The following is a 72,089-nucleotide window of genomic DNA, read 5'->3' as shown; positions in this document are numbered from 1 at the left end:
GCTAAGATTTTCTTTCCACTCATAGTTGTTTCTTTGGTTTCAGAGCAATGAAAACAGAAGTATTGAATGACTAATTAAGAAAAAAAATCTCAAATATTTTCTTCCTATATATTTTTGTTTGTTTGTTTTAAACACATCAGTTGAAATTAGAAATAGATGGTTCCACACATGATCATCTACCTTTTGAAGGTAGGAAAGATCTTTAAAAAAAAAAGTTTTGGCATAAACCCAAAAGCTAGCATCCCCCAGCTCCCCCATTCCTTGTTACTATATGGTTGAATCAGCAAGTGTAAGGTGAGCATTGGCACTGTGCAATAGGATTCACATCCCCTTTCCTTTGAAAAGGAGCAGTTTATGCCCCTGGCTAGCACACGGTGAGGCTGCTCTGTGGCTGGGGGCAACTTCAATAGCTCCTTTGTGCTCCCAGAGCTTATCTGGCTCACTTGAGAATATGGACTAAAATTTTTCTGGGTTTGGGAATATTTTTGCCTACTGGATTGCCTATGACAGAAAGTACTTCAATTTTTTTTCCCCAGTTCCTTCTTTAGTAGGCATAATAAAAATCCTTATTATTGTCCTGTGTTTTAAAAGAACTTGCAGAAAATGTATCTGATGGATTCTTTTCTTCAAATCTTCAACTGATATTATAACTCTGATATAACTGATATTATAACACACAAGGCATAAGAGTTACAGAACCAAACTCACTTTTCTATTAAATTACAGATTGTCTGCAAATTTAGGAAAAATGATCTAGCAACTGAGCATTCTAACTTGAAAGTAAACAGATATGTGCTAAGTTAGGGTGAACTTTGAACCTTTGAAGTGGAAATAACAGTGCTTCATGTTAACACCATACCTTTAAGTAGTAAGAGGACCAGAGAGATAGGTGTTAGGAGAACATGGTACTGTCTTCTAAACTATTTAAAGTTTTTATTACTTTTCCTTTTGATAACTTTTCCCTGGTTTTATTTAAGATAAGAGTAGATGCTTATAATCACAAAGACAGTTGATCATTCTAGAAGCATTATTCCAAAGAAAATTGTTACTCAGTATGCAGAACAATATAAGCTATGTTCTTTAGGAACAACACAACAAATTTAAAAAAGTTATCATTCCACATTCATCAATAGGTATAGAAAATTCAGGCCATTACAAGGTAAGCTTATAAAGAATGCCAGATAAATCTGCTGAGTATTATGACCCATTTTGGCAAGGAAGAGTGGCAGTCTCAGGTTTTGATCAGAAATAACTGTAGACTCCCTGGGAAAATCATAAAATGAAACCTTTTGGGGAAATATTGGACTGAAGTTCAAGTTTAATTATTGTTACCATACATGCTAAATAAAATCAAACAGTCTAACATTATAAAGTGAGAGAATATTGCCTATTTTCAGCTATTGAATTAAATATTAATTTACTGATTTTTTTTTTTTTTTTGACATTTGATTTCATGTTCTAGTACATATGTCACAGGATGACTGCATTAATCTGGCTACCTCTGAGTGGTAACTTTACCGTTATTGTCACAAGGCACAATGGAGCTCAGGTATTTTTAAAAATCTTATTTATTATTAGGATACTCAGTGTAATATTTTGTCAGAAAAACTTTAGAAAGGTATCTACAAGATACCATATGATACCAAAGCTCTACAAGAAGTTCATCTTTAACAACACATCTATGAGAAACATAATTTTCTGTTTTATTAAATAATATATATTAACTTAGCTTTATTTTATTTTAAATGGTAAAGAATGTCTGACCTTTCAAAGCCTTTCATTTGCTGCAGTTTAAGAGAAACATTATAAATGCCAGAAGATACTGCTGAATGGGAAGCACAAAGGATTCAAAGAAATTAAACTTTGGTATGAATACAAAAGACAACTCGAGCTGGCATATGTACACACTCCTTGCTATTGTATTAGGTTTCTATCAAAAAGCTGACATTCAGAACATTCAAGAAATATGACTGCCCTTTCAGATTTCAAATTTGGATTTATTTCCTTCCCATACAATGTTTATTTGACCTTGTATTAATGTCAGACAGCAGAATCATGTTGTGATGAAAATGAAATATTTTATTTGACTTTTTGATTCATATATACAGCAAAAATGTAATTAGAAGAAGGTAGTGATATTCCAGATTTAATGCACTGGTAGCCATTTGGAATCTGAAGTTTAGTACTGATACCAATTTTAGGTGTAGATGCTTAAAGCTGGAAATGCTAATAACCTAAAATCAAATAAATAATAATAAAATTATTTCCTTCAAAGAAAAATCTCCAAATGCTTTAGAATGAAGGAGCATGCTATTAAAACACCATCTTTTAAAGAATAGTGTTTGGGAAAGATCCCACAAGATATACATTGGGACTATAACGTGTGGAGCATTTCATACTCTTTTCTTGAAATTGTTAGGGATTTTGTAACCATTCATTTTTAGATCTCCAACTTCAGGTTTTCAAAGCTTTAAACATTCCACTATTCTGCAGTTAGAATTCTGACATCCTACTATCCAGGAAGGAGTATTTCAATAAAAATATTTATTACAATCATCACCTTGATTCAGCAGACTTTCAGTTATTCATTCTGCTTTTCATTTATTACTTAAAGTCATATATGATGGCCGATAAATCTTTCTATTGACATTTTTTACTATATTAATGTAGTCATCCAAAACATATGTACTGAAGTTTGTGTTAAGGCTACTACATTACCATACAGTTATTATCCATCAGTATGAAATCATAATAGAATAAATGAAAATATAGCTTTGCCATTACCAAATAAAAAAAATATCCAATTTAATCACTTAGGAAAATGGGAGACTATTTTGGTATACCTGCTGGTGCAGCTATGTTTTCATTGCTAAAGCAAAATCAAACTTGTTTAGCATTTATTTTTCTATGAATGGTAATAAAATGAGATCTTTTCTTCTGAATTTCATCCGAATTGTGTAGTTTTAAGTGTAGAATGGGACACTGTAATATCATTTATACTGCTTCATCAGCTGGCTTGTCAACTGTTTCTTTATTTCCATCTTTGTTTACTAGGTATTTAAACTGACAATAACCTCAACAGAAAATGTTTAAGGTGCATCGTGCAAAAGCATTAAATATAGTGCCTTAATTTTGTATTATTCAATGATAACATGCAAATCCAAGCTGATGTGAATCACACATTTTTGCACTTTAATGTGCATACAACATTCAGATGGTATTCTGTGAGCCATTCCTTAACATATTTAATGATTCCTATAAATTGTTAAAGAAAAAATAACTTAGTAACAAAAGAAACTGGGATGTCAGTTTGTATAAAAATTAACAGCAAATGACATAAGCAATTTCTTGTGTTGCTGAAAGAGTAATAGGACTTCTTTAAGACACTCGATACTCTGCTATGAGGCATATCTGGAATTTTATTAAAGAAATGTAGTACTTGACATGCTGTGTTCTGTCGATCATGTACAATTCCTCCCAGCAAGCACATTAGTTATTTATAACTGTGTATATGACATAAGTAAATTTCTGCATGACATCTGACAACAGAACTCTGCAGAGGAGATACTTGTCACCCAGTTTGTGCATAGCGTACACCTCAGAAGATACCTGCATGCAGCATAGCTTCTCAAAATTTCTTCTCATTACTTTTTTCCTACACATTGTTAATTGACACTTAGCTTTAGATGTTCAGATTTTTGAAGTCAAATAGGCTTCTTCTGGTCTTCATCTGTTTTTGTGACTGATCAAATATTAGTTCAGACTACTGTACACTGCACACAGATAATATTCTGCAAAATAGTAAAAGCCGGAAGAACCATAATACAGGTATCTGCCATTGCCTATGCATCTGAGAAAATGAGCAAATCCATTCCGCTTATTTTAGCTGAGCCCCTTCTCAATGCTCCAGAGAAAGGTTATAAAACTAAAAGTTGCCCACCAAACTCAGGATCAACTGCTTCAAACTTCAAAGACTGGGTTTTTAAAGGGTGTAGTCTGCTTTTCTCCCTGCTGAAAACTGAGATGCAGAACTGGAACCTTCCAGGAATGTTACAGGGCAGTGATAAAGCTTTAGGTTTGCTTCAGTCCTGAGAAGTTTCAGTAACAATCCCTTCATCTTCAGGCATATTAATTTACAAATAATAATTATTACCTCATTAATTTTGGGGATCATAAATAAAAAGTAATTAAAAATATCTGTAGAATAATAAAATAGAGAGAGTGGGAGGCAGATACACTGAGCTCTGCAAACTAATGCATCCAGAATAATTGCCTTCCTGTTCAATTGGTATATAGTTCATTTTTCATGAAGCAAAATCATTTTCCTGCTGCAATAAATGCTACAGTTTGTGTTTATAACAATTTCTCTAGCCACTCTTTACTTTTCTTTTTAAAATTACTCCATCCTCGCTGATTTTTCAGTCTGATTGTGATAGTTTAAGCACTACTGAAGGTTGCACCAGTGCCATCATAATAGCAGGAGACCTTCCTAGCAGCTTCAGAATGTACAAAGATACAGAGCACAAATTTCCAAATGGAAATTTGAGCTACAAATCTTTAGCACAGCTACCTGATATCATGCTGACAAACCTTTGTGAAAGTGGACCCTGAAAAACAAATTCTTCAGTCTGTCAAAAGGAGAGACAGATAAACATTTCAGAAAAAGAAAATGAAAAGAAAAGAAAAGAAAAGAAAAGAAAAGAAAAGAAAAGAAAAGAAAAGAAAAGAAAAGAAAAGAAAAGAAAAGAAAAGAAAAGAAAAGAAAAGAAAAGAAAAGAAAAGAAAAGAAAAGAAAAGAAAAGAAAAGAAAAGAAAAGAAAAGAAAAGAAAAGAAAAGAAAAGAAAAGAAAAGAAAAGAAAAGAAAAGAAAAGAAAAGAAAAGAAAAGAAAAGAAAAGAAAAGAAAAGAAAAGAAAAGAAAAGAAAAGAAAAGAAAAGAAAAGAAAAGAAAAGAAAAGAAAAGAAAAGAAAAGAAAAGAAAAGAAAAGAAAAGAAAAGAAAAGAAAAGAAAAGAAAAGAAAAGAAAAGAAAAGAAAAGAAAAGAAAAGAAAAGAAAAGAAAAAGGGGTCTAAGATTGCAAATACATTTTTCTCATTGTTAACTGCCTTTTCCCTTGAAAGATGACTACAAGTTCAAAAAGAAACATATATTAGAAGAATAATAGATAAATTATTTAAATGGATATCTTTTGAAAGAAGGGAACTTTTAACCTTAAGAGTTTCAGGATCAATTAGAATGGCTTCAGGACCTTAGAACAATGACATCAATTTAATTAAAAACATTTTAAAAATCCCCAAATGTTGCTCCTTGAATAACTAAATTTATGGTAGTGCAATATTTATTTAAGAAATAGGGCAATGATCATGTAGAAGCAGTGTGATTTACTAAGAAGTAAAAACTAAGAGGATGTTCTACCATAATCATCCATGGTGTTCTTGGTTAGCCCTTAAAAGAAATGGAATAATTCACTAAAACTGAATTAGACACCATCACCAGTTCAGTGGGGCATGCTGATGGAGAGAGTAATGCTGGGGGCATCCTTGACTTCAAAGTGTTTGGGAGCAACCTTTGGGATGAAACAAGTACTGTGCAGATAGAAACTAGCAAGAGCAAATGGGAAAAAAACAGCACAGTGTGTGCATGACATCACAGTTCTGAAGAGGGCAATTCTTGCACAATACAGGGCTTTTATAGCATAAATGAGTCCATCAGCCCTAACTAATATTTACTTGGCACCTCTGCTCTATTAGAGTTGGTGTACCACCTCGTGAGCAGGAACAATGCCATGGTAACAGATGAGAAACAGTATAACCAGCCAAAAGCCTATGTCTGAGCATCAACTGTGTTTGTCGAAGACAAGATCCCTAGCCAGCCATGTCAAATACTGCCGTTCAGAAACCATGAGGGAGGAACGCAGCCTCTAGCCACAAAGTGCTTCAGCTACGTTTAACCTCCTGAATTAGATTAAGTCATGCAGAGGTATTATTAACGAAGTGACTCCCTGCCTTTGGTTTACACTGTAAATCTCATACAGAAAACAGCTTCATAATAGTGTAGAACTGCCTTGCATAGAGCAAAAGGAAATAGTGATTTTCTTGTTCTTGGGAAAAAGCTGTAAGAATTTCAGTGGGACAGAAACCATCAAAATACCTATTCTTTTCCCTCTCCACACTCCCTCTCTCCACACACTTAAGTAAGCAAGCAAGACAAAGAACATGAGAACTGTGCGCAGAAATGGGAGAAAACTTTCTAGACTGATAAAGAAACTGAGGAACATAAAACATCAAAAATAAAAAGCACTGAAAGCTATTTGCTACAAAAGCTACACAAAGTTAAATCCAATTCAATCTTACTAGTGGACAATATATTCACCAGGTATACATGTATTCTAGTACAGTTTAAATATAAAAGGAAATGCAAAGTCTTGCGAAGTAATACTGTTGTATTCCCTATGACAATAGCTATTAATATTACAGATGTTCTTGAACTATTTTACTGTTTCAAAGCAATGGAAGACCTATGATTTTTCTTTTCTATCACTGCTGATGATGCTGTGTTTTTTCGCAGACATTAAAAGCAGTTTTAGAGAGGAAGAAACTGAGGCACAAAGAACTGAAGTCATGTACTTAATTCAACCAATGAACACGTGCTAAGTTCATGAAGAAAACTCTTTGAACTCCAGGTGCGCAAATGTGCTACTAAGCTATACTGTCATCCCCCTCCTGCTGATGTTAAGAATCAGCAGGAATTAGGACATTCAGAAAGCTTTTATGAAAGTGGATTTCAGTACAACACTGCAAGGCCTTTGCAGGATCAACACAGATTATTTCCAGTGAAGTCCCATGGAAGTTGCTGTGGCTGTTGTGTATAAGCCTGAGAATGTATTATCTCTACAGAAATAGGGCTTTGGTTTGCACGTGTCATCTTCCAAAATGCCAGTGGGAATCATGCAGTCCCTGACAGGGTGATGACTGAATAATTTCTACTCTACATACTATTTAGGCAACATATTTCAAATGATAAGCTTACTGGACAACCTGACAACATGTTTTTATCATAAAGCACAGAAACCAGTTTTAGGTGAAACTTTGAACACTTTAAAAACTATAGCAGCCTCTATTCTTTCTATCAAGAGTTATTTTGAACCAAAAGAAACCCCCCTCCATTAAAAAAAATAAATAAAAAAATTCCCCCATATCTTTAAATCATAGTTTTTACATAGCATTTTCAAAATGTCTCTGTAAGACATTTTTATTATTTGCACTTTAAAAGTCTACATTTAGGGAACAACTTTTATGTGCTGTTAACATTTGTTTTTTTCACATTGGGTATAGAACAACAACAAAAAATTATTTTGCCCAGTAAATTAAAACAGACATTCTGCAAAGAATATGAAGAAAATTTTAATTTTGCTGGAGAGAATAGAAAAAGGGGAATGAAAAAAATTGACCATCACAAAAGTCATCAGAAAATAAAGCAGCTGCATGTTTTGCAAAGCCTGTCATGACCAAACATGTTTGAGAAATACATGACAGAACAAATGGAAATTAAAAAAAAATGGCTGTGGTGTTCTGAATGACTAGAGGCAAAATTTAGTTTCTGAAAAACAAACAAATAGGATGAAAAACAAAAACGTACCTATTGAAATAAACTAACCTTTAGAAATGGCTGTACTTGACATGATAGGGCATTAGACAATCCACATAACAGTATGTATTCTTTGAGTAACTTATTTCAATGACACGAAGTTGGCCTTTAGATAAGGACTGATTCTACATAAAAAGTGGCTGAAGCTGAGTCCATACTGGACAAACGTTAGAGGGTGGACAAACAAAACCACTTTGAAAAGTTCGCAATCACAATGAAGTTTTATCTGATTGATGGAAGCAATTTATTTCTTATCTAAAGAGTGCTCCGGATTTCTCAAACACTGCATTTTCATTCCTTGTATCTATGCATAATCAGTATTTGGTGTATTACTTTTTAAGGCATGAACAGAAATTCCAGCTGATCTGAGCTGCAGAGAACTGTGCATGTGTGCTATGCATGTGTGTTTGAAAAGCTGTATCAGTAGAAAACTTATTTAATTTACCCTTTCTTGTGAAACCATCCTAAGAACAGCCTAAAGAAACATAACGCATTCACAAAGCAGAAGTTCTCACCATAGTTTGATAAAGAAACACCATCCTACTATGTCTGGTATGAAATTTGTCAAATGACAGCAGTGCAGTATAAGTGGTAATGAAGCCATCTGTCCTTGAAAAACACAGATCTCTCAGGTTTACCAGAACCTGGAAGTAAAAACTAACGCAAAAATTTCCTCTGAAGCATTCTGATTTACTATCACTCTGTTAAGTCTATCTAATAAAACATAATAAACTTAGTGAAACCCAAACAGCTTCCAACTATATGCCTTCAGTTCATATTTATTCCCATTTTCCTTGATTCATTAGTTTCAGCTTAGTATTATTCCACTCACTTGTTTAAAACTATTGCAGCAAAGCAGAACCAAAGGTTTATTTTAAAATTCTGTGTTGATCCAGCTTTAAGAGCCTGCATTTCATCAGTCAGGGCATAGATTAGAACAAGAAGTCCATTCACCTATTCACCTTGCTATCCCTAGAGTTACCTTTAGTAGCCTACGATGGGTCAAAAGTGTAACTGCAACTCACATTGACATACCCAAACTAGCTTTGATACATCCATGGGGGATGCAGTCACGCGTTTGGACAGCTAATCTTTATGTCTAGGACAGAAAGTGTTAAATCTGAAATTCTCTTGGCATAAAAGGGATATTGAGATGAAAGAATAATCAATCTTTCATAAATAATATACATGGGTGGATACATTATATATTCAAAGCTACAGTCAAATGGTTGGGGAGAATGATAATTTATTCTGTTGAATTTCTTCAGAATGAATCCTAGAGCAGATCAAACAAAAAAGTTATAAAATAGGAATTACAGGTAATGAAGGGCTCCTTGATGCACAGGAGATCTGCTAGCTCTTATACATAATTAAAATATATGAGGTCAGGGGTAAGCTTAAAGGTGATTATGTCAGGAATAATTTTGTTATTCTTTTATTAAACAATACTAGACCTATATTTATTTTACCAATACATGTATATACAACATGAAATGTCTGGGATTGAAATGCATATTTTAAACTAATGTGTTTTGATTAAGCACAGAAGACTCTGTACTTTAATATTTGTACATTGTATCTGTGGCAAACTTCTTCCAGATCTCTAAATTATCTGCTTTATTGAAATTTTACTCCAGGAAGTAGCATGTCCAGTAGTAAATTTCTGGAGAAATACTGTGACAGATACTACCAAGTTTGCCTTTTTTTTTTTTTCCCTCAAAGATTTTTAGTTGGTGTACCTTGGTCTGCAGAGAAGGTTATTAAGCAATGAATGTTTGTTTGGCCAAATAGCACTCGCTACACTTAATACACCTACTTTGCATAGCTTTTGGTATGGATTATCTCACTGTATCAATATTTGATATATGGTAACTCCAGTATGACTATATCTCACAATATTCTGAAATATATAAAACAAGTAGTTCTGAGCTACAGGCATGCTGATGGACTGACTGGTACATCCATGGTTCTTGGCCAAAATGAAAGCACAGACTTGTTTGTTTTTATACCTGTTCATCACCTGTTTGAAAATAGTCAATGGTTCAGTTCTGACAGGGAAATCTGTTAGATAAGGACTTGTAACTTGAACGTCACCATTGACAGCAAAAACCTAATTTCCTTGTGAAACCAAAAGGAAGAGACCAAAAGATGAGTAATGTTGGAAAAAAAAACTTTAAAAATGTTTCTGGCAGAATTTCACTTTCATTATCAAAAAGGTGAAAACAGGTCTTGAAAAAGCAATGATCTACAAAAGACAGAAGTAGGAAAGAAGCTAGAAGGGTTGGATGATAGGAGATGGACAAAAGAAAAAGAAGGGAACCTGAGGTAACATCCTCTTGTGAATAGTAACACTGTCAGAGAAAAGTAAGAGAGATCGTATCAAAATTCTGCAGACACAGGCTTAAAGAGCTTGACAGTCCTTTGGCAGATGCTCAATTGCATTTGAGAGAACAGTACTATGTTTATTTGTCCCGTTCAATTTCTAAGAGACAACAAGAGGAAAAAAAGTTTTAAATGCCTCTCATGCTTTCAACCCAGATTATAGTCTCTTCAAAGACTAAAACATACTTTTCCAAATATTTTAAAGGATATATACAAATTGAATTTTGAGGATTTTTATGCCTCTGTCTGACAGACTGTCAAAAAATTAAAGCAGTAAATTCAAGAAGGGTTTTTTGTCTTTGTTTTATCGTTCTTTTTCTGTTGACACTCACTCAGAAAAGCATAAACAATTCTCTTTGTACTGGCCACATAAGGACTTATTTTCTGGGGGAGATAGCAAGATCCAGGGAGATAAGAAGCTTTGGATCACCTTCCTGCATGAAAAAAATAAAACAAGTTTGACTTGGGGTTAGACAGTAACCACCTTTTCCAGATTTAACTTTGCAATGGATTAAATTTAATTTACAAATATTCTATATTTAGATGCAAATTAGCAGAAGGGCCCACCTGCATTTCAGATCTGGGTCACATTCTTTGTAGAGTCAACTGTTTCTGTGTGAACCAAGAGAAGGAAAAGGAACACAGGTGGCTGCACCTTTGGAGGCCTTTAAATTATTGCTGACATTTTTGGTGCTTCTTGAGTTCTGATGGGTTAGTATTGACTTCCAGCATACTGCTGACAGTCAGCATCAGTTCAGAGAAAACACTAGGAGCAGAGTGATGGATGCATATAGTAACTAAGTGAGCAAAAGTATAAGCTAATGAAAGCGTAATGAATGTAAATGAATGGAGATATGTTACTGTTTATTCATAACTATAGCAAAATTATGTAGAATAGATCCTGTAGGATTCAACAGCTTAATTTTAAAAATTAAAAGGAAATTGCAAGTTTGGGATGGTGTATTCAAAGAGAGCAGGAATTTCCATTTTCCTCTTTTTTCGACATAGTCAAAAAATTATAGATTTCATTAAAATTAGAAAAATTAATAGTTTAGTTTTACTTCACCCCCAAAAATTCAACAAGAGAAAGATTCAAATAAAAATTCTAACTCGAGAAAGTCCTGGTTATATATCATTTTTTAAAACTCTAATAAACCACATTTGTCTGAAATCAGGTTCCACTTTAATGCAATTCCTTCTGCCTTACCTCATATCAAAGAGGACAGACTTAATATATTATAACTTGCCTCATCCAAAATCTCGTCTAATACTTCTGCTTTGATTGCACACATGGATCCCACATTCCAACCCTTTGGAATACAAGCATAAGTGATCTCCAACTGTTCTGGTACTTTTATGACATATCCATTAATGTGACTACTTACATTAGTATTTCATAGATCAAATTAAAATGAAAACTGAATAGAACATTGTGTATTTCGTGAAGTAAATAATCACATCAATGAAGTGTCCATTCAAATAAATAAGAATATCACAATCTCCTATACAGGGATATGCTTATTTAGATTGTAATTGCAATCCCAGCCTGTGTTTTGTTATGTAGTCAGTAAAACATTTGTGCTACAGGGAATTCATAGTAAAAAAACAAACAAACAAACAAACAAACTCCATGGTGTCAGATGACTAGTAATATGTAATGCGGATTAAGATTAAGACTATAGAAAGTATATTCTTGAATGTTTCCAAATATTTTAAGATATTTTAATCAACTGTTCTTTAAAGGTCACATCATATTACTGCTGTTTATTTCCTCATCAGTTAATGAGGTACTGTTTTCTCTCTCTCTCTCTTTTTTTTTTTTAAAGAAAAAGAAAACCCAAATACTAGGATTTGGCGACCTTATTTTCTAAGTGTAATTTGCCAAACCAGTGTTCATCAAATGACAGATTAAGAAGTAGCTTCTGTAGTAGCAGAACTATATGCATTTAGGTTCTCGTCCTCAAAATTCATAAGCATGTAATTCACATTTCAATAAAATTGTGCTTAATTAAAGATGTTCAAGTCCTTACTAATACAAAGATGACAAAAACTTGCACAAAAGGTGTCTAGGAGCCAATTCGGTGCTCAGAGTGATCTCAGATGGAAAACAAATAGATACTGATAAAGTTGAAAACTGATGTATATTGGTGCTTTTCAGGCATGTTTTTGCCTAGGATCAAGATCCCCAAATTCACCAGATTTTATATCGCTTACATTTTTGCAAAATAACATCCATCCTAAATGACAAATCTGTTAGTGCTTACTGCTGCTTTCTGAAAGAAATTCACCACTTCTAATGTTAGAAGCTAAAGAAAAAAACACCACCAAGAATCTGTGCTAGGGTGGCTGCTAGCACATAATACAGCACACAGGTAAAACTTCCCCTGTACACAGTCATGCCTCAGGCACAGCCTCTGAGTGATCAGAGCCTATCCCCCGGGGTTTGCCAAACACACAGCAGGTTGAATGCAAAGGACAATGAAGGTATTTGTTGAAATCTGCACGTTTTTTCTTCATCTCTCAACCTATTACATTTTATCAAGCCAGTGATTTTCAAAGCAGGGTGCATCTAAATGCTTTCCTTTAGCACTAAAACCGAAGCACAAACAATTACAAAGGCAGCTCTTCTATCGCTTCCTACATAGAAAAAGAATTCTGACCCCATTTCTCTCTCTTTTTTTTTTAAAAAAAAAAAAAAAACAAAAAAAACCCACAGGTTTCCTGAAGTACTACCCAACATGGAATTTCAGAATCTGACAGTTTAAAAGAGTATTTGCAGAACTAAAAGAAAGAAAACAGCTAAAGTTTATCCTCCATTTACTGTAAACCCATTTAGGTCTGAAAAACCCAAGCAACTTCTCATGCTACACTGCTTCTTCTTGTATGATACTGCCTTTATTTTGATATGCTCTGCCTTTCAGACTAATGACTACTGGTAAACCTTTCTAGTTTTCCAGGATTCATTTGAGGATTTAGCACTGTTCTTTTGCATTTTGTTTCTGACTTTTTCCTTGCCTTTATATTCTTCCTTGATTTTGATTAAATTCTAGCTGGCTGGAGGTTTTGGTGAGCATTTTACACATTATTTTATTTTCCTCTCCAAAATAGTCTCCACAGGTACGAAAAGATTTTCTGTATTACTTTTGGACTGCCTGGTTCATGTCTTGTGCTTCTCACGCCTTTTGTTTATGCTGACTCAGAGCCTGATCTAGTTCAGAACTCAGTTTCCAGTTCTCAGACAAACCCCTTTGATCACTGGATTCAGAGAGAAAAAAACGCCAGTGTGACACAGAGACATGGCCTTACTCTGTGGCTACTGAGGTGTTACTTCCAATTTATTCCCAATTTACATCACAAGTGAGAGAAACTGGCCTCCCACTTTTTTTTTCTTTTTTCTTTTTTTTTTTTTGTAGGAAAAAAAAATGCAAGTTTATTTTGTTACTAAATAGCTGAACCTGTATCAGGTCAGGTTAGAATACTCAAATTCAGGGACCTCCTTACCACTACTACTCCTTTCCCCCATTGCCTTGTACCACATCTTCACCCATTTAACAAATTGCTGTTTCCCCTCACCAACTGTCAAGTAAAACTAAGGCACTTAATAGGAAACACAGTAATGAAAGACTTCCTTTATGCATTTTTTCCCCTAGGCCCACTTGCAAAGACACTGAAATTGTCCCAGAATGCTACGAGATTTCAAACACCAAACTGACAACAGTCAGACTTCCAATGAATGCTTGGCTGTAAATGCTACCCAAGAGGAACTTAAAGATGATGTTACATCAGTGACAGCTGTAATAACTATTTTAATTAAAGAAATACGTCTTTGAAGAAAATTGATGACATTGGAGAATAAATTAAATGCAAAAACTCTTTCAAGCATGAACCGGGACATTAAAAAGGAGGGATTAATGAGGGTATTTTTGAATTTTTAGAACATCTGTTCTACACTAAATTTATTCCTCTTCAGAAAAGCTTTTAAAAATTCTAAATTCCTAAGTGATATCTTTACCAATTCTTGGAGCATATTCATCCCATCACTGCTGTTAGGAGCAAAGGGACCATACTGATCATTTGATTTGATCTCCTGATTAACAGCAGGAGGAAATGCTTCTGTTGTACCAGGTGAGTGCAGGAGCTCAGTTACAATTACAAAATGTGGGAATTCAAGAAATCTGATGACTTTTTTCAGAATAGCTGAGAAGAGGTTTGGTATTTATCAAATGAAAATAGTCATGTTCTAAGCAGTGTTTTCCAGCTAAGATTTAAGCATTATTTGGAAGAGTCAATACTTTTTTTTTTTTTTTTTTTTTTTTTAATTAATACAATGGTGATGCAACAAGCCTTCCTGGTGTAAAATAATTGTTTATTCACAATCATTAAAAGATGGCTTCCCTTGAAGACTATTTATCCCACAGTTTTTGAAGTTGGATATTGATATATACTAGCTTAGGTGTCGTGTCATGTCCCCCCACATCCATTTTCTAAACCTTTTTAGGGGAAATGCATATAATCAATAATTCATGCACAAGAGTTTGAAGGCTGGAAATATTGACTTGCGCAGAGTTTCACAGGGAGGGATCTTTTCCTTATTTGTGCTGCTTTCCTGAATTTTAAGAGTTGACTGAGTTTCTAACTCCATCTTTAGCTCCTCAAATTTCCCCATATTCTTTCAGCTAAAGTGACTGAAGTGTATTTTATGAGAGAATAGGGAAGAAGGATGTTTTCAACGATTATTTTCCTTCAAGACACTTTCCTAATTGTACGATATTTTTGGTGTTTCATTTTAAGTATCAGTGCCCCAGTATGCTAAGAATTGCACAAATATATAGCAGAGCTATTGCCTTCCTTAAATATCACTTATGCTGACAATTAAGATGCAAAATTAGCCATTTTTATGCTAACATAAAATTATATGTAACCAGGAAACCTTACTTTCCCATAGTTTTAAAACATGAGCCAACGCATGAATGCAAGGTGTAACTCATAGCTGCAAGTCCTACTGAATGTTTCTGCATCTTATGTTCAAGCGTCTGATGGAATATTTAAATAACTTAGCACCAGACATTTTTTATTTAGAAATAATGAAGATTTATCTTACCATAAGAGCCCCAATGCATTAAAATTCTACTGAATATATTTATGAATTCAATCTATAGAATTTATAATTTTTGTTAGTAATTATTTGACAAATCACGACAAATAAACTGTTGGCCATGAAATGTTTACTCACTACATGAAATAATGCTTTGACATCATATTGACTGCCCTGAATTTCCTTTGGGTCATTAGCTGAGAAATAAGCCTGGCAGTTGATTCTTGATGATAATTCTTTCCTGAAGATAATTAGTTATTTTTCTTCAATTAAAACTGAGGAAATACAGAATAGACTTTTTTTTTTTCCCCAGTTAAAATCAAGTGAAATTCATTCTGCGATATTAATTACTCCCCAAAGGTAGATTAGCTTATTTGTAGGGTTTATACAGACAACTATTCCTATTTGGCTGCTTCACCTAAATTTAATTTAGTGATATTATTCCCTCCATCAAACAAAGTTTGACACAGGGCTACTGGATTGCTCATCACTGACTTTAAGCAGTTTATCTCTTTGCACATTTTGTGAACAGCACAAATTATTAAGTCTTGGATGCCACTTCTGAGGGCTTTATATGGTCTTCAGTGACCAGAACTGACCAGCTCTTGGCTCCTGTTATAGCACTTTTAAGGATAGACACCTATTGCACACATGAGCAAATGCTGATTTGCTTCTTAATGGGACCTGCCCTGTGTATTTTCATGCAGGAATGAAAAGAAACTTGTTGTGAATCTCATCTCAAACAGCCACAGCAGAAAATGACAGCAGCACCACAGGAAGGTTGCTGGAAACCTATGGAAAGGTTTATATTAAATGGAAGTCACTTTTAAATTGCAAGGCCTCTACTAAGACCCTTCTGCACAACACGGGAAGCACAGGCGGCCTGTAAAATATTTTGAAATATGAATCATAGCCTGTGAGTCGAGCTGTTCCATTTAAACTCTCCTCCCTTATTACAATTTTCTGAATTTTTTTGGGGGGGCACACTTTAATCAATTTGTTCTGTCCTCTTTTGGAAATTCAAACTTATTGAAATATTGAAGTTCAACATTGCTCCCAGTGAAGCACCAACAAGAATTCATCCTTGAGCTTGGCATGTCTCACTGGTTTGTCCTGTCAGTCCTCACTTGACTAACTTATCTGTACAATTCATAGAAGCTGAGTTGGATGCAAAACTGTCTGGATCACACAAATATGAACCTGACCTTGCACTGAGCTAGTTCCTTTCTTCAATCTAAAATCTTCATGCTCAAAAAAACCATTTTTCATTCGTGAAGATAAACTAGTGTCACAATTTCAGTAGCTTCTGCAGTACACACAAGTAAGCTCTGATTTTTTTTTTTGTTTTGATAGCAAGAAATGACAAAATGTGCAAGATATGAGTCACACACTCCTAAAGGTGCTCACATACTATTCTGAAATCCTCTACACACTAGTACAGAATATTTCTGATATACATCTTTAACAGGTAGAAAGAAAGTTAGGGTTGTTAGTTGCCAGCACTATTACAGCTAGAGGGATAGTTATATTAGTGACTGGAGATACTAGACTTGAGGCGAGGCATCTTTCCTTTTGTGACTCCAAACTAAACATTTATTTTTTATTATTTTTATTTTCCCTTCCCCTCCTTAAATCCACAATAGTACTGAGCAGAATTTGAGAATAGCAAGCTGGTATCCACTACCCTTTTTTTAATTCCCTACTTCCATTTTTACATTTTATTATGTTTCCCTCAACATAATTTGTACACACATATGCACTTATGCACAAAAAAAAACAGTGTTTTAAAGTAGCATTTACGGAATTTTATGCCAATTCAGAGCAGGCTAATGAATTCAACCATCTTTGGGCAGGAAACATTGCCAGCCACAAAGTTTTTATGTGACTATCTTTGCTGCTTCAAGATAACTAGAAGGCATTTTTTAACTAAATGATTCTGTGGTGCTCTCATTGATGATGTATAACTCCATTTACAGTTGTAATCTGGGTAACAAAATGAATAATCCATCATTGTACTGTGAAGAGCAAATTAACCCAGATAAGTGTTGAACATCCAATCACAATCATTAAGTAACCAGAAGACTAAGATTGGTGAGGACACATTGGAAGCAATTATAACTAATGAATACATTAACTTCAGGCATAAGAATGGCATGGCTGATATTCTAGTCCATCAGAATAAAATTAGATTGGGTGAGAGCAGACAATATGGAACAGTTTCTGAAAATAAGCAATTATCCATGACTATAATTATTTTGAAGAGAAAGCTTCCTAGCAATGATATATATATTACATCACGGTCAACCCGGTGGATTCACGGAAAGCAATGCTGTGTAAGAATAGAAGACAAGCATTAGAGAATATGCTGCAATAAGCAAACACCGCAAGAGGTGAGCAAGAAGGAAAGACAAAATAAGTTACAAATACTTTCCCATATAATTCCTAAATTGTTAATTAGCTGATGTGAAGATTGACTATGTATTATACTAATTACATCAATTAACATGTAAGGTAATAAAATAGCAGCATATTGATTGAAAAGTCTTAGCAGCATCAAACTGGTTGCCAAACATCACAAAGTAATTAAATGCTTGTCTGTATACCTCATATCTAACAAAAGAGGATCACTAAGTTTATATTAAAAAGTTAATTTCCTCAAGCATAAAACTTGCTTGAGGAAGTAACGTTACCACCTTGCTGAACAATAAAGTGCTTCTGGTTACACCGACATCTACCTGTTCACTGGGTCTCCTGCTAGAGTCCAGAGTTCATCAGTGCAACTACTTTGTTAAAGTAAAAGTAAAGCAAAATCAGCTTGGAAGTTGCATATGTATCTCTGCTACTTCCAACGATAGCAAATTTTGGCATACCAGAGCAAGTAATGACTTTTTGCATCTACGAGACTGCAACATTCATTGACAGCTTTAAGGGAACAGAATTAGATTTGGGATTCAACTGTTTTACCACAATTCATTGACAGACTTCTTCCTCCGCTGGCACTCTGCAGGCTGTATGGGGTTAAGCAGCTAGCCAAGCATTGTATTAAATAATCACTCCATCCAATTAAATCCACTCCATTCCCCACAAATGCAGGCAACAGTTTCTTTACATAAAACTCACAAGATTATTTTTTTTCCAAGTCATTTTAAAATAATAATATTCAGCTTTCCAGCATTCAAGAAATAAGATACTGTTTTCTTGTTTGTTATTCTAGACACTACTGAACAAATCTCAAAGATAGAACAAACTCAGGGCAATAATTAAACCACGAGATTGTACTGGTAGAAATACAGACTGAACCTTCATACCTACAACAGCTTAGCTATAAATTAATTTAGCTCCAATTTTCAGTAATTTACACTTACAGTAGGTGCTGAAAATTAGACATTAAGGCCAGTACATTAGCCATTCATCATTTGCATTAGATACTGAAAATTAGACATAAATGCCTGAGCATTAGGCATTTACAATGAGTTCTGGAGTTGCACTATCTTCTTCACAAAAACAGAAGTCTGGCAGTATGAAAGCTGGAAGCAGAATCAGTAACTACTTACACAAATTTGGACTGGAATCACTGATGTTGTGTTATGCATTAGTGGTAGCTCGTTTCTAGGTCTTTCAGAATCAAAGCACCCCACCCACACTTGACCACTACATTTTTTTTTGTTTTAACGTTTTAGAGTTTGGCAGCTTTCAGTCATGCATCTATCTACTCACGCAGCTAGATCTTATAAATTCCAGCACATATTTGGTCTCTAAATAAAATTGGAAGATTTTTTAGAAATGCTGTTCATCTGATGCCTTACATTTCATTATGAGTGGCCATAAATCAGTATTACCTATTAACTATTCAGTTCCAGAATGGTGTACACTATAGCAGTATGGTTTCTTTTTCAAGACTTATTTTTGCTGAATTTCAAATAAGCTTTACATAATAGCCAAGCTGGAATTACCTTAATTAAGAATAACAGGGAAAGATTGATTTTGCTTAGCTGAAATAACTTGACGTCTTCCTTGTAACTGGTTACCTGTCAGTTTTTAATGGGCTGGTAATTACTCATTTTATCTTAAGGCAAACAGCACTAACGAAGTTTTGAAAACATTGCTACTGCAGAGCTACTATTTTTGTTATGGACCTAATACACAAGTAATTAAGCCATAAAACTGGAAAAAGCTCAACTTGATACATTAGCTTATTCTGTTTTTGACAATATGATTAAAATTGCTATGAATCTTTCTCCACCACCAAGTTATGCCAAAGCACTGAAAATGCTGAGTATTGCCATTTGGAGTCTAAGGTTTCTTTGAACAGAAATGATCAATTTATAATATACAAGGTGGCAAAAATATTTAGAAAAAGAGAGTTGGCAAAAATACAATAACTGATTCTAGGAGACTGCAATACAGCATGGGCCTTCTAGCCTTCAGGCCTCCTGATGAAGCAGGCATCAAAATCCTTAGGAGTTGAGTCTTCAGTTCTCCCAATTCTCCAAATTGCATGCTCCAAGTCGCATGCAGTTCTCCTAATTCTCAGTTGAATCTTTTGACTTTTTTATTTTAAAACAATTTAAATCATTTAAAATTTAAATTTAAAACGTAAATTAAAAAAATATTCTATTTAAATAGACAGATATAAATAATATCAGTTATATCAACAGGAGAGTTGAGTTGTATTTCACTCCTTTGAGGCAATTAAAATACACTTTCTGGTCCCTTCTACCTGGTTCCTAAACTCTATAGTTTGATTTTTCTAGGCTTTGGTGATTACAAAAACCTTCTAGGTTTTATAGATTTTCCTAACCTAGTTAAAAAAAAATAAAGAATTAATCAGCCTCTGCTAGCACAACAGACTGGAAATACAAAACTGACACAAAGTCACCTTTTCACTTTGTCTGATCAACCTAAATATGAAGCAGGAAAAACAACTTATTTTTTTAGATGTATATTTCAGTTTGTACAACTGTCACAAAAATCTTGACTTGTAAATGCTATATATCTGATATGAGGTCACTGATGGGGAATGAACAAAAGATACTAACCTGTTATTCTTATAGTTACTTTTCTGTTTATGATAATACTTTAAAATAGACTTATTATTTATTTACTTAAGTTTTTCAGTAAATCTGCTTTTTTAATGCCCTGCCTGAGCACATTTCCATTTTGGAGGATTATATGACCTCTCTTCCTCAGATTGTTGAATTTATCACTTGAAAATCCCCAGTTTTAATAGGCTATTCTTAGTATTTTTATTTTATTTTATTTTTTTAAATTTCCTAGACCAAAGTATGATCAACTCAATATGACAGACCTAACTGCAGTTACTTGGACCATCCAAAAGGACCACTTCAGGCCTAACCAAAAATTAAAGTATATTATTAAGTGAATTAACCAAATGCCTCTTGAACACTGGTAAGCATAGGGCATCATCCACCTCACTAAGAAACCTATTTCAATGAGAAAAAACAGATGTATTTTATAGCAGTGATCACATCAAATTTTAGAAAAACGAACAAAAAGCACATTATCCCAGAAAGGTATGAAAGGTCAACAGCTGAACCCCCTTTGTTCTAGGACGCATCACTCGTGAACAATTTTTCTGCAGCTACTAAGCATTTTATTTTGACAATTAGAATTAGTTCTGATGATGCACAAGAAGGAAACCCTACATCATAAATCATACAGAATAGTGTCAATCTTCTAGTCATCTTCCTTATGCTAAAAACTCAGTTAACCAGGGCATTCGCCTACCATTGTCTGCCTTCACAGCAGTAATATTCTGGCCTTTAAATATCATTATTTCAAGTATAGCATACCATTTGTTGCTTACCAAAGCAAAGTTATTTAGGCCAAGGTCTTCACTCGCCAAAGTATATTTACTTTAAAAAAAAGATTTTTTTTTTTTTTTAAATAGTGATTAGTACATCAGAAGATTTCCATAGTGAAAGTATATCCACTTCAGTCAAGTTCAATGCTTGTATAAATTTTACTGCTGGTTAACAAACAAACTGTTCAAGGCTAAGTCTGACTGTTGAAGTGAAGGACGCAATACACTGGAGGTATCTAAAGAAACACTATGGCATTAAATTTGTAAGAAATGTAAAGCTTTCTTTAGTAAAATGAAAATGAAGCAACGAATTTCTGCCTTACTTTAAAGTACAGATTTCAGATACTCTTATTTTCAGCAGTGGTTGAGCCATTTATACACGAGTTATACAGAAAAAGTAAATGTGATGCAGGAAATGAATGGTTGTCTAAATTCCCATTGAGGAAACATTCTTTCCTATTTAAAACAATGCATTTTGATTTTATTTTCCTACTGAAAATTACAGAAACACTAAAATCTCACTGGACTAACACTACTGAGACTAAATGTTCAATTTCTTACATATTTAGTTATTTTTGAAAACACAAGTGAAAAATCTATGTAGCTAAAATATACCACCTAGCACAGCAGACCATATTACAGATTAGGTGAATCCACAGGATTCAGTATATTATTTAGTGAAATAACTTCTAAGTTCAGGCAAAAAGATTGACTCCAATGTGGTTGGTTAAAATATATACATATACACACACACATTAAATATCTTCACCACCTGCACTAAATGCCCTTGCTTGCCTTTTATTGGTCTCTATGGAAAGAGTTAGTCACTAATAAGTCATTTACATTTGCCTAATACTGCTCATTAGCTTCATTTACACATTCCACAACTGCCAAGAATGGCTCTATTAATCCTATTTTATGTCAGGAAAGGTACGATTTTACCTCAGTTTAAGGAAAAGTACAGCACTTTTTTTTTTTTTTTAATTCTATTTATTTGAATGCTAGAGTGCTGGTAATGTTTTCAGACCTAGCAATTTGATATTCCTGTACAAAATCAGTAATCTAGTCCGGTATACACATCTGCCCTGGAGAATTACTGGAAGGACCATCATTATCTGCATGCAGTAACAGACTAAAGCTTCTCACTATGCAGAAAAGACAGTGACACCAGTTAACATTTATCTTTAAGCCTTTGCTGGAAAACTTACCATTTATCATTTGAGATTTCTTGTAACCTCAGGATAATGTAAACAGAGTAAGTTTTGCAGCTGGAATTTACTTATCTGTCCCTATTGTAAAAAAAAATAATAATTTGATGGAGGTCTTATGTAGTACCTAAGAAAACCTGAAATAATTTCTTTTAAGAATCCCCAATCTGAAGTTTTAATTACATTAGAACAAAATTTGTACTCTATCCATTTTAAAAAAAGTAATTGTGATAAGGTGTTGCCACATTTTTTTTATTATTAAAAGACATTTTATCTCAGGACCATTTATTTCTATAAAGCAAATGCAACTTCACATTTTTGGTTCCCATGCAGTCCTACAGAAAAAGTAATAATGACAGGAGCTCAAAGGTCCATTTCAAATATGAATTAGGCACTGAAAGCTTTCACAAAACATGCACTCCTCTATAGGCTGCCTATACAAAGTGTAAAACTATATACTACAACACTTAGAACATAAAACTGTACCTTTACTTCAGCATATGTTTGAGTTGTAGGATAATGTGCTTCATTACAAGAGGAGCATTCCAAATTCTTTTGAAGTCAACTATAACACTTTCATAGATTTTGGTAGAAATGCAGTTCACCTAGCCCTAAATATCATGTCTACAAGGTGTCTGATTTACTGTACCACGGATGCTTAGGCTGAAGCTGCACTGATATCAATGACGGTTTTCAAGTGTTCCAATTTAAATTATCCCATTTTCAACTGAGACACATTCACATTGAGATAAAACACAGAACAAACTGCAGTTTTATCCATAGCCCTATTCATGTATTGTTTTGAAAGATCTCCACAATCTACTACAATTAAAACATTAGCATTAGCTGCACATCGCGTAGATATTCTGCTTGGAAGGATGATTTTAAGTACACTTGACTCTTGCCGTAGAAAATAAAATAAAAATGTCTAAATAGAAGTAATTGCATGTCTACATTTTATTGCAATCAGCCAGAAAAACAAGATATATATGTGTATATATATATATATATTCCTAATCATAAAAACAGCCTTCATTTGAAGCCTATACTTAACCTTTTTGTATTATTGCAATTTGCTGAAAATCAGAAACATTGAAAAATGAAATTGAGCTTAAAAGTGTTCTTGCTTGTCTGAAAGGAAATGCATCAATACAGCATCAGGCATTTCATTATATTGAAATTTTTCTTCTGTCTTTTTCTCTTTGGATCTTTGCCCTTCTGTAATTATACCACATTAATTTTCCCTCAAACAAAAAGCCAGATGTTTTCAGGCTCTGTTCTCAGACTGATTTTCTCTGAAAAACATTAAGTCCAGCATTAACTACTAATGGGTGCCCTACCTGGGTACAGGTAGCGCTCCAGAAAGATGAAACTGTCAGCATCCAGTTTTGAATTATTTTCTAGGAGGACATGAACCATTAGACCACAGTCAGTATCTAATCAACTACTTAAATAAATACCAAATACACAATCAGATAAGATCAGGGGTCTTTTTTGTTGTTGTTACAAAACAATTCAAGAACTGCTAAAATGCTGCTTCTGTGAAGTACTTAATTTAATTAGCTTATTACTATGAAAGCAAATTTGTAAAATTGTTTTTTCATTACTCTAATGGTATAGAGGGTTTAAAGTATATTTCTGACTTGCAGTCTCTCCTGGTTTAAAAAAAAAAAAAAAAACACAAAAAAAACAACCGCATAATAAATTCAGTATTTACTGTGACAGAGAAGCTTATCAGATTCATGAGACAAAAGTTCAAATCTGTCTGAACCTATGCCTTTAACCCAGATTTCTCATACACATAAAAACTATTTATTTCTCTATGTATCCACAGACTTATGTCCAAGGACTCTTCTTTTGCCCTCCAAAAATAGGAAAATTTCACATGATGAGGGAAAAGATGTTTTCTGTTGAAACATACCAATGTTCTCAGCACTTCTGCTTCCCTTAACAATAGTTCAAGTATTACTGTCTTGGGTGCTACCAACATTATTACATCTAGACACATTAATGGATCTTGTATTAATATACCATCAAGAAGTCACCATACAGTTCTGCAAGTAGATGATACAGTTACCATAACTTCCATGGATTTTTAAGTTCTATATTTTTTTTGGAATTGATTCCTTCTGACAGCCTCAGTTAGTGGATAGCACTCAACTACCAGATAGAAATACCATTCCCTGTATTAGCATCAAAAGTGACACAAAGCCAGCAAAAACAAGCGGCCTCCACCACTTCAGAGGAAAATTGTATTGTTCCTGTACCCTGTTCTATTGTCTTGTTTTACAGTTAGGCTTTTGTTTTACATTTTATGCTTGGCGAGTAGACCATCATTTCCAGTGTTCCCTGACAGAAGTTATCCGTATCTTCTTTTGGAAACCTTACCCAATAAGCTTAGTAAGGACTTTTTAGGTTAATTTAATATAACTGTGAAGTCATAAAACTAACGGAACAAGTACTGATGAGGACAAAGAGGCAAGATTAGATCTATCAATCATGTGCTATGAAGTGCTCTCCTGCAACTCAGAGATAGAATACCACTACACTATCCATGTGTAGAAGCACCGAAAGATGATTCTGGGACTATGCTCTTGATATCCTACAGAGGAAATCTGAGGTACCTCTGATAGTTGGTCCATTTTTTCCACATATGCTTATCCGTGCTGCTGAGAGTCTGAGCTGCCAGCTATTCCATCTTCCTTCTACAAGGAGGAAAGAGCAACCTTGGTGGTGGCCCTAGCATCCTTCTTAAAAAGGATAGCATGGATATCTAAACTGACTTGTGGGCAAGAGCGTGGTTGTACAGAGTCAAGGGATAATATGGGTGCTTGGGACCAAACCCAAAGATTGTACTTGAAGGCTCACTGAACAAGCAAGAATGGCATAGACATAGCCAACCAGTCCCAAGCATGAACTAAACTTCTGTATAAAACCTGAACAAAATCATTTTACTTCTGTATTTTTTTTCCCGTATCTATTATTATTTTTTTTATTTTATTATTTTTTTCCCTGCTAGCTTCTAGAGCTTTCTACTTTAGCTATTCATTCCAGAAACAGAAAAGTCACATTTAATCTAATCCATTGACGTAATTCTGAAGTCAGTATGTATCAACCACTGTGTTTGAAGCCCTACAGTCACAGACTTTTCAATGGCAGCTTTTTAACGATATTCCAAGAGACCGTTTCTCTGCGCTAGCATGTATAAATACAAAGGAATGCATCAGCAATAATAGAAACGTAATAAGGAAACATTTAAAATTAAATTGTGGTGGATCAAGAGTAGAACAGTACTTTTATTCCCTTTGGATGCATTTGTAAGTTAATCTAATCATCATTCAGCAGTAGATACAATTCTAGTCTACATCAAAGCAACTAAAATACTGCTTTGATGGTTTAATAGTAGCTGGCAGTGTAATGACAGATGGCCACAACCACAACCTAATTTGAAACAAGCTGCAATCTTGGCTGAAGACAGAACTCTTTGAAATGTATTCCTTTGAATGAAGAAATACAAATCGAGACCAGACTATAGTAAACTTTGAGTACCATGCTTGATATACCTTCCTCATTGACACTGCCTTTACCAGCTGCTTCAGTGAGTATATTATTCAATGGCAGCAATAATATTGCTGTTTAACATTCATTACCGTTAATTCAAGTATATGCACGAAAACTGTCATTGTAAGAATTCTGCAAGACACCACAAAATTGCATTAGCAACCAGGCATAGGCTCTTGAAAAATTAAGAAAAACACAACATGATCAGCCACAATGGTGTGACTTTCATTGCCATGCCTTCCATTACTGGACACACCGAATTTTCCTTACTAGACAAGAAAAAAATGACAGCATCTACTTTAATGAGGAAAATATTTTTTCTACAGTTACTTTCTGTAAATAGTCTACTTCAGAATTTCTTTAGCAAAAACTTACTATAACTGTAAGGTTGCCAAAACTGGAAAAAAATAATTACATGCACTACAAGTTAAAATTACAAGGTGCAACAGAAATTGCTTATATGCTCCAAAGTTTCACAGCAGATGAGGCTTTCAAAATATTATGGTTTTGTTATTTAAGGGAATTTATTTATTTTTGCTTGCAGGAATAGTATATAGTTTCTAAACTCGATCACAGTGAAGACAAAGCATCATTGAGTACTAAGGGAGTTACTCAAGTATTCATAGGGTAAGTGTTTAACACTGCTGCACAAAAGAAGCTTAAAGAAGTCACACAAATGTTTCACATTTCTCTGCCTCAGCTTTGTAGTATGTAGACTACGTTCCATATTCCACAATAATAGCAGCCACCAAAGTTCTAGAATGTTCAGGAATTTAAGGGCAATGAAGAAATGTGTAATTTTATGGGGCTATTTAAGCTAACTGGCTTTATAGATGAACTTTGCAAAGCCTGTTGCATTACAGCATCAAGTGTGGATGGAACGGAGATGGGTGAATGCATGTTCCACCACAATCCAGCTCTTCTGATTATACTTGCAAAAGATCAGAATTTCATAACTTTCCACAACCTGTCCGAAAACCTTAGTGAAACACTAACTACAAAGAGCATTTTTCTTAGGAAGAGATATTCCCCCATCACAAAGAGTAGCAAAATATATTTACCCTTCAAAATATTTTCCGTATGGCATTAAAACATAACTGCTTTGAAATTCAGTAGGTTTCTTCAGGGAAATAGTATAAAACATAACAGATTAAAAAACCCTTTCATGAAGCAGTGAATTAGATCTACTTGTTATCAAAATTCTGTGAGCATTCATGAAGAAGAGAAAAAATTTGTAAAGATTAATTGGCAGAGACAAGATCTGCTCTTAGTAAAAAAAAAAAAAAAAAAAGCTGTAAACTACAGTGAATCAGAGAACCAATTTCCTACAGATCTTTTACCCAAACAACAGCAACATACTCCTATAAATGAGATGTAAAGAATATATTATTTTGGATGCTTATGCTACTTAGGTGGAAAACATGTATGGGCTTAATAAACAACTTCAAATGATATCTTTAAAAAAAAATATAGCTGCCCAGCAACACATTGATAACTACTGTAGCAGAAAGTCTTGACATTAGAATAAAGATTAAATGCCTTATCGCTTAAATGAGTTGTCTCTGAAGTTCTATTATTAAAATTAATATGTGGACATTCTGTCACCTTTTGAAACATCTTCCTACAACTTTGAGGAAATCTTGACAAAATAGACAACGTATAAGATCTTCAGACTTTTGCTACATACTGTATTCCATATAGCACTCCTCTTATATGTTTTTATATTGTAGTGATTAGGAGTTTTACCATAGTAAGAAAAAAAAAAGGCATTCTATGTATTTCCCTTAATTTCCTTAGATTTTGAAATGGTGCAGTTTGACATTTCAGAGAAAAGAATGAACTGGTTGATATAATTATAGGCATTAGAAATACAGTTTGACACATTTTACTTTAAAACACATTGCTTTGAAACATGTTGTCCTTTGTATTACTGCACAACCCTATAAGCAACATATTTAAAATGAGTTTATTGCACTGATCTTCTAAATAACACTAAAAAAGGGTAATAATGGGCTTGCATTTAAAACTCTTAAAAATCCCAATTAATGACATTAAGGACATTGTAAACATATAATGCACACAATGGAGAAGGCATTATTATCGTATAAGTTACACTGCTTTCAAGCTCAGGAGTTTGTGACAAAAAGCTTTAGAAATGCCCTGGAAAGTTCAATAATATTGCACAGGATGTAAATGTGGTTAAGGTTGCTTCTTTGAGCATCTCTTCAAATTATGGGCAATGAACATCTTACTCTTCCAAGAAGCCCTTCCAGACAACCTGGGAATGTTGCTACTTGACTACTATTTTAAAAACAATGTGCAACTTTAACCCACAGCTAGAGGAAAGCACAATACTTTGGCAGCTCCTCACCTAGAAATACTTCTCTCTGGCTCCTAAGGGCCATTTTTCATTTTGGTTGTGATGAATTGCAGGACATAATCTGTTTTTTTCTAGACAATGAAAATGAGGAACCTCAGTTCAAAAAAGAATTATTAAAATCTAGTTGGGTAGGCAAATTTTGGAATTTTTTAAAGTTGGCTAGAATTTATAGTCTGAGTCTTCAGATTAACATACTAATAATCTACATGCTTATAAAGAAGCTTCAGGTTTCTCTCTATCACTATAAATGTCCACTATATTTGTTTATCAACAATGTAAAATGAAGTGCTTGCTACGAGAATTTCTAGTAGCACTGCTTTCTTGCAGGATAAAGTCTGTATCTTGTGCTGCTTAACAGAGCTCAGTTGTGTCACCACACAAATAGGAAGGATGTATGAGTGTGTGTGTGTGGTGGAGAAAACAATGTTCTAACATTTTTGTTGCAGTTTGTTTAAACCTAAGCAAAAGAAAACAAGGGCTCCGGATAACCATCTACAATCGAGTCACACTACTGCATAAGTGGTACAGTTCTCCCATAGCTAGTAACGTGATGGTCATCCCAATTTACAATTTCCATACAGTTAGAATGAAAGCTCTGCAGACAAACCAACAATTCCACAATCCCTGCCATCAAAAGAAGTTGATCACATGCAGGGATCTTTAAACGTATGATAATCTTTCATTGTGTTTTATGTTGCTTTACACTAGACTTAAAAGACTGCCATCATAGACCTTTGGGAACCTCTGGCTGCACTTAAACTCTGGAGTTCAGGATGAACATTCAAGAGTCATTTTTTGTACTTTTTAAACTGCTTTACTGAAGAACACTCAAAACTTAAGGTGAACCTCAGGGGTTCTTATAAGATTTGGAAAAGTTTGTTACTTAAAATGACCAATTAAAGTAAAGCAGCCTCCTAAAGCCCTTTTCTTCTACACTACAAAAATAATTAACTGTAATTCTGTCATGTGCCCTCATTTTCAGCTTGGAACCATAATGCAGATTCCAGCCCATTATCTTCTTATACAGTTTATAACAAAGAACTTGTTAAGTGAATGAGGTGGTCTTAATTCTATACATACATATATATAGCCTCAGTTCTCTGCATGACATGGAATTATGCTATAAAACGTACATAGTCTTGTAGCTGGCAGGTCCTTAATACAAATCTGACTCTCCACAGAAAAGCACCCCAAAACAAAACCCAAGAACCTTGAACATTTGTTATATATTCTTCACTTTTTTTTTTTGTGTGTGTGTGAGCACTTAGCAGGTTACCCTTTGTTTTGATTTCTTTCTTGAAGTCTAATTATTCCATATGTCCTTTCATATTTTGTCTGATTTGTAATTGCATTTCTCATTATCATTTTTTGATGATATGTTGCTATTTCCTCTGGTTTCATTCTCTCTTTTATGTTTTGCTTGTACAAAATTAATTACATTGTACCTTCAAGCATAATTTTAACAGTGTCTCCGTTGCACTGTCTGCCTTTAATTAATGCTCTTCTAATGTAGGTTTTAAAGCCAAATGGTGCAATATTCAGAGCATCAAAGAAACAAAAGATCTAACAAAGCTGAAATGAGAAAACCAGACAAAGCAGCAGAAAACGTATTCTCATTTGAAAAATATCACATCAATTTTATTTTAGAAACGATCACCCAAATTTGTGGTAAAGCTCACTCCATTCTGGGAGTTAATCTGTAATTTATGAAATGAGATTAATTTCTGAAATGTCAGCCCATCCACTACACCTCCCTAATCCACATCCCTGTGGTGGGATTTTTTTTTTAAATAAAAATTTGGCCAGTCCCAGAGTTCTCCCATCAAATACAAGTATTCATACACTTATCCAAAGCATGAAGGCAAAGAGAATAAATGTTCTGTTGGTGGTCTACTCAAGAAGGCAAAGTCTATGGATTGGACTTCCTGCACCTTTTAAAATTCATAGCGTTCTCTAATCACTGACCTAATACATATTCAACCAGAAATCTAAGTCTACCAGACAGTGAGGTATATAACTTATTATATGGGATTCCAGATTTTAGACTCATTCAGATCTTTGCTTTTTGAGGTACTTCAAAGCTAAACCCTGGTTGTTTCTGTTTCTACTAGGCCTTTTTTTTTTTTTTTTCTTTAATTGAGGTCAGAGGTTTTCTTATCACTAACTTTCCAAAATTCATTTTCAAAATGTAGAAAACATGAACAAAAGTGAGGTATTACGTCTTTGAGCAGTACAAAATAATTTGTCAGTTATACACAACTATTTACTTAAGTGACCTTGGGTAAGTACCAAGATCGGGACCATGCTTTTAGCTGGATATTCAGATTAAAATGACAATGTCATTTAAAAACAAACATCTTTTACAGTTGCAGAACCCAATGAGCAATAGTGTTTGAATATACCAGCCTGAATTTATTACATACAAAGGTGGGACATATTTTTCAATATGACCATTTTTTGGGCCACAATAAAAAGAATATTTTAGAAGTAGATCATTACGGTTAATTAAAACATTAGGGATTTAGTTTCGTTGGATAGAGGCACTCCATTTCAGAACAAAAGTATGCATTTGTTTTTATTTTTCATTTGTGATATAAAGGCATCAAATTAAAAAAAAAAAAATCACTTAGAAGGGAGGGGAGCTGCCTGACAATTATTGTGATGGAATATTTTAATGGGGACAAAACCTGTCCTGGGATTTACATGACTGGCTATCACTGACTTTGATCAGCACTGTACTCACACATCAAAAGACATAACTCATCCTAAATCACTTTTGCTCATTGTTTGATAACCACCAGCCAGTTGAAATGGAATTTACACACTGTAATCACCTGCCTACATTGAGCCCAAGTATGCAGAAATCATTGAAACAAGCTTCTGGAATTTTATTTGCTTAATTAAAAAAAAAAAAATTTAAAGCACGTTTTGACACGCTATGTACGGAAAAGAATCAAATAAGACTTGTAATAGACTAGAATAAGAAGTAAAGGAAACAAAACTAGGTGGGTCATATTTAGAGCCTAGCACACTTGACAGTGTCTCTTTAAGGTGAAGGAATAATACAGTCAAAGTTCCACCTTTCATAGTCTTATAATGTCAAGAGAACAGTATTTCAAAGCATGACATTACACAGGCTTGGTCTTTTAAAGAACACAAAAAAACCCCTTTGATTTCAGAAACAAATGAAAGGAAAAAAATGTGACTCTGAAACAAAGCACTGCACACACGTATATTTTTAGTGCCATGTGTTCAGAATAAAGAGCCATATGCCCTCACATTAGTTAATACAGGAAAAAAGTATTTCCAAATCACCTTTGAAATTTCAATTCTTAAACAGTAAATTTGAAACTAGTCAGTAGGCAGGGGCTAGAAACATTTTGAAACATTAAATACCTTAAAACACTCTTTGTATCTCAGTTTTGCTTTCATCCATGATCTTTTTCTTTGAGGATTTAACAATGGAATTTTTTTTTTTTTTTTTTTTTTTTTACTCCTGCAGCTTCCTTCTAGAGCCCTAAACTTTCCATACAGTCAAAAATATGGCAGCTACTTTTCATATCCCAAAAGATCAAAGTGTTCAGAGAAAAACAAAGATACAATTTAAATATTGGCTTGTAGATGTGGTTGAATTAGTTTCTTCTTTTTAACCTTTGCTAATATTTGTTCTTCTAGGAATTACAGTAGTCATATAATAGTGTTATATAACCTTGAATCCAGAATATATTCCTTTTACTTCAGTATCTTAGCAATAAACACTTTCATACCAAAGTATTTTATGCCTCAATAACTTTCATTGTTTATGGGACAAACATTTAATAAAAGCAGCATTCCACACACAATGTTATTTGGATAACATCAAATGCAAATACACAACACAGAAGAGTTTGTAAGCAACAGAAGAAAAACAAAAGATGCATGAGATCTGCTTTGGGAATCAGTAAAATGTTGGGACAATTTTTTTATTATTATTTTTATTTTTATTTTTTAATACTCATCGAGTATTAAAAAAAATAACCATCTAGTTTCAGATTATTTTAACCATTTTCAAAACATTTTATCAGTTGTAGTACTCCTCTTGGCAAGTGTTCAGAACTAAGTGTACATTATAACCTTAAGTGCAACTTCTGCATGAACAGGTTCGTACTGCTAAGAACATATTTTATCTGACTGCTCAGACATGTCCACACTTAAATTTAGCAACCACATACCTAATGGGCAGGATTTGGGCCTGAATATTCAGTGTACTTAATACAATTGAACATTGAACAATATCCTCCTAGGTGTTCCCCCCACCCCCCCCCCCCCCCATAGATTCACTTAAAAAATCTGAGATAAATTTACTCTAACCCAAGCTAAATGATCAAGATGAGCTGACCTCCTGGCTCTCTGAAATTTTCACTAGAGAGAATGATCCTGAAGTAGACTAGGTAGCTATTTTTTCTGATTAGGTCAGACAACAGCTTCCACTTCAAGCAGTATTTTATCTTCCATAACAAAACATCTTAGAGCTTTGTCAACTCCATGGTGCCAACCTTTATGACTCCCTAAGTCATACTTGTTTCCTCGTTTCTAAAAGAGCATTTGCCAAGTCAAGCTCACTGAACAAGCTAGCTCAACTTCTTAGCTCTCGCACTACATCAAAGCATGACTATCAATTTCTATCAACTATTTCTCAAATATTGCTGGTATTCAAACTTCAAAGTTCTTCCCTATACAGTGAGAAGTCCCAGGTCACACAAACTGAGCTGCACCCATAGGACAGACCAGGTGTTTGTGCAATGAGTTTGATGGAATGGGTAGTCTCCCAAGTGCGTATCCAACCATTGGACTGTATGTCCAATGAGCATTACTATTTTTAGTCAATACTTGCTCTTCCAGACAAGTGTGCAAACAAATGTTGAAGAGGAACCAGTGATTCCACAAAAGAATCCCATACAGTTGCTAGATTTACAGTTTTAAAACAAGATTCACACAAGGCACACAGCAGCAATGAACAATAAAAAAGGAAGAGTCAATAAAGCAGGTGGAACACTATGATGCATCAGTTTTTCTGTCCTTCCAGTTATATTATACAAATTCTGAGAAATGCAAATCCTACTTTGACAAGAACAGATAGTTACCAAAGGCAGAACTTCGGTCTTTTCTGTGAGTGTAATTTTAACTGCAAATAGAGACAGATATTGCAGCTTTCAAAAGAAAACTCTCTTGTTCTAATTTGACTATTTGAATGTTGACCAGCTAATAAAAAAAAAAAAAAGGAAAGAAAACTGTTTGAAGTCAACCAACTAGCTTCAAGAGTATTATGCAGCTACTTGCCTATATTCAGCTTTTACATTCTCCTACAGTAAGAAACTGTTCCTCATGCACACTAATATTAGGAACTTCTGTACCCCCTCCATAAGAAACAAAGCAACAGCCACAGAATTCTACTGCAATTTCTACTCTTCTATGATCCCTTAGGCACAAACTAGTAATGAAGTTGGGAATAGGCCTCTGATAACTATTACTTTTAAAAGACTACTTCAGCTCTGTAATCACTTGGTATTCCATTTAAATGCAATTCAATATCCATTATTTTACCATTGTGAATTACTTGTGCATTTGATGAGATCTATAAAAATACATAAGGATATTTTAAAGATAGTGGTGTCTGAGAACAGAAGCATTGTAACCTTATTCACTTTAGTAAATGAACTGCTGTGCATTTTGACCAATTGCTGTGATAAACTCATTCTGAGCCCCAGGAGACATGTAGATAACATTCCTAAATTGGAATGCTGCAATTTTTGGGAATAAAAAATATGTCAGGATATCAACTCCTAGTTCCCTAAACTCTATTATATGTTGAGTCATTGAGTCTCAACAATGAGATAAGACAATTGCCATGCAGCATGAAATATGGGTTTAGGGCTCAAACAGTTTTGGCAAGAAGTCAGACTCACCTAGTCTTTGTGATCAATAGTGTCACAATACACCTCACAACAGAGTAGCTAACAGTACACAGTGATCAAAATGATCATTCATGGTATGGAATCTGACTCATTTGTCACCCTTAGTGCTGCTATTTTAACTGTTTAAAACACTTGAAAAATCCCTCTTGCCTAGCTTAAATTACACAATTTAAGCTTAATCCTTTAATGAATTATTTAAATGAGGCAAATGTTCACTTGGTGGAAGTTTGAGGTCTGAGCTGTGTTATACAATCACTTAGAGATACACGTTACCTATATTTCCAAATTCATCATTCAGTAACAAACACATGAATTATATGCTTACCTATAGAACAAACTGATTTGGCATTGCACTTGTTCTCAGTTCAAGTACAGAAGCACTGATGTATTACGACAGGGAAACTACGTCCCCTTCACTCAACCCACAGTCTTCATATAGGTATCTAATAATAAGTTAAAGTTCTTTAATGCCAAAACTAACAAAGTACTGGAAATCCCATCGATTTCAAAATTTTCTATATAGACATCTTCAAAAAACCCTGCTTAAACACCCAAATCTGTACTTAGCTAATCAGAGGATTTGCATCCATTCAGTTAGCAGATATTTATATCCCAGACACATGCTAAGACAGGTCTCATGTAAGAAAAGTGAGGCAGTCTTAAATTCACAGCTTGATTCCTACCCCTCTTCTTCCTCCCCAGCATTTTTTAAAATATTATAGCTTTATGGATATCTCCTTATTCTTTTAATGGAAAATGTTTTGATTAAGGTTCAGTTCTGAAGTCAGTTTTGCCTAATGCAGAAACACTAAATTTACTACTCTCTACCTTTAATCATACAAAACATTAAAAGTCTTTTTTGTAGCCATATCTTTAATGGTGTGAACCATCCCCTGCATCATCCAAGTCTTTGAAAAACTTCAGGCCATGTTGGATTGTCTAAGACTTAGCTGACTATTTTAACTCTGATAAAATACATCCAGAGAATGGGGCTGTTTATTTTCTCATGTTGCATCCACAAGGCAGAACAACTGACTTCATTGCTCTAGACTAAGATGTGGCATTATGTCACCTAAGTAAAAGCCAGAGGATATAGACAGCTCAGGTCGTGTTCAAGAATGGAGAGAACAGACAGAATAGAAGCTACTGCTTAAGAATCTCTGCATGCATTGTTTGCACTATCTACTATTCTTTATCTAATCTTATCTCATAACATGCACATTTCAGTGGAGAACTATATCTCTGTGGAAGAGGCTACCAGACAAATGGTTGGAGAACTTCATAAATATACCATTGCAAAACTCCAACACTTCAAAATAAGTCAACCAGCAAACTGAACAACTTCAACACAACCGCAAAATGCTGTGCAAGATAGATCTCACAGTATTTCTTGCTGTGGTTGAACAATTGTGACAGCTTCGTATCCTACTAAAAGAGGACATCTTAAAACAACCCCTCATCATGAATTATTTTTGGGTAGTTCAGGAAAGTTATAGCACTTCAGAGCTGATTTCTAACTCTCTCACATTTACTGCACTGGCTTAAAATTCTGTACGCTTTGTTCTTTTCCTTTGCAAGAAAGGGAACAATACCATAGTGCGCAATTTCTAAAAGAAAAATTAAATAAAATTAAAGACACCGTTGAAACAGATTTTTTGTACTAAAAAAATCAAATAGGGATAACGCGTCTTTGACTCATAACGGAACAGATCAATTGTTCAACAGTTGGAGTTTGTGCAGTTTTATATAATGATGTGCTCAAATGACAGCCCTCCTATGCTTTGTTTCCCAATGGCAATGTATGATAACAGAGGAAAAGCCATGTAATATACTGTAACAATATCATGTCTTGATGTTCCCATTTAAGAGAAGGAAAGCACTGGCTGTTAACTTTTCTAAGGAAGGAGACTGATGGATGGGCGGTCTGTGCAAACTAAGCCCTCATGAATACAGCAAGTATTCTTCTGTAGCTGAATAAACACAAACACTTGCATTGGAAAACAAATCAGTTTGTAGGCCCTTGGAGGCTTGCTTGCCAAGAGCAATCCCAAGAAGTTTTACAGGCATGGCTATTCACACATGATCATCTGCAACATGTTCACTAGTATACAAATACAGTAAAAATCCATCTTCACATTTGGATGTTGATCTGACTTAGGTAACTATAACCAATATTTCAACAGCGAGTACAATATCAAAGACCAATTTATTTAAGAAAGACCATCTTCTGATACTTGTGGGGCATCTCCAGAGGCAGACTGAATTAACCAACAAGCATTACAAGAGAAAGTATTCATTAAACTCTAGCCATATAAACTACTAAGTGGCATATGCAGAAAGATTCAGGTACTTCTGGAAAAAAAAAAAAAAAAAAAGGAGACGGGTGTTTATTTTCCAAACCTATATATATGAAAAATCAAAACAAACAAACAAACAAAAAAACCCTCTTGTTGCTGAGATCTCAACAAGCTGAAAAATTTGACCCACAAAAGGAGAGATCTAAGGTATAATGGATGACTCCGTCCTTTTTATCCCTGTCAAATGAATAAAGTAGTATGCATTTTCATGTCCCTGAAGAAAGCAGAAATTCAAATTCCTAAATACATGTATCATTTTATAATAAGGAAAGATGGAAACCTCCCTGAGCCCTTATGTCATATATGTAAACGTGTACTGACTTCAAAGTATATGAATCTGTTGATGTCTGAATAGCCCACACAAGCAATGCATTTTCACTGTGAAATTGCAATATCCAGTATCCCTTCGATAAATTGATTGTACAAAATTTCATTTCATATAGAAAAGTTGTTTCTTTTTAAAACTTTGAGTCCTAATTAGCCATTAAAATAAAGATACATTCTCCTTTGTCAGTGTTAGATATGACATGCTCCATTTTAAATCTCTAAAGGTATCTTCACTCAAAGTCACAGTGCATTTAACAAACAGTTTCATTTCAGCCTAAGATCTAAAGGAACTAACATATTTATTAAAGCATTTTGATCCTTCAGAGACAGATTAATAAGGAGCTTGTGACAGTTCAGCATGATAAAATGAGTCAATAAACAGGAATGTCTGCTGACATTAGATATACTGATCCACAAATAATACAATACATATTTGGTTTTTCACAAAGAAAAATCACCTGAAGAAGCCATTGCCATGATTAAGTACTTTCTGCTACCTCAAGTTTCTGTATTCTGTAGAAATTTTCCTTACAAATTCTCTTGATGAGCACAACGTCTTTTTTATACATAAGGAAAGTGCTGCTTTTTTATGATATCTATATGGAATAATGAATCAAAATACAGCATGAAAAAGGTTTAATCACTGTATGGATTTGAGAAGTAAAAATGGAGCACGATGCTAGATGTATTCTATGTTTATGCACTATAAAACCTGTGTTTAGGCTTGCCTGAATAGCTGGCATTTACCTGTGAATTATTTATAGTATGCATTTGTTTTATATTAACACTTACAAATATTTAATGTGGATGTCAGTAACAATAGGGGTTCTAGATTTAACTTAGAACAGCCTTTCCTGTCTAGTGACTTCGTTAAAATGATGAACCTAAAAATTGCTTCTCAATCCACACGAGTAATAGTTATCTTACTATTTTGAGCAGATGTCATGACAAGGTCAAGCTAGAAGCAACCATTTCAGTTCGTTGTAATTTCTCAATCAATAAAGTCATTTAAGTGAGCTATCAGTACACATCATAGACAAAAAAAATCAAAACGTGCATGTACAGGAGACTAATGTCATTATGTCCAAGTTTCACATAGAAGACAAACTCAAGAACCAGAAAAGAAAAGAAAGACGCTTGAATGAATGGGCAGATCATGGTGAGCACTGCCTTTTTCTTGTAAGGAAAAAATTACTTTTTCTGTCCCTGTTCTTGTCTGTTTGATGATTCATATCATGAAAGACAGCTTGGGGAAATACAAATGCACATGCATGCTTCAAACACATTTATGCAATTAAACAATGAATAGTTGGGTCAATTCATTTCCCATTTTTACTGTTTTTACACCAGTGTTGCCAGATGATTTTCCCGATGTCCATTATGATTTATGATGTGAGAACATAATGAAACTAATTTATATCAATAAATGTGAATGTCTCCATTAACATCTATACAGTCTGGTTTACACTAACAAAGAAACCATACTGGTATACTTAGAACCACTTCAGAGTATCACCCAATGAAGAGAAAATGTCATTGCGAAAACTAGCAGAGATTAAAAGTTTACAGTAGTCATCTTGAGGTTCCAGTTGCAGTACATAAAACTTAATGTACTGTACCACATTATACACTAATGCTTAAAATAACGGCTCCTGAGGTTCTGGTTATAATGATCCTGTTCTGAATATGAAAATAGCTTAATACATTTTTCCTTCAGTCATTACTTCCTAATCAACTTAATCTCTCTCTTCATCCCACCCATCAAACTGATGAGACCTTATGCCCTTTCAGGAGGGGACAGAGGAACTGGAATACATCCTACAAGTTGTTGGTCATTTGGCACAAGGAAATTCATGCTTGATTTCTCTACCACTGATGTGTAACAGTACCAGTTCACCATACTACAATGAAATACGTACCACATAACAAAACAATGCACAGTAAATAGTAAGAAAGAACAGCAAATTAAGCTGTAAGAAATTAAGTATGCAAGATAATTAAAATCCCATAAGGCGATCATTTTAATTTTGTTCATTAACCAGTGTTTTTGAACTCAGCCTGAAACAAATGCCAAATTCATAGTCTAGAGTTTTTCATACCTTACTCTTTTTCTCACTGCAGAGTTCAGGAGAGAACAAACAGCTTAGAAAGTGCTGACCTCATCTCAGCATACGAATCAAACCTTCTTAAACGACCACAGGTGTTACCAGGGCTAGTCTTTGCCCCAAAACTGTCATTTAATTTAGAAGGCTCACTGATGAAATCCCTTGGTCAAGATGGCAGCAAAATAAGCTAGAGAGCTGTTCAGACCATACAGAGCAGATTGATCTATGCTTGTGTGTTTCCATTCATTATAAGCACCATCACAACTTCATATTGTTTCAGCTCAGATGCAACTCACCATATTCTATCTAGGTAAATACACAGCTTCAGTAAAGATACACCTTGCACAGAGATGTGCGAAGTGCTTTTTTCCTTTCAGATACAACAAGCAGCGGTATTTTATGAATTTTAAGCTTGAGAATTTTTCATCCATTCACTTCACTTCAGGAATAGGAGCTATTACATGCAGTTATCAATATCAGAAGCTTCTCAATAACAGATTAATTTTACCTTTCAGAAAGTTGGAAGAATTTAACTTCTGGAATTTCTTGAAACCTTCATCACTTGGGAATGGATAAAACTTGTTGTCTGCTTCTCTCATCTTCCAGTAGTCATACAACGAGTTTCTCCATATACAGATGTCCTAATTTTGGAAAGGAAAAGCCATAAGCCAGGTAAACTCTATTTACATGTTTTATTGTATAGGCCAGCAGAAGCCAGATCCTGTCCTAAGCAGATGTGCTCTAGAATTCTCTTCCTATATTTTTGGAAAACAATATTTTTTTCAGTTACTTAGGTGCTTTCAAAGACTTTATTTGGGTGGCTGTAAATATTTGGATATAGTTTAATCATCGTTTCATAATAGCATAGAAAGTTAGAGATTTTAAAACCAAGTAATGGTAGCTCATAATGATTAGAAAGTTGCAAAATTGTTACTCTGACAAATTGAATTAACAAGACAGTGGTATTACATTATGATAATTTATTGTAATAAATGTATGTCTCGATGTAAATACTTGCAACTCCCTTCTCTGGAATATCTCAGCAGCACACAATGCTAATTAAAACACCCTTCCAACATGCCAGTTAAATAGAGAGCCTGGTTCTCCGTACATACATTTAGGAAATGGAAAGATAAAAGTGTTTGATCCAAAGTCAACTGAAGCTAATGGAGAAAGTCTTACTAGTCCCAGTGGCGATTTCTCAAGCGTACTGTGCCCGTAATTAAAAGCAGATGGGTGCTGAAAAGCTAGCCCTGGTAACTAACACACAACCCTGGGTCACATAATGAGTCTGGCTCAGATCTGAGAATGGAACTCAACTCTACTGAATTTCTACCCAGGGCTTTAATCACAAAACTACTATTCTTAATTTAAAATCAAGAGGTTTTGAAAGAAATATTAGCAAGGCGCTAATTTTTCACTTCAGGGGAATATATTGTTTCTCAGCTAACTAGCTTTTATATTTCAGGCCAAATAAGAAACCAAAGCTCTTTGCTATTGTGTTAATTAAGGATTTTTATTCATACCCCTAAGCAATATACTAACCTCTAAATGATTTTCCAACTACAGCCTCAATAGGAGTAAAACTGAAGTACAATTAAGGTTTGCAGATTTGCCTATATTATAGCTTTCTAACTGTAACCTTTCCACCCTGCTCTGTAATTAGCAAACCAGTTCATAAGTTCTCCAGACACAGGCGTTTGTGTAGAGCTCAAGGCATCACTATGAGCTCTGGAATAACCATGCCATGAAAATAAAGCAATTTTGAGTCAGAGAAACAGCAATTCCACATATTGTTCCTTTCTCCCATCTTGTGGTCATTGAGATTTCCCGCACCCAAGCTTAACAGGCCACAGATTTTAAAAAGACAAAATACAGGACTTTTTACTTTTCAATTTTGTTATGTATGCCAATTCTTAAAATAAAATGTTTCTTTTTATTTTGTATTCCACACACAGTTGACTAAACCAGATATGTATTTATTTTAAACACAGCTACAGACAGAGGCGGCTTCCCTCACACCTCACCTTCTTTAGGAGAACACTTAAAGAAGGACCACCACATCCTGCGAGGAGCCTGTGAGAGACACATTCATGTGAAGGCATTAGAGGCCGCATGTGGGATTCAACATGAAACCAGTTTTATATTATTTGAGTCTGTGAAAGTAGGGCTTTGGGGTCAAAAAAGAAGCTTCTTTCTTTCTCCACACCCAGGAACGTATAGCAGCCAGGTATTCACAAAACATTCACAAAACTCGAGTTAGACAGAGGCTTACTGAAAGCCAGGTAATTCCATGCTATGGCATCTGAGGACTCTGCCAGCTCCCTCTGTAGCAGCATCTATCCCTGAGCCACCAGCACCACCCCAGTGCAGCAGTCTCTCCACAGAACACCAGAGCTACACATGAGGCACAAACAGAGCGCTTACAATCTACTAGGCTAAAAGACAGAGTCCTCCAGATGCAGGGCACTACTACTTGCAGGCATGGCTGAAAGTTCTGTCACCAAGAGAGAAACTACAGCACAGTAAGGTCTAGACTAGTTGGGCCAGCTAGAAACAGGAGAGGCCATCCTCACCAGGCCTTAGAAGCACACACAGAAGCCATTTTAGTTTAGTGCCTCACAGACTACGAGAGAGTCTGTGAAGCAATGTGATAAACAGCAACACTTGCTGCAACATATAAGCTCTCCAGGCACGGAAATTTGGTCCTCAGCTAGGCTGGAGCTGCACCTGAGTGAGTTTAACCAACACACCCTAAGACCCCAGCTAAGGCTGCCCCCATAGCAGGGTGAGGGGGAACAATACAGACAGCCACTATCCTCCCCCTCAAAATTTTTTGTGGCTTTACTTCCTTGTTGCTTTATATCCTGTTTAACCTGTCTCTGCAGGTATAAATCGTGAAGGGGGAAACCAGCCTGGTTCCTGCTCAGAAGCTAGGAGTAGCTGGCTGAGGTAGGCCTTGAGAGGTTTTTCTCTCACAGGATGTGGCAGCTATATAGTAGCTCAATGATGGTTCAATAGGAGCTCTGCCTGAAGTATGTTCTTTAAGCAGAAGTTTAGTCAATATTTTCAGTGTTATTGTAACAAAGTGTACAGAAACATTCTTCAGCTGGATTGTGCTGTGGTAAAGGTAGGTAGGGCAGAGTAGGTGTTGGCGGAGCAGTTGTTTTCCTGCATTGAGGTGAATGAAGGAGAGTATGGTCTGGAATGTTCTTCCCAACAGGGTCCTTACTGGTATCTTGAGGGAAGGTAGTTTGTTGAGTAACCTCAATGGCAAAATGAAAGTTCAAGATTGGTTTTGATGGAGGAGGCTGCATATAAATAACATTGTCAGGTCACAAAGCTTACATAAGTAAGTGAGCTATGTCACCAAAGTAAAAACGACCCCAGTGCCTCCCTCTTTATATGTCACTGGTGTGAAAATATGATAAAACTGAGGTAATGTCACTGGCTGTTTAATACTATCCATGTGCTTATCCTGACAGTATTTCCCAGAAATACTTGGTCTCTTCTACATTGCACCAGGCTTGCAACACTTGTATAAAATACATGCTTACAATCAGAACGCAGCACTTATGGATAATAGCTTCATGAAACCTAGCAATTAAAAAAAAAAAAATCAAAAGTCAAAAAATAAAAAATCAAGCCATTCAGAGAATACATTAAGAATCTTTTTTTTTTTTTTTGGGGGGGGGGGGGCGGGGGGAGGAGGGTGTCAGGGTAAACCTTTTCTTTGCCTTTCATATAGAGCTTTTAGAGTACACTTGAGTCATGCGTTCATACTGTTCTCCAGAAGCTGAGAGCTAGCAATATAAGGATTTTTAAATTGAAGTTGGGATTCTCAAACAATCTTAAGAGCCTGAGAACTGGGACTGTAGGGGAAATAAACATCACCAATCAAAATACCATGAGTGTGATAACACTGAACGGGGATAAAAACAGTTTTACAGGTGAATAGAATAGAAGAAAAAAGCTTAAGATGAAAATAAAATGTAGTTTTTCAGCCTATTTAATCTTCATTTTTAGCTTACTGACTAGCTAAAAGTCAAATCAGGAAGCTGCTGATGAGAATGTAAAGGGAGAACTGAGGCAAGCATTCTACTATGCTCATATACTGAAAGTGAAAAGGCTCATTATCAGAGTGGATGAGAAATGGGTCATTCTTATAATCAAAAGATATCTGGCTATGCAAGATATTTGGCTGCTTACTTGCAACCATAATTTGGCCAATCACATTGTTTTTGTCATCATGTTGGATATCCAAGAAAATATATAGAAAATATACTCATTATATCTCTGAGAAAACAAGTTGCTTAAATAGCCCTTTCTTTGCTGTCTCTAATTGCAAGGAGTATAATAGAAATCAGATTGAAGGAAAACATGTTGATGATGTGCCTACAATATTAACAAAGGAATAAAAATTCTACCCAGATTTAGAGGAAAGATGTTAAAAACATATTTACTATTACTTTATTTTATTTTTATTTTTTTCCTCCTGTAAACAAAGATATGCTTACAGAGTGGCTAGCTTTACGCAAGCTGTTCTTTCAAACCTGTTAATATGTCATTTGGATTTATGGCAACAACTGGAAAAGTAGGAATACTCATTCCCCTGAGTACAGGCAAAGCAGATCTGTGGCAGACTGCTATATTCTGTGCAGCATCTGCAACCAAGGTTTTATCATCAATCAGAGCTAGTGAAATAAGTTCTGGAAAAATGAGAAAACTTTTAAAATATTAATACAGCCATCATTGCACGAGGCTTTGATTTTACAAAACTGGCTCTGGATAATACTTCTTTCTTAGGAAACCACTATGTATCCAGGCAAGTTTTCTTAGCCTAATGTCATCGTTTTCATAATGACTGAAAGTGCTGCTCTAACAGCACTTAGACAAAACAATTGCTTTGATCTTTGGATATAAATTATCCACTTCTGTCCATCTATGAATTAATGGTAGTGGTGCAAAATGTGTTTGCCAAATAGTGAAGGTTATATATTTTTAGTCTCATGGATTTTGTCCCTTAAATCACTGAAAATCAGATGTTTTGCTCAGTGCTTTTGTAGATCCGCTATTAGAAAGTAACTTGAATCTTGGTAGGGTGTCCTCTGAAGCAGAAAGACCCATGCCAGAGTCATGGGCAGTAGATAAGAACTGTTTGAGTGATTTGGAGGCAAGTCTTCCAAAATTCTGTTTGTAGCTTTTTGATTGGTTCACTGTAATTGCCTAGTCAAATGATCTGGTTGTCAGTTCACCTGACTATGAAATATGAATAGTAAGGATCTTCAGAGATTATGTGAATTGTAGTTGTTTAATGCTTTTAAAGTACTCTAAGGGTATTCGACAAAATATGTTCACTGCAATATTTTAAAAACATCATTATTTTATTTATACTGATTATATAAATGTATATAGGAATATGTTGTGTGAGACAAACACTGAGGCATACATGATTCAACATTTACTTTACACAGTAGATCTTCTGTGTGCTGCATTTTTCTTATTTATTTGATAATTTTCCGTATTTGAGCCATGTAATTCATTATATATCAAAATTAGACTCAAGTTTGGAAAGGAATAAATAGTGGTCCTGGTGTTACATGACTTATACTAGTTTAATTCTTCAATCCACTTTAACAGTGAAACAGTGTAAATTAAGCTCTTTGATCTTCTCTCCAGAGAACTCCATTTGGCATTGTGTGTGTTTGGTGTGTTTTAAACACTTTTTCATGTGATTTCTAAGAAAAGAGAACTACACAACACAAGGTGCTTCACTATTAGTAACTAGCATCATAATTCATTTGGCCTGTGTAAGCTTGAATCTGAAAAAATACAAATAACCTTTCAAATATTAACATGAGCCAAAAGTCAACTTAGTCATCTGATGAGGCACTGACAAATTCACAACCTAAATGACATTTGTCACACTGAAGTAGAAACAATTATTAATAATTTTCATTTCATTAGAAGCACTACAATGAAATGTCAACAACTTTAAAAGTGTAGCAGAAGTGTACAAATTAATTTTGATTTTCTGAAGTGTAATTATCTTTGTAAGTACCACACTGTGTAATCACTTTTGGCGCTATTACTTGTGCAATCAATAACGCTTAAATGTACTTAGCTGTTTTCAAACATGGTTTCCTAAGGTCATCCCTTACTACTGAGGATGTTTCAGTGTGAGTATGTAAAGAATTGTTTTCCAACAGGTCACAGATGTAGGGCATTTTTAAAATCTATTTATGTATCTTCCTATTATTTTTTATCTTTCGAATGGTTGCTTAGAAGGGTGTGTATAATATAAAAAAAAAAGTCTTGATGTTCATTGCAAGTCCATTTCTATACGCTGGGTGGCAGCATTAGCTCTCTCACATGTGCGTGCACCTCTTGGGGCTCATCCTACTTTCCAAATGCAACTTGACTGCAGAGTTAATTATATTCCCTTGAGCCAGGCAGTCAGGCCAAATTTGGCCTCACATTAGCCAGATGAATGGTTTGTAATCATCTAGAGAAGTACATCTAGTTCCCACAAGCTTAGTCAGTCCTCAAGTGTCAGCATTTGTAATAATTCAGGAGCTCATAATGCTTGAATACAGAAAAACCACAAGACATGTCTTGATGGAAAGTTACTTTTCTACCTCATGGCTTAAGACCTATGCAATTTCAGCTGACATTGATAGGTACACATCCATGTTTGGACAATAGTGTTATTGGCATTTTGCTAATGAATTTGTTTAACTCTATTATTTTACCAATTTGCTGGAGATCTCCAGGACCAATTTGTCTATAATCCTCTGCCAACACTACTGCAGAGGGTAGGAGCAGAGGTGGTTGCCAGTTCAGCCCACTGGCAGCAGCTACCCGGATCAAACAGGATTTGAGTTGGTTTCTGGAATCAACAGCAGGCCTTTATAGGATCCATTTTATGATGTAACCTGAATGAGTCCTGGAGTTTTGTGCTCTAACACAGCTTTTCAACCTTAGCTGGTATCATCTACAGAGTTGTATCAATGATATATCTGTATTGGTAGATATCACTTAGAAGCAAAGCTGATGTAACCAGTGATAGGAATGGAAGAATATACTTCTTCAAAACTACTGAAATTGCAGATCCTGTGCCCATTCCTCCCTGCATGAAGTTAAAACTTTGGCTTCCAAGTTCCTTCATGGAGAATAACTACTGGCCCTATTTTTGCTTCAAATTGAAAACACTGACTTTGAAGGAGGACTCTCTGAACAGCCTATAGTATAAACAATGAAATTAGATTGGAGTTTCCTCTCTGATTACTAAATTATCCATGAGTATTAAGGAATAAAAACAGGAAAGGGAATCTGTTATGCCATAGGGAAAACCAAGCCTGAAAATGTACCAAAAGTATTGTGTCATAGTCAACAGTAACAAGTCTTGCAATTTATTCCTTTTTAGTGATATAAGTATCATTAAAAATAGCAGTTCTTCAGCCATTTTTAGTAACATGTTAATTTAAGAATGCAGCAGACAAAACATTGCAGGCACTAACTTATTTAGAGGCTGAATATGCCAAAATCCAGGGCAATATTAGCATAAAAGGAACAGCACACATTTTCTTAACATTTCTAGTTTTCTTTCAGAAGTAATTCTCTGCATTTGCAATCTACATGGAAGAATAGCTTCCTCAGTATGTTTTGGGCAAGCGTCTTCTATTTAGAAGAACACTTCACATACACATAGGAAAATACAGTTGCAGTTTGGAGTAATGCATGTATGAATGCACCTGCTTGCTAATTGTGCCAGAAAATTCCTGTTTGGATAATTTCCTTTGGCAAACTTTCTGTTCAGTATGTAGCCCTGACTATGATTTCAGTATTCTGAATTTTCTTTTGATTCTTGGGACAACTAAATCATGAAATTATTTGCAAATACTCCAGAGACCGTAGTTTTGATGACTTTGAAAGAAATCTGCTGGATAGGCCATATGTATCACAGGTTCAACTGCTCTGAAGCATACAAATAACTGAAGTTTTTAGTTCCCCTTCCATTGAGATAAACACAGAATTTGCTTTTGGAAGACAATTTTTATTAAAAACAAATAAAAGCACAATACATCTGGCTGTTTTGAAATTTATGGGTAATAGATGCATTTGTGTGCATCTTTCATTGTGTCAGTGTAAAGATATTCAAAACACTATAGCAGATACCAATCTTGTGTTATTTTCATTGAAGAGTTGAAGAGATTATTCTGTTCATTTTGCAAGAAATACTTTTCTAATGAATTACAGATGAAATTTTCATTGCTAATCAGGTTTGGTTAGATACTATGAATATCCAGGATTCTGGATTACTGTCTTAGTTTAGTTATGTAGCATTGGGAAAATTAAATTAAAATTTGGATTGAATTTTAAAATTTTATTTGAATTTTGCTTTTCATGACACATGCCAAATAACATTATGAAAGAAAAAAGGATATGGTAGATAATGTGCTAATCCTTCTAGGAATTATCAAGATACTTCTGTTTGATCTTACATGGATTGTATTTTTACGAATTTAATTTACTTGCCTGCTGGTGACTGTGCTAACAGAAGAATATCTGTTTCATGTACTGAAATGTAATTTCAAGATAATAGTTTTTTTAGTGAGTGAAAACAGGAACGGTTAACAGACTGTTTTGTCTGTAGTCCACCAGACTGCTCATGAGATGTCTGAACCGTATTTAGTAGATGAAACAGAAGCATTGATTGTGTGACCTGCTGTGATGCATCATAAGTCCTACAAAATAAAGTATTTCTTTTGGCCACAGAGTATTGCATTTAAAAGGCAGGATCAGTTAAATAAAAATTGAAAAGCAGAAGAAATAAAGCAGACCTTGTCAGCTGCAATTACATCTTCTAGTCGCTGGAAGATAATATAATTCAATGTCTGTGTTAGCATTCAATGTTAACTTATGGGCAAGTAATTTAGATGAATTCTCAATGAGAAATTGAATTTCAGGTGAATCAGCAGGAAAATCAGTGTGTTCTGTAATTGAATGGAAAATAGTTGAGTCAGCGCTGGCAGTGTGTTTGATGCCAATGCACATGCCATGGAGGGACTTACTGGTTTGACATGTATTATGTTATTTGAGATTATGAAATGTGGAGTTACTCCAATAAAATATGGAGTAATTAAGTATTAAAGAAAACCTCAATTCCCAAGTTCAATTAAAAGCTTCCAACTTAGGTAGAAGCTAGGAGGTACTAATACAAGCAGTGTTTCACGTGTAGAGTCTCAATGTTGATACTTGATTCTGCCTTGGGATATGAGATGAGATGTTTCCAGGCCCTTATGATTTTTTTTCACACTTCCGTGGTCATTAGATTACAACATTCAAATAAACATTCAGCATGAATTTGAGTTATGGAAGAAGCAAAGTGAGAAATATCAGTTCGTTTTTTTGCTCAACAGTTTTACTGAGGTAAAGGTGAGCTACATCTTTGTCTCACCCAAGTACAAGACAAGGGAAGCACCTGTCCAAGGGAACAGGTTTTTGAAGCACTACAAATGCATGTAAATTTGAACAGTCTCAGGAAAGGAATGACTAAGAGGAAATGAATAAAATTGGTTTGCCAGAGTTGGAAGTCTGGATATATGAGCATTTTTAAGCTTTATTTATTTATTTATTTATTTATTTATTTATTTTCTTGAAATAAGTTTGTAGGGTAGTGGAACCAAGTTTTTTTAGGAATGTCCTGACTGTTCATTTAACTGGACTTGCCCATGTAAGCAGAATTGCCACGTCAAGAGTTTTTTCAACTCCGCATACTTTCATAGGCTTGCTTGTTCACTAATTCTCTAAACACAATGGCTTAACTTGGGGCACATTCCCATAGATTTACTTTCCCATTTAATATTGAGGCTTTAGCGTGATAACTCAGATCTGTGTTAGTGCTTGAAATGCCAATCTCTCCCTTGTAAAATATGTATGATTGTCTACCTTAGTGGAAAATATCCTTATCACCAAGGCAAATATTGTAACAAACAGGTAATGTGTGACAGCTCATCATGGTTCTTGCAAAGATGTACTAAATAGCAGATGACTATCAATAGAATTACAAGTTGTTTTTTTTTTTTTTTTGATGTACAGGTATCTGCATTTTTAATTTTTGTCAAATGCTTTAAAAGGGATGCTAAAACCTGATCTAAATGTAAAAGCGGATGCCTTCTTTTGAACAGGGATTAGAAAGCAAACAATTAATCTTACATACCTGAGGATTTATGTAAGCTGCTACTTTTTAAGTAAAAATCATAAACATACAAATGTAGTCTCTCTACCTATTTTGCATCCTCCTGAATAAAATATATATATATAAATATATATATATGGGGAAAAAAAAAAAAGCCTGGATTTGTCTGGTAGATGACATGACATCAAAAGAAAAATGCTAAAAATTTTTTGCTACTTTATAGAAATAAAAAGATTCTTAACAAACATATATATTTACTATGTGATAAGTGCAAATGCTGGAGCTTGTAAGCTGTAGTGCTGATTAGGTAAATTAGACTTGGAGTAACTGGAGGATTCTGTAGCCCTCCTACATTAATGAGGTTTTCTTTGCATTCACTAACAAATTGAAAATTTGCGTGAGTGTTGTGAAAAGATTGGTTGGACTGAACAGGCTTTTAAGTGTGATGGGAAGTGTATAAAACTGACTGGTTTTGACTTCAAGCCAGGTGAAACCAAGTTGATTTCACAGTTATGTTTCTGAATCCTCACATCAAACCAAAATCAAAAGGCCTGGATCTGTGGGAAGTGAAAGAGAAAAACAATTTTTTGCATGAACAGCTACAGGATGAGATCACCAAGAGTCGTGTATCTTTAGTGCTTAGTGCCAGTCTCTGCCACATACTGTGAGAAAGGTCTATTCTCTTTGTCCAGCTGAGTGAGTTTCTAGAAGTTCATGCCTTGAAGTGGGATAACTGTCTTTATAAATAAGGATACTTTCTCAGAAGACTGCTGGGATTTGAGGGACCAGTACTTTACATATCACTTTATTGAATTCAGACTGAGCTCCCAGAGCTATAAAGACCAGCTTAAGCTTATGGCAGTAAGGCTACCTGAAATAACGTTTTCAAACACGAAGGCCTAATTCCAGCAAAGAAAAACTGAATGACCCACCTTTGTTCAAAATTTGGTTCATATTAAATTTGTGTCCCTGTTACTTCTGTCATACGCATGCTTCATAAAGCTTTTGCTTTCTTTGCATATCTCTGCCAGTTAAACCAGCAAGACATAGAATTAAATGTCATGATATCAAAGTGGAGGAATGAACAGAAGCAGGAGGAAGACGGAATGCCTGGCCGCTACTCTCAGGATTCCTACACATGCATGTTCTCTTGTGCTCTCATTCTATTCTGTCAGAAAAATAATCCTAAAATGCTTATTTTCCCTTTTTGAAGAACATTTTAATCTTATTGCTACCTTGTTGCTATGTTCATGTTTTGTAGCCGTGGTAGTTTTATTTATTTATTTGTTCTGGGCTTGTTTTCCTGGGTTCTTTTTTAATATCTCTGATGAAACTGAATACTTGGGGTTTTAAATCCAATAATCAGAAGAGGAGAGAGGGTGTCTGTGAACCCAGTCTCCACAGAATACCCACAGTGTCCCCTACATTGAGAGGCTTTAAATGTGTTGCCGCTTTGAACATCTCATGCTTCTGACAGTAATGCTTTTGTATTATGTACAACTCACCTTGTCTTGTTTGAAGAACTGACAGTGTCCCTGGAATACTTCTTAAAGGAGAAATTCTTTTATAAATTCTTCCACTGTTGTTTCCAAACTGCATTTGATGAATATTTTTGTTAGACTGTTTATTTCAGTAACTGTTACCTTATAAACTTTTAACCTGTACCTTGATAAAATAGCCACTTCCAGGTGTGCAAGACTCTATAGAATAGACAGTCTGCACTAAGATGGAAAAAAAAGAGCAGTATATGACAGCTGGTGTTCTTTTTAAGGTGTGGCTATGAATCTCCTTGTTTATAAAAGTACCACAGGATCCATGTCCTGTGGATCCTCATAGATTTTAGGTGATTCATAATCTTCTGTTTCTCCTCTCAAGTTGTGAGTTTTCATTGTCTCATCAGTTGAAAAGCAAGTTGAGGGTTCATCAGAGCGTTGGAGATGAAAAATTCAGCGGAAAAAGATTTGCATTGAAATCTATAGTGATTGCTTGTGATTGCAGTCTACAGAGACAGTTTTTAAACTTCACAGTTGTAAAACCATTTTTAAGCTTGTCATTTGGAAAAAAAAAAAAAAAAAGGTCTACAGGAGAAGACAAAAGGAATATTTTCCACAGCAGTCTGGTATGCAACAGCTATTGCTAGGAGCAGAATGCTACAACTTCTGTGAAAGGCTTTAGTTAAGTAACTGTTTTCTAGCAGTCATTAAGTCTTGCATCTCAAGAGCTCCATAGAAAGCAGTAACTATAACTAGTGCTCTGAACTTTACTGATGAACAGCAGTTTGCCTTCCAGCAATTTAAGCCTTTACACACACTGGTACATGTGTCCAAGCTACCCTTATCTTCATTGCTTTCCCCAGCTGGAAAACACATTTTGAATTGTAGTACTTCACTGTCAGGCTCGTGAAAAGCAAAGGCAATATATTGCTTATGTTTTCAATAAATGGGGCACATGTTGACTCTCTGAGCAGTGGAGGATATTCATAAACCAACTGCATACTGAGTGGATGAAACCAAACATGTAAGGATTAAATACTTCACTGAGATAGATATTATGGCACTTTTTTTTATAGGAGTGAACAGGTGGTGCTTTTAATCCAACCCAAATTAACCTATGTTCAATAATTTATGCATTCAAATTGACTCTAACAAATGCTGCCTAATTATGCATTCTTGCAAGGATGCACTTTACAGTGGGTTTCAAATTGGAATTTGGATCCAACTGGAGTTGTGTTCTCACAGCAGTTTTAGTATATAATGGAGTAAGGAATTCAGAATATAAAGAATATTCAAAGTAACTTTGCTCTGAATCCTTCTGTAGTTGTCTACATAATGTGTAGTTGTCACATTTTCCAACACTGGAAATTAATAACAAGCAAAATCCTATCTATGGTTTTCTTCAAGAGCTGTTCATGTCAAAGAGCGTCCTCACAGAAACGAAATAAAAGTAGAACAGTTCATTAGATCTGTAGCCTGTCTCAAGAAAACATGAATGCAGGAGTTAGTCTGTGCTTGAAGTGGGAAAAGGAAGATTAATACACAAGCCATCAGTAATCTTTAAAGCCTTTCTACTATCTCACTCTGAAGTAAAAAATAATAGAAACTGTTAAGATAGGTTTACCCACATCTGTAGGGCAGTGATGGGCCTTTTTCGTGAGTTCTTTTCTGTTTGTGCAAGGAACATCTCTTTAAATGGCCATCGTATTCTTGAACCATATAACTGAAATATCCTTACTATATATATTAGTTATTTTTGCATTTATATGGCAAGAAAGTTTTTGTTCTATTTAAGCTTTACCTGTTTGTCCTAGTTAGTAAGACACCATGCCTATCCTTTTTCATCTGTTGAAGTAGTGTGACCTTATTTTAACATATAAGGAACAAGGATGGAGGAAGATTAAATGATATGCCCAGAAGTCTGTGGCAGGTATGCTCACAGGGCATCTAAACTACACCGTCTTTCCTTTTCGTTGCTGCCCCATTTGACTTTCCCATGTTGGTTTTCTATTTCTGATTCTGCGCAAAATAATAAAACAAAAAAAAAAAAACAAAACAACAACAACAAGAAAAACAAATCTAGCCATGAACTTCCAAGAAAAAAATCAACTAGAGATTATTTTCACTTTGCAGTTCAATGTATGCCTGGTAGACAAAGCTGACAAAACCTTAGGCATTCTCAAATAAAAAATATAAAGAAATGTTTAAGAATAATAATCTCCACAGTATTTTCTGAATTTTCCTTTCAGGTGCTTTACAGTTTAATGTTCCCTTCTTCTACTGAATCCAACACATTTCTGCCGATTCAAGGAGCTTTCTCCCACTATAAGATCATCAAGTACATTTATTTCTTTTGTGTGCTGCTTTTGATAAAGTGTTATTGAAGTCCAAGAAAATTATGTACTGCTCTTCCTACCTTTGACTCACTGTGAATTTTATTTTTTTCCCCTTGAAGGATTCTGTCACAAATCAGACACAAGATTTTGTGATGAATTCATACTAGTGGACTGCCTCTTTGCTGCCCTGATCAGCTCTGTGCATAATTTTTCCTTATTGAAGTAAATGTAAAATATTTTTTTTGTTTGCATATCTTGCTGCTCTCTTCTGAAGAAAGTGTTTCTGCAAGATGATAAAATATAACTTTGCTTTCCAACTTGTAGAATACCAAGGATTCTGTTTTTCTTCTGCTTTTAAAAATTGTTATAGAGAATTATTTCTGTATTTCACAATTGGAAACAATGTAAGATAATGCTATTTTTTCTCATAATAAGAACCAGAATAATACTGTAGCAGTGAGTTAGCATTCGTTGTAAAATCAATGAAATAATCACGCTTTTAGATTTGTGAGTTTGAGGCATCAGTGAGATTGTTCACATAAATAAAGTCAGATGTTTTTAACTGACGCACAACTGAGCAGTAGCACACAGATTGAGGGCCCCAGTCCCTCACTGAATCTACCTGGATGAATCTGTGTAAGCAAATGACATATTTACTCTAAAATTGTATTCTCTGTGACTTCTGTGGGGCATGTCCTCCAGAAAGTCTCAGATTTTCTTCTACAGCAATGAAGATTTTAATTTTTTTAAACCATCACACTTCATTCTAGTGGCAATTTATGAATAATACACTCTAAGCATGTTATTAAGAAAGGACAATAGTATATTTTTAGTCTGGAGAATGTAGTTATGCTCATGTAATTTTCAATGTTTGGTTGTTCAGTTTCACTGAAAACTGAAATTTGCTCTTTAAGCCTAGAATTCTGCATATTTATTCAGCTAAAACATTTGAAATAACATTACAGTAAACAACTTACAGTAATTATTATATAATTACTAAGTATTAATTAGTAAATACAATTTGTAAGTATATTGACCCTTCCAAGTTTGATACTTAGATACTAGTTGTCATTTCCTATGCATTCTTCTTGTAGCGAGTGGAGAGGAGTTCTAAGGGGGAGAAGCGAACCTTTGGGGGAATCAAGACTGACCACGGCTTTCTCTTGTTGTTCCTGTGAACAGCTAATAGTAGATTAACTGTCTCGTCTCTGTACTATATTAAAGTTCACAGTGCAGAAGTTCAATTTTTCTGAGCTCTCATAAATTGCTCAATATATGCTGTTAATTATCAGTCAGTATGATTCACTGAAGTCATAACCTGACTCCTTAATGAGTTTCCCATAAATCTGTTCTATTCATTAGAGGTCAAATTGATAACTACTAAGAAGGAATATCAATGCTGAATATATTCTATAAGGATATAATTATAACTGAAACCACCCCAACCCTCGTGTCTCCCTCCTCTCTGGATCTTTGTGTTGAATTCAAAGCTCTCAAGTAACTGGTGGTTCTTAACAAGACAATGTGAGAGCAGGAGGAACAATGGAAAAAAACCTGCAGTTATGGGAAAAGTGGAAGTTTCTTATTATATGCATTTTTAACTTATTATTTAATGCATGGGTGCATGTAGTGCATCTATGGAGTGGTCATGTAATGGTCTAAACATTCATTGTGGAAAGCTTAAAGATTTGACTGACCCTTTTTATAAGTATGTTATCCGTTATGGGAGACAGTAGTGTGGACAAACTTCACCCTGGGAAGGGGACAATAGGAAGAATCAATATCAACATTCAGAATGCTTATTTTCTTCATATTTCAAAGAAAACCCCCTTTTCTAATTTTCATTGGCTGAATGATTAGAAAAAGCAGTTATTTCCATATGCTTTTTGCCACTGGATAGCTGGAAAAAATGTTGACACATAATTTATAAGACTAATAAAGCCTAGAAAAAGATTATACCAGAATGATCTCGTATATTTTCCCAGATAACAGACACTATCAGGAGTTATGAGGCATGCTTGTATCCAATATGGCCATGAGTGTAAAGCTGAAACTTATTTAGAGCATTTTAAATTAGACCATTTCTTCTGTGTGCAGAGGTCAAATAAATTTGAGGAAAGCAGCTTGAAAAAGTCAAATCAAATTGTGAGCTGGAAATGTAATATAAACATAGTCTGAAATTAAATCATGTACTTCATATATATCATATTTTGCAAATATGAGCTTTCAATAAGAAATAAAACAATGGAACTTCTAGGTAAATTTTTAATTTATTATTACTTGCAATATATACTTAATATAAATATGTGAGTTGTTTTTGGAAAAACGTTGATTTAGACAGATGTAAATTTTTACTTCTGAGCCTTTCTTCCAGGGATGCTTTCTCTAATATCTGTATATACTTATGGATATTGTATTGGAGAAGCAACATTGTGTCAATTTCTTAAGCTTTGCTATAAGATGGAGTGGAAGTGTTCTCCTTAAAAAAAAAAAATAGAGATAAATTTGGTCAAAAGAAAATTTATGTGAATTTGAGAGTAACTGAGGATAAGATGTACTTGATTTTCTTTTGATGTTTTTAATCTCTATTTAAAGTGTGACCAGGCATAACCACGTTAAAATCATGAGAACCGTGTTTATGTACAGCTGTTGATAGCCTAGTTTTATGATTCAGGTGCTTCTGGAGATTTTGGAGGTTTTTTTTTTTAAAAGAAAAAATGTGCATGGTAGAAACGCCTTAGTATCTGCAGTTCTCTCAATGTTCCTTGCTGGCATGATTTTTCATTCAAGAGCCTTAAAAAAAACTAGGATAAATTGCAATAAAACAATGAGAAAATTCAAGACCAAGCATATTTGCGTTCTGAAGAAAGGATACAAAAATAGTTGAGAGACAAGAGGAAAGATTGTTCTAAGTGATTTTGCTGGCTGTAGAAGGAGACTAAGTTAAGGTGAGCAATTATGGTTGTCAGTCATAGTGATCACACATGATTACATTAAATGTCAAGACTTCGAATGCTGGTGTATTATCAAGATTGAAGTAGGATGTTCACACTGAGTAATGAAAAACATTTACACAACTTTAGCTAAGCTAACTGCAGTCTTTCTTTGCTCAGCTATGTTCATGTACTTCATGACAAGTGATCCTCAGATTCTTGTTTTCATTTCACTGGAGAAGCAGTGCATACTGGATGAAACTGAAGGAGGTATTGACAGAGGAGTTTCTATCTTTCCCTAAGATTGAATGATAGGAGGTGAGGCCATGGCACAAAACCGAGGAACTTCGAGGTGATCAAAGGTCTGATAATGGAAGCCTACAAATTATTAACGTTTATAATTGGTTTAATGGAAACAATTAAATATAATTGACAAAGTTGTGCTCAAGTTGCATAGAATCAGGATTGCACCTGCATCAAAAGCTTAATATTGCTTGAAAGGGTGCCAGGAAAGAAGTCAGTCAGTAAGAGGCTGTGGTAGATCTGCTTTTAACTTTCCTTCTTCCAATTTTTCGAACAGAAAATGCAAACTTAAGCAAAACTCTCTCATACACAGCATTACCAGTATTTGCGTGCCTTGTGCTTTATCTGTTTCAGCACTTAAATTTGCCTGTATCTGAAAACTTTTTTTTTTGTCTCTGGGTTGGTTGTATGACAACTTTTTACTTTTGCAAGAAATTTTTCTACCACAAATCACTTCAAATTTATCTTGATTTTCTGTTAAAGATTATAAAGGTCCAGCTCCAATTTCAGAAAAAAAAAATAAAAATAGCTGAATCCTTACACCCTGAGGAAAATCTGTATTTTGCTTTAGGCTTTTTTAGCCATCAGTCATAGGTCTCTTACAAAAGATGCTCCAAGGCCATCTTTAACCTCTTTTTCCTTTCACTCTCCAGCTGCTGCACAGCAGGTAAGGGATTTTTGAATACATGCTAGTATCTGTGGAAAACTAATTCCTGATAAGTAACTGTCTTTATGAATTCCATTTCTCTTCACAAAAATGACTTGTAGTATTTTTCATAGGTTTCAGTATTTAACTCTTTGAAAATAAGTCCTATGGAGTGCTGCCATAGTTTACTGACAGGGGACCCTGTATCAGAGGTTTTCTCAGCTGGGCACTGAAAAAGGTTAAAGGACACGGAACTCAAAGTATTCACATCACATAATCTAAACTTGAACGAATGCAGTTGCTCTGTTTCTGTTACACATCTTCCTATCTTAAAATTAATTTTAAAACATCTCTTTCAGCGGTAAATATCTCTTGCTGACCTTCAGAGTCTTATTATGTCCTTTGTCAATCTATTGTTCTTTATGTATTTGAAAAATATCTTCAAACCTCAATCTTTTTAATTCTGTATTTTTTACCTTTGTTAATATGTTTAAAATTTCTGTGAGTCTCAGCCTGTGGCTTATCAGCCTTAAGGGCTGTGTTATTTTCATACCTTCAAGTCTTCCTGCTTTTCCTTCACTTTTTCATCATCACTTCCCCTAATGTACTTGCTGCGGGCAAACGTATAGTTAGGGAATATACATAACACTTGAGAGTATGTTATATAGATATACCTCCCTGGGAATAACACAGTACAAAGCAGCAGGATAAATATTGAAAAAGCACTGTTCTCACATAGCACTTAACACAGAGAAAAAAGTTAAAGTGAAGGCTAAAATGAACGGTATTACCCCTGCCCTCATCTTGGCACCTAAGTAGAGAGATTGAGGACTGGTATTCTATGATGAACTCAATCATTCCAGTGGTATTTTGGTTTAGATATTATCATCTGAAAGTCATTGACAGGACAAAAGGAAATATATTTTATTGGAACATCTGATAGAATAATCAGGTGTACTTTTGGGAGCGGGCCCTTTATTAGGTTCATATTAGAGGATTTTTGTTTTTAAAGGCTACTCTGTAAATAGTCAGTGTCTAATTTGGGGGATTCAGAAAGGACTGTTCTTCAGTATTAGGATCCCAAAATGCTAGTGTTTTCTTTCATTGTCTGCTTCCTGGGATTTTTGAAACTGTATTATATAAATGTACTCAGGCTGTAAATTTGACTTATTTTGCTCCCAGGCCCTAGTCTACTGCAAATTTATTCCTAGACTTCCTGATAAACTAATTCTCTCTCAATTGAATCTAAGCATGGAACAGTTAATCAGAATCCTCTGTCAAACTGGCAATCTGTGTGCATTTTGAACTGAAAACCACAGTAAAACACTGTGTCTCAGGGCCCCAGGAGCAGCATCTGGGATTGAGAGAGAACCTTGCCAAATCCTGTGTGATGTGGATGTGGCCAATCTCCAGAATGTGTGAGCTCTGGTAAGTGTGGATATTAGCCAGATTCATAGGTCAGGTTGTCTCCCTAAAGAAACCAAAGGATTGAAGATATTGGGGCGAATATAAATAATTTGATAGCACCTGCTTAGCTGCTCTCTAATAAAAAATAAATCAGGGCACAAAGAGAAGTCTCAGAAGTGCCATGTGCTGAATAAACACCCACTGTATCTATTTTATTATCTGTTTAAATTGAGTGATTTAAATTTACATTAAGTTGCTTTTTCTTATTATGAAAATGAAAAAGTCTTTATAGCATCGAACTTAATGCTATTTTAAGACTTCTATATTGGTGGATCAGTACAGCGTATATAGAGAAACATTCTGGTCTTTAGATCTGTACATACAGAAATGAGAGCTAGACATCCAGTGATTCACTGCATAAAAGCCAGCTATTTTCAGACACTAGTTCAGAGCACTAGGTTGTGGAGAAATGTTAAGTAAAGGAGAAGGAAGATTAATGGCAGAACTGTTGTGAAGCTAATTTGGTCCTAAATAATAATAATTTAAATATAGTAGACTCCATTGTAAAGAGCTACATTTGAATTGCACGCTGTGTTACTAAGAGGATAAGGTATGATCCATGTACATCATTGCAGGTGAAGTTAAGGGTCCTTTTTTTTTTTTTTTCCTGAAGTAAATAAAAGCAGAGGCCCAAACAGCAACAATCACCAGCACTCAAAAACAACAATCAAACAATCAAACAATCAAACAAACAACAACAACAAAAACCAACACTCGGGATGGAAAATAAGCTGTGGAACAAAAAATGTAATTGATATTGTAGGTTGTTTAGGATTTCTTGGTAGAGGGATTGCAGTTTGTGTAGGGACATTGGTACATGTAAAACTAATACTTGTTTATTTTCTGGGGAAAAAAAAATCACATTAGTTTACAGTTACATCATCAGCATGTCACAATACAGAATGAACTGTTTAACAATTAAAAAATTCCCCACATGTACATGATTAATGTAATAGTAGTAATATATGAATTGAGTTGCATGTTTGTGTATTTGTAGTTTTTTAAACATGCAATTTAAATAAGTAAATAAATTTAGTAGTGGAAATAAACTGTGGAATTTATTTATGTTCATTAATTGTACAATTATACAGAGTACTAATTGACTGTAGAATTTATAGTGAAGTGGAATACTGCATTAGGGTGAATAGTTCTACTCTATTTTTTCATTGTGAACATTATTTTTTTTGTAGTGTCACCCCCTCTAATTAGTTTTTGTTAAATTTTATTGATTCATAAATCATTCCAGTGTGGATATTTAATCCTGCAAAATATAGTTGTTTCATCTTGCTCTTGCTGCAAATAACACATATTAGAATACTTCTCATTATTGCGGTTGAATATTTGGATGCTTTGTGATTATGCAGATTTCAATGAACAGGCTGGATCAGTATCCACCTTTGGTTAAAGCACAAGTGTCACCAATTATTCAAGTGTCAGTAGGAGACTACATTTTTTCCTCATGTTAGATTTTTTATATTAACAGAAAAGGTGACTGCCTGGAGCAGGGGAACATGTAATATCTGTCTCCTTGCCTATGAGAGTGCCTTATACAGAGGTTATTCCTTAGTTTGCTGATGTTAGCTCTTTTATTTATTTATTTATTTATTTTCCTATGGAGCCCTAAAAATTTGTTTCTGGTATATTCCTGCTATCTTAAAAACAAAGTTTCAAAACACCAAAATCTAGGTTACGTTATCTTCCAGTTCTCAAAACGTCACATTCACATGAATGAATGTGGTGAATTCAGTGTAAGTCAATGTGTTAACAGCTACCAAAAATAAAAACTGGTATTTAAGATTTGTTGAAGATATACATTAGCAAATAAAGAAACAGAGTAGACCAAACAAACAGATAATCTGTAGTATATTTGCTGATTTGCTTTACATTTTTTTTCAGTTAATTTTAACAAACTTCTGAATACTTGTGTCTGATTGCTCTAACAATCTGAATTAATGTGGCTAATGCTGCACAACTGTTGGGGAAAAATAATCTTTTGAAAACTAATCACAATAGAATATTCAAAATAATGCGTTGTACTGTAGAAAAACTGTATATGTCCGAAGATCCAATCTATAAGATGTGCCATGACACATTGGACAGAGCTTTTGGAACCTGCCAATAACTTTTTTTTTTTTTTTTGTAGACACCGTTTTGTTCAGTGACACAATGGGGAAATACATCTGATTGTGGTCTTTATATGTTTTGACACAATAGACTTCATTCTTCCCTTGCGAGCATTCAGGTATAAATACAAATGTTACTTGCAATGCTCCAGCTAGGCGGACTTGTAACAATAGGTTCAGTCTCTGAGTTATCTGGCAGGTAGGTATGGGAAGAGATAGTTTACATTACGAACACATGAAGTCTCTGAAGAACAGATCTCAAGTTGATGAGATTGTAGCTAACACAGCAGTATTCACGCAAAGAAGATGCTTTCAAAAACACTGCTCAAAAAAAGTAGCTCCTAAAGCTCCTAATAGCCTATAAAGGAAAATAAAAAGATGTGTGATTCTGTGATGCTGGTTTAAAGAATGTTACCTTTTACTGTTAATTGCATTTTATTAGGTCAGATAAAATAGAATTAAAAGAACATAATGTTTTTAATCTGAGTTACATAATTTTTAACTTGTATAATAGTTTGAATACTGAGATTTGACATCTCTTGCAATGTTACTATACTTTGTCTTAGAGTTTGAAAAGCATGGTAAAAGAAAACTGAGTTCTATGAAAGTCCAGTCAAGCTGATAAAAACATGAGAAAAATTACCAGTTTTTGTTCTGTCAGAGTTGAGGAAATCTTGGATTTGTGTACCAAATTCAGATACTGGTTTAAAAGGCTATTAAAACTGCCTAGCCATGTAAAAAGATGACCATGTTTGTATGCCTTCTTGTTGCCAGCTATGAATTAGTTGATCTTCTATATTTAAATCTATTGTTTTATTAGACATATTAGTAAGTAACCTTTTCCACCTCTCTCAATTCTATTGCAATAATCTCCCATCAGCAATTTGGTCTTTTTTTTTTTTTTTTTCTGTATTAACAAAAACATAAAATTCAGATGAATTTTTGAGGAAGGAAAATATTTACAGTATTGCAAAAGCATCCCACGTGTGTTTCTAGTAACTGATTTGACACATGAGCTGCACAGAATGCAGGAATGTCTTTAGAGCTTACAAGTTGTATATTTTATACAAAAACTCTCTCTTTGGCAATATCTATTTAATAAGATTGCAAATGGTAAGGAAAAGAAGTCAGACCCTTATGCACTGCGATCTTTGGTGAGGCTGACAAGTACATTCTGACTTGTTGGTGTGTGTGTGTTTTCTTCCCTGTTTTCCATAACGGATTGTTACATCACAGAGGATATATATATATATATATATATATATATTTTTTTACTGAGACAATATTGGAGGACTTTCGGCACTGAAATGGTGAAATGGAGAGATATTTCTATTGTACAGAGACGTTTGAAGAAAAAAGAAAAAAATTCCCTGCTGATAGAAAATTAATGTTTTACATTATTTAGAACATATAAAGGTTAAATCGCCATCAAGGCTAATTGATATTATAAAAGGCAAGTTGAAGGCCAAAAGACAGTTAAAAAAATTGGCCAGCTTTTTTCTTGGTACACTTAAGGATATAGTGTCTGTAGAGAAAGCAGAAATTACTCATTATGTCATACTGCATTAGGAATCTATTCTTCATTTGGTAGCAAGAACACTGAAATCATGTTTATACACTTTATATAAAACCAGTATATATACTTTAAAGTCTTGATTCTTGGGGTTGTAACTACAAAGTGGTCAATGAATTTTGCTATTCTGAAATGCATTACATTTTAAACAGAATGGGAAAAAAAGTTAAATATGGTCATTTCTCCAACAGAGCAACAAAAAATTGCATAGAGATTTAGTGTAGCAATTCAAAACAGAAACCTAAGAAACTCCCTTTCTTTTTGGCCTTTTGTGGCACTGTTGTACGTTCAAGCCACATACAGTGAGAATTACTATCCGTTTGCTGCCTTCACAGATAAACAGCTTTTTGGGATCAATATGCTCCAAGCTTCATGGATGCAGTGTCTGTCCAATAAAAAGAGGATAAGAAACCTCAAGAATTTCGCTAGAAACTTTCATTGTATGTTTTAAATAATCTCTATGAGAAAGCTTCAATCTACAAAGGCTTAGGGCAGCTGAAAGCTTATTCAAAATATTTCTAAAGAATTGGTAAGAGCACAGAACTGAAGTATGAAAATCTGCAAGTTATGCCAATGAACTTTGCAATGGAGTTTAAATGATGGATTTTATATTTTGATGTCATGCATTTTCTATGCATCAGGTTTGCTCTATTCATAAATATATATTGAAATATCTATATGGTGCTAAACTTAGTAAAAATTAGTAGTTCAGCCAATTTTAGCTCAGGAACAGTCTATTGATTTCATAAAACTGGTATATTTTTACTGGGGGGAGTATGCCGTTAAGCATCATTATACCAAAATGAAACAAATTGTCGGTTTCCAGAAGTGAGTATTGCTTGTATTGCTTTTCAGAGATTTTACAGTGTTCACTAAAAAAGTGAATGCTAAATTTTATGCGAAGTTTTTACATGCTCAGTGTAATCACTTGGTTACTGAATATTATGCTTCTACTTATTCAGCAGTCATTTTTGCTACTAGCTATACTCCTGTGTAGAACATCTGAAGTATTTCAGTGTAGCATCTGAAGGATTTCAGACTAGTGGTTTTCTAAATGTTCTCATGCTACAGTGCATCATGCTGAGTGTCCTCTTCAGAAGAGAGTTAGACCCATAACACACCTATTCAGCAGAAACTTTTCCAGACATGATAAAGGTTTTGTTAACTTATTTTTTTATGCCTGTGGAGATGCAGAGAGCTGAGACATCAGCTCTCAGAGTTTTCTGTTCCAATTCTTGAATTTTAGCACCGTTTACAAGCAGTGGAACACACTGTTTTTAGTTTGTTGGAATGGATATACCATTATTTCTGAAGTCCAAACTGTAAAGAAAGGTGTTTGATTCAATGAGAGATGCCTTTAGAGAAAATTTGTTTGCCTTTTTTCTTGATGATTAGGATCCCTAGTAGTTTTGTCTGGAGAACATGAAGGATGTGCCAAACTCTTCAAAGAGACTCAGCGTGAATATTTTGGCCAGTTCAATAAATAGTTACTATTAAAATGCACTTTTCACAAAGGCATAAATGTGAAGCTTGAGAGTGGGATATAGAAGGGATTATTACAGTTATCCAGCCTAACATCTTGCATGACAGGTCAAAATAGACAACCCTGTAAATTCATCATCAGACTACAGAGTTAAGGTTGGTAATACAATCCTGAGGAGGTAGTGTTGCTTAGAAAATAATGAAACCTGTCAATCGAGCACTAACAGGTGTTATTAGCAGAGTTGAGTGTGTTCTTTTTCATTTTTAAAATTCTAGTTGCTATACTCATTTCCATCTTTAAATATAGGGAGTCTTTGTGTGCTCAGCTGTATGCTGAGTATGCTCGTGGTACGGTGGGCTGGGCAGTTCTGGCTATGGTAGGAAAAAAAAAAGATGAAGATGACAGGTGTAAAGTTTATTTCATTTGAGTCCCTGCAAAGAATTCCATGTGGCTGTTAGGGGGATCAGCCTGGCTTGTTTCTGACAGTTGACTACATGGGTTTCATTTGGATCAGGCAGATCCAAACAAAACCTTTTCCAAGCTCACAAAGTACCAACAAATTATAAAAATAGCTGGGAAATCTGTATGGCTTTGTTGTGTTAGAATGTTGTCCAGGACTGACCAAAGATGGTTTGTACTGCAGCAGAAGTTGTAGTCTATTCATACCAAGAATGAAGAAGCAGTGTTGCAGACTGCCCTGCAGGTTAGTACATTGTGTGAAAGATAGAAATCTTAAAATTAAATACTTTCTTTATAATTTCCTCCATATCTGAAGGTGGGATTTTACTTTAGAAACTGAACAGGACTCCGCCTTCATTGATTGTATCTGATGTTTGTTTCAAGTCAGTTAGATGGAAGCCAACTACGGGTCAGAAGTTGGGCACATGCAAGCAGCTGGTTGCTGAACCAAACCTCATAAATTCTGTCGAGGTACAAACAGTAGGTTGAGCTGAGTACCACACTAATATGAATTTCACAGTTTCAAGGTTAGAGCTGATTCCTATCCAGGCAGCCTGAGGCAGCTACAGAGTCATACACTTGTCCCAGAATACCTTGAAGACATATTCTAAAAGATATTGAAGATTATTATAAAACTGGACAAATAAACTAAAAAATAAATAAAAAAATCAGAAAGTAGAGAGAGATGTACCACTGTATATGATGGTTTTGTAAGAAAGTGCAAGGTTCTTAAGCAAAGTTGTTACATTTACCTTTGTTCATTTCTTAGGCCTAGTAAATAAGTTGCATGGATTTGCCTGTCCATCCTAATTAATAAAAACTGACTTAACCAGCAAAGAACATCTAGGTTGGGGTGCCAGAAAGTAGAGAGCTCACACCTTCCATCAACTAGTAGTGACACAGTTGCACATTACCTTGAGCAGATAAACAGGATGAACATCAATAAACATTCGATTTGGTATTCAAAAGTGAAGCTTCATCATTTATTTTGAAAATAGTTTATCTGCAAAAAATTAAGAGCTGCAAGGATCCAATTAGCTCAATGAAACATTAATTTATGTGTCATGAAGTAGTCACAGAAAGGAAGCTAAAGGTGTGTTTAGAAAGGCTGAATATGTGACTCTTGCTGAGCCACAGCTTGAAAGCTATCTGAATGATGTAGAACTCATTAAACATCATCAACTTAAAACTATTCATGATGATGAATAAAACTGATATCAACTTCACACCAACATGAGATCTTAGCCTTTTTTTGTTTTTTTTTGTTTTGTTTTTTTTAACCTAAATGGAGCAAAGAAGGGATGTTTGGTACATTATATAATGTGGATTTCTTATGTATTGAGCACTGTTGTAAACAAGTGTTACATAGCTAGAAACTTTAATTCAACACCCATGAAGATTTTTCCTGCTGGAATGGCTGAAAAGTGAAAGTCATTGCATTGCTCACTATTTCCAGTGTGTTGGCAGTCTTAGCAGCATATTTGCATTGTTGTTTTTTTTTTTTAAATTATTTTTTTTTAGTCTTTAGCAAAAGAGAAAGATAAATTGATAATTGTCAGCTGCTGAAAACTTCAGATATTTGTTGAACTGAATGGTCATGTTTACGGTGGTGGAGAGGTTGCTCAGAGTTCAAAATTACCTTGTTAAATAACACCTTGTATAGCAGTGTCTATATATATTGATATATACATATGGTATATATTGATAACTGACAGGTCAGCAGGTCATTGTGAAAAGATGTTTCCTATGATTAATCTAAACAAGAGTAACTCATTCTAACTTGCTCTTTTGTCACACACTTAAATGAGAAAATATTTTCACTGCAATTTGAGGAATATTTTCTTATCTCTGAACTCTATAGACTTCTTCAACATAAGCAATGTTTATCAGTGTTTCCCCCTCCCTATTCCCAAGCCCAAATATCATCTATCATAAATTGTGAACACTGCTGAGAGAATATAGCAATTGTTATTTCAGCTACTCTCTGCATATTTCTGAAAGGAAAGCCAAATAATATATTGCAGGAAAATCCCCAAAACAACATTCTTTTACAGAATATCTGAAATACCAATGGGCGTGATTTTAAAACAAAGGAGTCAAGTGAAGAGATAGGCAAAATGCAGCAGAGTGGAAATCAATAAATTAATGCTTCAGCTAAAAGTGTTTTCATTTGGGTTTTGGGTTGAAGAAATCTTTAAAATTAAGAAGATAAACAAAATAGAAGCCAGAACTAGTGCTACTTAAGGAACTGCTTTTTCCCCTGCAATGCAGTGGCAACTGCATTCTGGAGGGGGACTCAGACCACCCAGTTGTAAGAGGAAGTGATCTTTGAATAACGTGTTCTGTATTAATGGCTGCTAGCAACGTTCTACACAGGCTGAAAATCCACTCATTCTTATAAGATGGAAGGTGCCTTATTGGTGATCTCTTTGGAGACAGGAACTTTTTGGTTTTGATTTAACTCTGGTTGGTTAGAGTTGACATTGTGCAGTATTTTAAGCAGAGTTAAAACACTGGATTCTCAAAATTTAAATTAAAAAAAAAGTTTGTATTTTCATTCTAGTTTATGAATCTTTAGGTATATCACTTAATACTCTCAAGATTTTCTCTGCAGCTAGGACCTCATCAATTACTGTTAAAAAAAAAAAAAAGCTTAATAGCTTAATTCCTTAAGCTATGACTTCAGGAAGGATGGCAAATACCTTGGGGAACAGACATTTTTTCCATGGGTTAAAAAAAAAAAAAAAAGTGCTGGCAGCAGTAGGTGGGCAGGAATGCAAACTTCTGGATGTATTATTTTGCATATTTTACATTTTATGGCCTGTAATTAAGAGTAAATCTTGCAGTATACACTACAGAAGACAAAAAGCATTGTCGGTAGTACATTGAAGACACTGAATTTAGAGAGTTTACCCAATTTGTGTGCATATGTTATCATGTAAACAACACGGAGTAAGCAGCTATGTGCAAACTTTGTTCACACAATTGTATTGCAAATGGTTTAAAAATGAAGCATCTTTTTTCAGAATGTTCACTACAAATTTAATTGCTCACAGTAAGAGAAAACAGTTTTCAAGCCAAAAGAACAAATGACCAGGGAGGCCAAGATCCTAAAGAGATGAGGCAGCAGAAACAAGACATCTGCCCCTATTGTGAAAAGCTGTGTGCAGTTATCAGTACTGAACTAAGAACATAAGTTAATAGCTGCTCATTATAATTTGAATGGGAAATGCATAGTCACTGAGGCTGGAAGTGATACATAAAAGTGGTCTCGCATGATATACCATTGATTCTGATACCTAGATAACAGGAATTTGGGAAGAACAGGTAAAAAGGGAATTGTTTTTGAGGCAAGAAGTAATTAAAGAGGAAAACAAAAAAGACCTTTACAAACCGTAGGAAGAGTAAAGGATAAATTCTAGCAATTTTTTCCAGAAGAAGTGATAGGCAGATTTATAAACATGAAAACTGTGGGAGCTGGGGGAGACATTAAACAAGAGATAGTTCTCCAACACAAGACATATGTTTTTGCTGTGGGTTGAAAGAATATAATTTGAAAAGTGTCTATCATCTGTTTTGTGGAATTTTACCCCTCTATACAGAAAAAAAAAAAAAAAAAAAAAGCCGTTCCTTGAGAATTCAAGGAAAAATAAGTATCTAGACTTTACTTATCACAATACAAGACCACTTTTGTAAATTTGGTTTTCAGGGAGATCTTAGTTCAATAATTATCATTGATGTAAATCATCAGTCTTTCAAAATGTTTTGACTGTTAGACCATTCAAATCACACATAGCAAGAAAATGGATCATTAGCATCAGTACACTTGGAAAACATGGTCAGCTTTGTTTGATGGATGCCCTTCAGATGTCAATGCTTTATTTCTGAAGTCTAAATGAAAGAGACATTTGAATAAATTATGAACCTCTACCAACATCCAACCCTTCTTTGATAACATATTGTCCGTTGATATTTCGGAAACCCACTTCATCATTTATTCAAAGAAAAATGTTAGAAAAATAAATTAAAATATCAAAATACTGGCAAGTACCAAATGTCTCAAGAAAATAAATGAATAAATTAAAGAAAATTAGGAAGAGGATGAAGAACTGAATCGTCTTAATCCCTTGGTGGTTGGATAAAGAACTCATCAACAGTTATGTACTCTAGTTTATCACAGTATACTTTTCAGGCATACTCTAATCCACTAGCTGACCATCAGCTGTATGATACGGGGGAATTTGGGAAGGATTTTTCTATATTTATCCTGAGATGGGCTAGTTACATTTTCTTCAAAGTACTCCAATCATTCTGATCAAGGCACTCATTGAGTGCTCAAAGTTTGCATCTCTGTTCTGGTTTAAGAGGAAAGTGGTGTTTGAACATAGGCATCTACATCCACATGAATGCTTACAATACTGGCCTATAAAAGTATTGTAGGTATTCTATTCTGAGTACCTTTTCACTAAGAATGGTTAAAGAAAATGACATATTTCCAAGAAAACTAAAATTGTCCTCAAATTCCAAAGCAATTGTTTTCTTAACAATTAATAATGAAAAAATGGAGAAAAAAAAATAGGTTCAGGGTTTTCTGTTTATTTGTTTCAGAAAAACAAAAACTTTTCTTTAAAGCTCTCATTTGCAGCTGTGACACTATTCAGCAGAATGAAGAAAACAATTATATAATTCTCGTATGTATATCAAGTTCTGTGTTTTTTTTTATTGTTTGTTTTTAAAGACTATTTCATATGTTATTTTATGCATTATGCTGTAGACAAAATAGGACATAAGATTTGAAATGTCAGTTTGCCTTCTACTGCCATGGAATGAACCATGCACTTGAAGAACCTCTAGGGATAGTGATGTTTACTGATTCTTCATACATTAAAAATATTTATTTGCCTCCATGCAGTTTATTAATTTAAAAAATATTACGGTGCAATTAATAAGAATTTTACTCAGAGGATGCTACTGTTCTCAACTGATTTATGCTTTAGAATCTTGTTGCATTATTTTATTTGCTGTTTCTCATGTCACTGATAAAGGACAGTCATCAATAATTTACACACCGCCTTTGCTTCAGTTAAAAGTCTGCATTCACCTGTTTTTTGTGTTGCTAAAAGCACCAGATGGTCACAGTGGGTCATAATGAAGTTTCACCAACTTAAGATATAAAGGAAGAGAAAAATACAGAATGTTAAAAACAACACCCCCCCCCCCCGAACTCCCCATGAGCAACAACAACAAAACAACAAAGCGCCAACATCAACAAAAAAGAAACAAAATAGAACACGTAGTGCTTTATGATTATTTAAGAAGGTAGTGTGACATAAGATGCCAGTATAAAGCTGAGTGGTAAAACATTTAATTTGTTGGCCAGGATACTTCACAAACCTTTTCGAGTAGCGCTCCCTGATGAGATCACTAAAAGTTCAGCCTAGAATGTGAAGGCCTAATATGACCCATAACACTACTTTTGATCATTACAATGATATATCATTGTTATTTATCTTGCTGGTCATAAATTGTTTCTGTTTCTGTTACTTATGTTCCCTAGCCTGCTACATCATTAAAACAAACAAAAAAAAACAAGCTTTATTTCAGTTTATACTGTTCAAGACTCCACTGAAAATGACTACCAGGTTCAGAAAGCCTGAGAAATTAAACACGGATTTCTGACCCACAACATTATGGGTTTTCTCTAAGGACAGTTAAATATAGTACATAATTGGGATGCTGTTTCGTTGTCCATGTTTTGAAGAAGCTGGTCAATGAACAAGCAGCATATGTGAGTGAATGTGAGAATTAGTCTGTTTTGTTAGGGTGATACAAGCACGTTCTCTATGCATTCTTGGCAATAAGTATTGTAAAACTCATTCCTTTCCATTATGTAGTCATCTTATCACTTGTCTAAAGCCTAGGAAAGTCACCCCACTTTGTTTCAGCAATTTTATCAAACACCTTTGTGTTCAGAAAATGTTATTCAAAAAATTTAATTATAACAATATTGTTTACTGAAATATTTTAGACTGAAACCTACTTAGTGTGTCATGGCACATAGAGGGCTAGCTACTCCTGAGGGATAGCAGCTGAGAGAGATACCAGGACAGGCAGGGTTTTAATCAATAATCAAAAAATCAAAACTTTGAGAAACATAGTTAAAAACAAAACTGACAATGTTTTGATACCGATGTTGTTTAATTCCTAGTAGAAGTGGGGAAATACATACTAAATTTTACTGAGGAAGGCCAGGAAGAATATTATTTTCAAACTTCTGAGAAGTATTTAAGAATCTTCCTGGTTGGTTTCAATGTACCGAAACTATGTTAGAGTACCATAAATCTCCTTGAAAATGCAATAAAAAATCTTAGGAAAAGAAAAGGTAGGTAATATTGAATTTAAAAGAACAATACTTTATAATATTAGTTAGAGCAGAATAGCAAACAAGCAATCAATAGGCAATTTCCCTCACCAGTTTCTTCTTTTGAATTATCTAAGATATTGCCACTTATACCTATCTGATTTTCCTGATCATGAAAATTATTATTTTCATTGTCTTCCTCTGCTGTTGAATCTTAGTCATTCAGGCTTAGCATTTAACTTATCAACCATTTGTTAAACTTAAATTAAATCTCATAGACAGTTTTTGTCCCCCCCCCCCCCCTTTTTTTTCCTTGACAACACTATTTTTTTCCCCCTCTCTCTCTCCTTTTTAAAAATATTTTCAAGTGGAGTCATCTTCTCTCTTTCATCCTTTTCACTGTGATGTTTTGACCTACCAGAGCTCTCCATCGTCACAACAGCAATGAGGTTATTTCTTTCTGCACAAAATGAATTTTAAGCGCTCTCAACCTTTTTTTTTAAAAAAACAAAATCTATTTTTTTATTAAAATATCAAAATATCCAAAACATAAAGCCTAAACTAAACCACAAAACATGCAATTGTTCTGAGAGCCATTTTCTTTGCCTTGCTTTTCTTTCTTTCCTTCCCCTTTTTTTCTTTACCCTTCTTAGAGCTTTCAAATATTTAAGCTGATAAAATTGCTGGGAACTGCAGTTAGTACCTGAAGCCTATCAGGTGCTTCTCCAAAGAAGTGTTGTGATCTCAGCAGTCAGCAAGAACTAGATAACAAAATATAAAAAAAAAAATCCACAATCATTTGGGTAAATGACATGAGTATCTCATTGGAAATTTGCAGGAAAACAACAAATTTCTAACAGATATCACTTGCTATTCCAAGAAATCTGTGAACTGCAGCTCAAAGGTAACAGTTGATAACAGTTAAGACTGACATGGCTGTTTATTAGTAGAAAAAAACAGTTTTCCATACAGCCTTACTGTTACATACAGTGGGAAGGTGCAACTTCTAAAAATTTGTGTTAGCTAGGGCTTTTTAGTCAGTTATCTTTTAGGGTCCGTGTTGTTTCGCTGCTCTTAAAATTATCTGCACTAATCTTCTCAAGCTTGGTCTACACTTCTGGGGTAATGGGCTAACATTCCTATTAGATCAGAGTTGCAGTCAGAATTTTTAATAAGTGGAAAATAAACAACAGCTTTCACCCAGAAAAACAAAACAACAACAACAACAAAACCCTGTCCACCAGGACACTATAAACAAGTCATTGGCCAGTCTGTTAAATTCTTCTAGCCTCCTTGTTTTGCTCGGGGCTGCCACCTTCACAAAAGTGCTTCACAAACCAGTCACTCTCTACTAGCAGTTTTACATTAGTCTGAAGATGCAGCAGGTGAAAAGCTACATGTATTATTGGCTATCTTGAGCCATCCAATTCTCGCCCCAACTCTGCACATGTTAACATGTTGCTAATGATATTTTCTCTGGGTTCAGGTCCTTCATTATCAAGATTAACCTTCATTTTATTCTTCATTCTAATATATCTTCAATGTTAAATCTTCTTCAGGGATCTTTCATAATTTCCTTAACTCTCAATTTAGTAAATGCTACTTATTCATGCCCTTTTATTCTATTCACTTCTTTTAAGAATGTCTATTCTTACCTAGAATTGTCAAGGAAACCACCACCTCTGGCTTAAACAACATCCCCAGAGTTTGAAAGAACAGTGTTATTAGATGGAAGAGTGCAAATTGTATTTTAATTCCCTTCCTCAATTACATTAAATTACGTAGGATCTCTCTTTTGCTTAGTGCATCCTTTAAATTAGAAAGTTAAATAGAAAAGGACTCTGTTTTTCATTACTAGTTTCCTGATAATTA

At 34.6% G+C, this 72,089-nt stretch overlaps 1 long non-coding RNA gene across 3 annotated transcripts; it reads left to right on the top strand.

Moving 5' to 3' along the window:
- Positions 1–38,901: 38,901 nt before the first annotated feature.
- On the top strand, positions 38,902–55,225 carry LOC310882441. 3 transcript variants are annotated; one of them, XR_014572964.1, is made up of 4 exons: positions 38,902–39,149; positions 39,355–39,511; positions 40,834–41,791; positions 52,989–55,225. It is a non-coding gene; the product is annotated as an uncharacterized lncRNA (long non-coding RNA). The 3 variants fall into 3 exon arrangements; XR_014572965.1 differs by lacking the exon at positions 52,989–55,225 and adding an exon at positions 52,783–52,982; XR_014572966.1 differs by lacking the exon at positions 52,989–55,225 and adding an exon at positions 50,072–52,586.
- The last annotated feature ends 16,864 nt before the right edge of the window (positions 55,226–72,089 follow it).

The sequence above is a fragment of the Anser anser genome, assembly GCF_964211835.1.
Source record: "Anser anser genome assembly, chromosome: 16".
Taxonomy (NCBI): domain Eukaryota; kingdom Metazoa; phylum Chordata; class Aves; order Anseriformes; family Anatidae; genus Anser; species Anser anser.
This window is presented reverse-complemented; position numbering and strand designations above follow the sequence as displayed.